Consider the following 72,089-nt stretch of genomic DNA (forward strand, 5'->3'; position numbering starts at 1 on the left):
TAGATGCCAACCTATTGCAAGAAGCCATAAATGATGAGATGGACTCATTTGAGTCAAATAGAACTTGGCACTTAGTAGATCTACCCCCAAGTTGTAAGACAATAGGGTGCAAATGGATCTTAAGGAGGAAACTTAGACCTGATGGAATTGTTGACAAATTTAAAGCTAGGTTAGTGGCAAAGGGTTTTAGATAAAGATAAAACGTAGATTTCTTTGATACCTTCTCTTCTGTCACTAGAATTACCTCAATCTTTGTCTTATTTTCTCTCGCTGCCCTTTATAACCTCGTAGTACATCAGTAGGATGTAAAGACCGCTTTTCTAAATGGTGAATTTGAAGAAGAGATTTACATGGAACAACCTGAGAGTTTTGTAGTCCATGGTCATGAAAATAAGGTGTGTAAATTAGAAAAATCTCTTTATGGACTAAAACAAGCTCCTAAGCAATGGCATGAAAAATTTGATGATCTTATCCTATCTAAAGGTTTCAAGGTTAATGAAAGTGACAAATGCATCTACTATAAGTCTGAAAATAATCTATGCACTATCTTGTGTTTATATGTAGATGATTTGTTGATCTTTGGGTCGAACTTGCACGTCATAAATGATGTGAAATCAATATTAAGTGCAAACTTTGACATGAAAGACGTACGAGAAGCTAGTGTAATCTTAGGCATAAAAGTGAATAGGTCGAAAAATGGAATTTCTTTAGATCAATCACACTATATAGAAAAGATTCTAAAGAAATATAATTACTTTGATTGTAAACCAGCCTGTACTCCTTATGACCCTAATGTTAAGTTGTTCAAGAACACTAGTGACAGTATTAATCAATCTGAGTATGTGAGCATCATAGGCAGTCTTAGATATGCTGCTGACTGCATTAGACCTGACATAGCTTATGCTATAGGATTACTTTGCAGGTTTGCAAGAAAACCTAGTAAAGAGCATTGGAATGCTATAGAAAGGGTAATGAGGTACTTGAAGAAAACCCAAAACCTAGGATTACATTATCAAAAGTTTCCCGCTGTTCTAGAAGGGTACAACGATGCTGATTGGATCTTTCTATCGGATGATTCAAAGGCTACAAGGGGTTATATCTTTAATATAGTAGGCGGAGCTATCTTTTGGAAGTCCAAGAAACACACTATTTTAGTCCAATCTACGATAGAGTCAGAAATGATAGCACTAGCAACAGCTAGTGAAGAAGCAGGTTGACTTTGAAGTCTGTTATCAGAGATTCCCTAATGGGAAAAGCCGGTACTAGCCATATTGATCCATTGCAATAGTACTGCAGCAATCACAAAAGTTTAGAACCGTTACCACAACTAAAATAGATGACAAATACGTCGTAAGCACAGTACCATTAGAGAGTTTCTCACTACTGGTGTAGTTAGAATGGATCATATATGGACTGATGAAAATTTGGCAGGTCTTTTGACAAAAGAACTGGCTAAAGAGAAGGTTTTCAGAACCTAAGAAAGGATGGGACTCATGCCTATAAAAAGATGAATCACGGTGAGAAAAACCCATCCTGTAGACTGAAGATTCCAAGAAATGGGTTCAACAGGTAATAACTGATCATAAGTGATATATAGTGAATCTAAACCAAACATAGAGTTCCCTTTCTATGACTTAGGTCTGAGCATGACATCCTCAAGCGTAAGAAAGGTTGAACTCAGTTCTTAATGAGATCTATACTTGATGACAAGTGGGGTACCTAGCTACAAAAGTACTCTTGATAGACTCATCTATGTGAATGTGGAAGTGAAGGCCGCTTCCTATGGAGTTTTTACGCAAACTCTCTAGAGCGTTCACTAAATCGGGATACACATGCTAGGCCTTAAAGCACGGACTTTCGTTGTACACCTTAATGACATTCTGTGTGAGATGCTGTAAGAGATAGAGTTCAAAACCAAGGGACTCTAGTATATTCTGAATCATTTACACCACGTAAAGGTTCAAGTCGTTAGACACCTTTACTTATACATGATGTTGTATAGACTGAAACTGCTTGATGAAAAAAAAATTCTCTTCTCTTTTTTTAAAATTTTCAAGTGGGAGATTGTTGGGTGAAAATTTAATTTTCAAAAATAAGAGGGAACCAACTTTTGGTTGAAGAATCCCATATTGAAAATTTTTGATTTGGAAGCCTCCCTTTTGTACTCCAACCTTGGGCTTTGGATTTGGGCCTCAAGGGGTACCCAAGTTTTGGAGGGAGTGAGGAGATAGATCAATGTAGGTTCGATGGACATCCCACACGCGTGCCACTCCCACCGTCTATCTAGTCGGGCTGGACTGGTGTGGCGAGGAAAGGCGCTTCGGTGTGTGATAGTATTATTATTTTCTTTATTAAAAATATTATATTTTTATTTAATTTATTTTTATATTTATATTATGGTTTAAAACCCCAAAAAAAAAATTGGTCTTCCGGTGCGTCTTCCGGCCGAGTCTTCAAGCCCGCCCTCGCACGTTCTGAGGCTGTCCGCCTTTTTCTCACGCGATAGTTCCACGCTGAAGGCCTATAAAAGGCGTGGTCTTCAGCAATTCAGAACACAATTTTTCACTTCTTTTTTAAAGTTCTACTCTCTTACTCTTCCACTTTCTGTTTTTCAAGCAAAAATTAGAAAGGGTGTGAGTTCCGGTCAGTAACGATGCATTTTCGATCGGGTTTTCTTTTTTAGGTTGTTTTATCCTGGGACGACATGGCAGTATTCATGACCTGCTTGCACACTTGGGCAGAGCAAAACGTCTTAAAGAGAGCGAGATCTGCGACTCAGCTTATAATGAGCTTCTATGCTTATGTTTTTCAGGTTTTATTCTTTGCTCGACCACTGTGACCTGACCGTTTGTTGCTATTCTGTTCGTCATCTGAGGGTTTTACCATTTCCAACAATCCAACAATTGGTTGGATTCCAATGTTTGTACATATTGTTTATGTGTACTCTATGACTTTTGCAAGATGTAACTAATACAAATAACAACATCTGGGATGCATCACTGCCTTCTAAAAAAAAGCTAAGGTCTTCATCGTTGATTATGTTGATTGAGGGAGCTGGGACCAATAAATTGTAACAACATTTGATGTGTATATCAAACATATCCATATCGATATTCAGTCGTTGGTGCATCATACTCATTAATTCACTGACTGTTATACCATTTCTGACTTTCAAACCTTTCGAGGGAAAAAGACGCTATCGCATAGCAAAATGCTTATCGTTTAGGAGAAGCTACACGATCGTGTAGATTTTACTGAATGATTGTTTAGGAAAAAGTATACGATCATTTAGCAAAATCGACACATTATATGATCATTTAGAGAAGCTATGCGATCGTGTAGGAAATAGTGTGCGATCGTTTAGGCATGAGGCAGACAATCATTTAGGCGGTGAGTGCTATCGTATAGGCTCTCAAAAAAACTTAAGTGATCGTTTTCTTTTTCAACAACGCGCTCTTGCAAATTCTTTTGGACGATCGATCGAACTCTCGAATCAAAATGAAACAATTTCATTTTTATTTCATCGGTTACAATAACCGACTCATTCCCACTAACCCAAGTCCAAACGTGATTTTTGGGTTAATTATCATATAATTAACCAACTAAAATATTAATAAATATAATCATATTTTATTTTATCCTATAGTTTGATATCACATATCTACTATAGTATTTTCTCCTCTACTTGATATAAATCCTATTTATATCTAATTTCCTCCAAAATAATGTATCTCATACATTTAGTCAATCATATCATATATAATTAACACGTCCAATTATATCATATATAATCGAACTTCCTCTTGTCAATTTGAAAATTTTCAATTAACCCAAACACTAGTTCTCGACTTTATCCAAGCTACCTGGAGACCTAATGGACCTGTGGCTCGAAGCTTCAACAGTCCGTGAATAGATGACTAAACTCTTTAGCCATGAGATCCACCATCCGTTAACTGTCAGACATTCCACTAAAGATCAACAGCTGAACTCTTCTTACCACAGATATATTTCTGTGTCTATCAGATATAACCAATCATGAGTACAATGACCCTTCACAGATGCTCGTAAGTATAGCTAGGCCAAATTACCATTTTGCCCTTGTAGTTAGATCTCACTCCTTAAGTACCACTGATTCCTCTAATGAACAATACAACATAGTCCAACTATGTGTGAACATCTCTTGGGCCAAGAGAAGGTGTGTGGCGCCACATCGTTCAAGCCCCGGAATCAGCCCTTAAGGGAGCTATCTATCTACTTACCCCTACCTTGGGGAAGGAGTAAATTCCATCTTGTGTAGCTGAGTTTCCAGCTCCCAAATCAAACGAATCCCCAAAATGGTAGGTTTGAATCGGCGACCTGATCACTCGCACCCATACAAATCAAAGGATAGCTCTCAATGGCAGGAGTTCCCAACTCACTCAGGATTGAGGTCATGTTACATATGGTCATCCTAGTGAAGTAAAGTCTTTGTCATGAACGGTGTTATATAACGAGACGTTAACACTTTGTGGTCAGGTTTTATACAAACTCTTTGTATAGGATGCTCCCGTTCGCATGTCCCTAACACGAATGATCAAGATCAGACCATCTGTGACAAGTCACAACATTTGTGATCATTCCACAAAGCGGGCCACATCCGTAGCGTTACCAGGATAAGGTTTCCCTCATATATCCATATACTACAGACCATTTTGGTTATCACTCGAGACATGATCCACTTATATGTCACCACATACATGCTTGAATCACATACAGATAACCAGGGATTTTATGTTTATTGGTTTGTGGTAAAGCAAATAAAACAAGCAACTGAGCAAAATACAATATGTGAAGTAAATATCATATATTAACAACACAAGCGTTTGTACAAACTGTTTACAAACTACAGGACACGGGACTTTAGGGCATCAACCCCAACACATATGACCTCCAACATAATTCCTTTTTGACTCATCCTAAGCCCCACCAAATCGTACAAAGATGCAAAGTGGTGTCATTGATCTACAATGGGATAAGCAAATCTTAATCAAATATTGTAATTTATGACCGACCGTTTATATATATACACACAATCGTATACTAAGTTATAAACGATCGTTAGTAATTTATAAACGATTGCGTAGTACTTATAAACGACCGTGTAGTACTGTATAAACGATCCTTAAAAAATTTATATACGATTGCATATACAATACTAAGTATACGATTGTTTATAAATTACTACACGATCATTTATAAATTATTGTCATGTATAAATTACTACACGATCGTTTATAAATTACTACACGATCATTTATAACTTAGTATACGGTTGTCTAGTAATGCTAAACGACATTTATATTGTAATGAACGATTGTGTATATATTATTTTACGATTGTTCATTTAATGCTAAACGACACTTATTATGAATGCGATATGGGACAAGAAATATTGTAGAATATCACTTACATTGTCTCCGTTTCTGAATCTGACAATGAAAGTGTTCAACAAAGATGTTAGACTGAAACTCTGAGAGAACACTCCGAAAGAACAATGGGAGAATTTCATGGGGAGTTCAACAGAAAGTGAATACTGAGAGTGACCTTCCATTCTGTTAATACCAATATTATTGAATGCTACTGGTAGAATATTAGTTGGGAATAAATATTTTGGTGGAATGTTGGTGTTGTATTAAATACACATTGAGTGGTTGAAGGAAGAAGATGGAAGGCTTTGGTCTGAAAGATTTTAAAACTGGAGGTAATTTTGGAATTTCGTATGGGCAAAAGGTCAGTGGAAGAAAAGTTTTTAGGAAAAGATTATTGGTAGAAAAGTTTTTGGTTTTTGGTTTATTTTGTGAATTTTTCCCTCTTGGGGCTTGTTTTAAGTCATAAAGAGCCTTTTTCAACTTATAAACATGATTAGGCAAATCAAAACTTTCAAAACCCGGAGGTTGTTCTACATAAACTTCCTCCACAATATAACCATTTAAAAAGGCACTGTTCACATCCATTTGATACAAAATGAAACTCTTATAAGAAGCAAAAGCAAGCAACATTCCAATGTCTCTAATCTAGCAACCGACACAAAAGTTTCTTCATAATCTATACCTTCTTCTTGATAAAAACCTTGACATACAAGTTTAGCTTTATTTCTAATGATATTTCTATTTTCATCCATTTTATTTCTAAATACCTATTTGGTTCCAATATAGATGCATTAAAAGGCCTAGGGACTAATTCCTAAACTATGTTCCTTTCAAATTGATTTAATTTTTCTTACATAGCTAAAATCCAAAACTCATCACATTCGGCATATTTAAAACTTTTAGGTTTAATTTGAAAAACAAAATCAAGGTTACTAAATAAATTAAGAGAAGAATGAGTTTTCACACCTTGTTCGGGATCACCAAGAATCAAATCCTTGGGATGAAATAGAGCATATCTCCACTCTTTAGGCATGGATGAAGAATCATCTTCCTTCTTTTCATTGATGCTCAATTCTTTCATATTTGAGATAATTTCTTTGTCTTTTTCACAAACAAGTAAATCTCCGAAATCTTCTTCTAAAGCATCACTACAAATAGACTCATTAGAAACATTATTACATGATTCATGAAACAATATATGCATAGATTCCTCAATAACTAAAGTTCTCTTATTGAAAATTCTATAAGCTTTACTAGTAGAAGAATATCCTAAGCAAATACCAACATCCGTCTTAGAATCAAAATTTTCAAGTTTTTCTTTGTTATTCAAAATAAAACATTTGCAACAAAAAACTTTAAAATACCCAATATTTGGAATTTTTTTCATGCCAAAACTCATAAGGAGTATAAGATGGGTTAATTAAAACTCTATTTAAAACATAACAAGCGGTGTTAATGGCTTTCACCCAAAAATATTTAAGTAAACCATACTCATTCAAGATTGACCTAGCAGATTCTTGCAAAGTACAATTTTCCTTTCAACCACACCATTTTATTGAGGAGTTCTTGGAGACAAAAAATTATGAGAAAAACAATTTTCTTCACAAAAAACTTTAAAACATCATTATCAAATTCTCCTCCTTGATCACTCCTAATTTTAGAAATAAAAAATCTTTTTTCATTTTGAATTATCTTAGAACTAATAAAACTTTTCAAAGCATCATCCTTATGTTTTATCATCAAAACCCAAGTAAATGTAGAAAAATTATCAACTATCACAAATGGATAATAGTCCCCTCAATAGCTAGCAATTTTAGAAGGGTCAAATAAGTCCATGTGTAATAGTTATAGGGGTCTAATAATAAAGATCGTATTTTTAGATTTGAAAGAAGACTTAGTTTGCTTACCCATTTGTCAAGCATCACAAACTTTATCTTTTTCAAACTTAAATTTGGGAAGACCTCTAACCAAAGATTTATTGGAAATATTTGAAATTAAGTGCATACTAGCATATCCTAGTCTTCTATGTCATAACCAAGAATCATTATGCAACACGGAAAGACATTTATAAATAATAGGGCAATAATTCAAATCAAGGATATGTACATTTTCGTCCCTATTTCCAACTGATAACTGGCAGAAATGCCAGTTATTATAAGCTTTTTTTTTAGAATCATGAGGGCTAATAAGTAGAAAATGCGGTGATAATACTTAGAATTTGTGAAAAATTGAGTTTTACGTCAATTAGAACCTAAATCCTCACTGACCCCAATATTATGCGTTACTCCATGTCAAAATATCTATTTTTGTAGCTATCACAGGAATCAAATGCATGCGTTTGAAATAAGCCATCGTAGACAAACGCATGCGCTAAAGCCAGGCGATCGCAAAGACAAACGCATGAGCTAAGCGATTGCATACGGTAATCACATGCGTCCAACGCATGGTTGTTGCGGTAATCACATGCGTCCAACGCATGGGAATTGTGGTGACCAAATGAAGATTGCGGCCACAGAGTGATAGCCTTAATAGAAGATTGCAGGATGGGTAGAACGCGTTGATAACTTTAGCTAAATTAAGCTCGGACGCATACCTTGGGAGTATCAACAAGATAAGGTGATGTGACAATGCCCATACCGTGACAAAGGCAGCAGTGAGCCATACCTTCATCATTATAGCTGTCGGTGTCCAAATTCTATAAATAACCCTTTAGACCTTCATTTTGAGATATCCGAGCTTCTGCCTCAAGGTAGAAGTTTGTGATCATAGATGAGAGCTTGAAAGAGATTTCCAGTGATAATTCTTCTTCTCCACAACCTAGACCGAGTGACGATCGGAGCATTCACCGGAGATAGGGCTCGAGAGAGACATCTCCTCAATTCAACCATGGCACCACCGGTAGCCTTGACGCAGATTCCTTCATCTCCCTTCTAATCTCTTACATTTTAGCTTGAGATATTAAGATATTTTGTGATCAATGCAAATCTTAATTCCTTCATTCCCATTTTGTTCATCATCGTCATCTCTATCATAGTTTATCTTCAGCGTTTATTTATCAAAGTCAATCGCATGCTTAATCGTGTAGCCTAGAAATTAGGACGAATGTAGCAACCCACCGAGAGATGTGCGTTGTACGAGTATAGTGAGTTAATCCTCTTTGCTTGGTGAAAGGCTGCAGCAACGCTTGTCTATGGGATGTTGCATTACTTGTCTATAAGTTAAATAGTCGTGTCTAATTGCTTGAGAAGGTAAGAGATGGAACGCATTAAGCAAATTATTTCTAGAGATAGACACATTCTTAAGCTCGACGCAACCATGCACTATAGAGATATAGTCATGCGGCTGACCACCGAGAGGTGTGAGGCATTAGTGCAATGAGCTGGGATTAGTCGGGCGATTTAAGATAGTAAACATCACTATGCGTTATTGGTTGTTGTGTTTCTACCTATTCTCATTGTAAACCGCCTATTGCTCAATCTGTTTAGCTAGGAGTAGGAGTAGTGTATAAGTCATTTAAACTTTCTTCGCTTTATTTTTATTTTTCGCCTCAAACGCATCACTTCACAAATATTATTGAGTGACAAGTCCCCATGTTCGACCTCGGATTACCCGAGAAATTTGCGTTTGTGTTATACTTGGTGTAAGCGTAAGAAAACTTGTGATAGGAACGTGTGGTTATTGCATGCTAAGATTAACGCATCATCATTCCGACACATGACCTCAGATGCATGGGTGCAAACGCATAAGCCATTTCTAACGCATGATTTCATGTACAACTCCATTCGTCATTAATAACAAAACTAAACAAAACGCGTTCCTAAAATATCCCAACACCAACAAACATGATTTTTCTATCACAAGCATTTTTAATGATGCAATTATTTTTATCAAACATAATTTTAAATCCTTTATCACACAATTGACTAATACTAAGTAAATCATGCTTTAAACCATCAACTAAAAGCACATTTTCAATCAAAATAGAAGATTCATTATCTATATTACACTTGCCAACAATTTTACATCTCTTATTGTCACCAAAGTTACCGTGCCTCCATCCTTTTTGGAGAAAGAAATAAACTTGTATCGTTCTCTGGTTATGTGCCTTGAGCAATCACTATCCAAGTACCACTTATTTTTCTTGGAGGCTTTCAAACAAACCTACAAACAAAAAAATTCAAGTTTGATTCTTTGGTACCCACACTTGTTTGGGTCCAATAGTGTTAGCACTTGCAAACTTAGAGATCCATTTCATTTTTGCATTATCATTAAAAGCATTGGAATTAGACAAGTAACAAGAATAAGCTTTATGTCTATACTTGCCACAAGAAAAACAAACGACATTATGCAATGATTTGTTTCTAACAATAAATTTATGCATTCTACTTTTTTTTGGAGAAATTCTTTCTTGGAGCATTGTATAACTTTGTACTTTGAGAAAAGTTTCTTCTTGAAGAAGTAGTGTGACCATACTTCAATTTAAAACACTTAGGTCTAATATAACCTTCAACACCACAATTATGACATATAGACACGAAACTAGATTTAGCATTATTAGACACAATATTAGGTAAATTAGGCACAACAGAAGATTCTTTATCAAATATAGTTTTAGAACTTGAAGAAGTAGAACTGTAACGATCTGACTCCCTAGGACTCAAGTTAGGCCGTTACTAAACACATGCATGCATGGAACTTAAAACGACACCCTTTTATAGTGAAATAAATGCTAAATAAATAAGGTAAGTTTAAAAGTTCTTCTTTAAATGCAAATATTAAAAGCAAAAATAGGGTACCCATAAATCATAAATGTTAATAAATAAGTCTGAAAACAATTCTTAATAGTAGGTTTCAAATATCAAAACTGAAAGTTAAGTAAAACATGAAAGGAAATATAAGTCTCATGAGCGGAAGCATACAACTAGTCCTAGTGGCTCGATCACGAATTCCGCCTGTCCATGGCCGGTGCATCTCTACCTTTACCTGAAACAACAACATGAGAAAGAATGAGTATAAAATACTTAGTAAGTAACCCCACTACTGGGGTTAGGCTAGGCATCTATGTCCTCTAGATACCTACCTCCGGTGGAACATATGAACTGCCCTAGTCCTCATGGGACACATACATATATGAAAAACTGATTTCTATCCTACTGTAGCTAAGTATGCCCACTACCTCTGGTGAATCCCGAAGGAAACACAATCTAGTGAATCCCGAAGGAAACGCACTATCTTGTGAATCCTGAAGGAAACACAATATCTGGTGAATCCCAAAGGAAACAAAATCTGGTGAATCCCGAAGGAAATACAATCTGGTGAATCCCAAAGGAAACATAATATGGTGAATTTCGAAGGAAACACAATCTGGTGAATCCCGAAGGAAGCACAATCTGGTGAATCTCGAAGGAAACACAATCTGGTGAATCCCGAAGGAAACACAATATCTAGTGGGCATCTAACTAATAAGTAAAATCACGATCATAGTCTCAACATCATGATTATCACAATATGGTTCTATGACATACATATATGCCTCAACATCATGACTCTACAACATACATACATGCCTCAATATCCACAGATCAAATACAACCTCATGGATTCAAATATCATCTCATGATAGCATTCAAATATCTACGTGCACAAATAAATCTTTCAGATTCTCATTCAAGAACATACATCAGTTGTACTAAACTATTAGTCTATCATGCCATCGTTATGTCATAATATTCATCTATCATACTAACATACATCTAGTGCCTGGCCCGTGGGCAGTTTCAGGAGTAAGATTACTTACCTTAAAGTCAAATTAAGATATTAATCCAAGCTAATGATCTTCAACAAAATAATTCCTAAATTAAGTCCCCTAATACAGAATATAACACTAAATTTCAATCCTTGGAACCAAGATCCATACATACAAATTTAATTCAATGATCACCAATGAACTTACTCAATGAAACTTGATCAACCAACACTCGCAAGATTTCGACTCCAAATCTCTTCTTAGCAGATTTTAGAACCCAAAGGACGACGACTTGAAACCTTCAAAGTACTAAAACCAAACCCTTATTTAGTCCAATAACCAATAAGTGCCCAACAACCAACAACAAGGATTACAACGCTTACCAAAATACTTGCCGAACGAACTCAAATCCGTTGAACAGCCCGCTGTGCACTCCAAAGCACTCCAATCTTGGATCTAAATTCCAAATATAAAGAGATAACAAATTTTAACCCAAAACCAAATGGGTAATCAAACCCTCAAAGACAAACCAAAGTCTTGCCCAAAATTAATCAATCCCTTACTCAAAACAAAAGTCCAGTGATGCAGGCAGATTTCGACGATGAACAGGGTTGGGAGATGCTGGATTGGCATGATTAGAGGTAGCCGACGACGGACAATTGGGGCATGATCGGCTTCAGCGTTGGCAGACGGCGTGGCGAGCGACAGCGTCGAAGGACTCGCGAACGACGGACACGGGCGACTTCGGCGTGGGAGGTCGAAGCTCTGATTTGGGAGGTGCCGAAGTGTTGAGATGTGAATGGCTTTGGCGTGGGAGGTCGAAGCTCGGATCTGGGTGACGCCGGAGTGCTGAGACGCGAAGAGGGATGGCGGGAGCGATAGTCTGGACGGAGGAAGATGGCGACGAGCAGAGAGAAAAATCGGAAGGGGGGTTGTTCCGACCGCGTGAGGGGGAAGAGCGAATTGTGGGGGGGTTTTATAAAATAATAATAATAAACTAAAAAGAAAATAAAAATAAAAATAAAGTATATTTTATTCTTTTTCTTATTCCACTTTATACTATTAAATTTCTTTCCTTCCCAAAATGAAATTAATTCCTGCCATTAATTTCCAAATTGAATAATTTCAACGTCAACAATTAAATTCCCGCAATTACAGTTGAAGTCCAAAATTTCAAAAATGCCTTTCAATAATAAAAATTACTGTAATTACATTATTACTAAAAAAAAAAATGCGGGGTGTTACAAGAACATTCATCAATATAGTCTAAACCTCTCTTATCACCAAAAGGCTTGCCTACTTCAATTATTTTGTCCAATTTTTGATCACTTATTGTCAACTTTTTAAAAGATTCTTTAGCTTTATCAAGTTCTTGCAAGAGATTTAATTCTTTTTCTTTAAGTGATTTAATCAAATTATCCTTTTCACAACCATCATGCTCAAGAAACCAAACTTTATCAAACAATGCATTTTTATCTTCACAATCACAAACATGCTTATCACAAGAGGCATTTATTCCATCAATTTGCACAACCTGCTCATTTTCTTTAAAGCAAACAATTTCATCAAGTAAAGACTTATTTTCACTAGTCAAAGTATTGTATTTCTTCTTGAGCACAACATATTTTGAGCTAAGTTTTTCTAAGTCATTTTGCATACTTTCAAAAGCTTCAAACAATTCATCATAAGAAGGAGGTTCTAGAGTTACCTTATCATTTTGTTCATCCTTTTTGTCACTATGAGCCATGAGACCAAGGTGTACCACTTCATCATCATCACTTCCACTTCCACTTCACTATTATCATCCCAAGTATCATTCATTGCCTTCTTCTTGGATTTCTTAGATGATTTGAGGAGTGGACAATCCGTTCTTATATGATCCGACTTTTTGCATTCATAACAAATAACTTCATCCTTTTTGCTCTTGTCACCTTTTGACTCTCTTCGGGTTGATAGATGTTTCTTGAATTGCTTCTTCCTCTTGATGAAATTTTTGTACTTACGTGAGAGATAGGCAACATCATCTTCATCAAGACCATCCTCATCTTCGGAATCAACTTCCAAGGAAATGGTCTTTAATGTAATGCTCGTTTTCTTCTTAGTCTCATCCTCAAGTGTTCCTTATTAATCTCATGGGTCATGAGTGATCCAATGAGTTCCTCCAATGGAAGTTTAGCGAGATCCTTTGCTTCTTGGATTACCGTCACCTTTGCTTCCTAAGTCTTAGGTAGAGACCTAAGAATTCTTCTAACATGTTCGGATGTCGTATAGATTTTACCTAGTCCCTTCAAAGCATTGATAATATTAGTAAATCTAGTAAAAATATACGTTATAGACTCATTAGCATCCATTTAAATAATTCATAATTGTGAACAAGCATACTAATTTTAGACTCTTTTAACTTGATTTGTTCCTTCATTAGTAACTTCAAGAGTATTCCAAATTTCTCGAGCGGAAGAACACATAGATATTTTATTAAATTCATCTTTGCTCAAAGCATAATACAAACATTAATAGCCTTAGCATTAAAAGAACACTTTTTCATTTCATTTTCATCATACTCTTCTTCTAATTTAGGCTTATCAACATTGTCAACATTTTTTCATGAGTACATAAAGATCTTTAGCAACAATTAACCACAAATTATAGTCAATGGATTGCAAATAAATTTTCATTCTAGCTTTCCAATATGCATAATTTGAACCATCAAAATAAGGAGGTCTAAAAGTAGATTGGCTTTCAACAATTCCATTTGCTACAAGGTTTGCCATAATGCTCTAACATTAAAGTTTATCAAGAAAATTAAATTTCAAATGAGCAACCTCACTCTGATACCAATTGTTGGACCTGTATGGCAACCCTAGAGGGGTGAATAGGGTTTAATTAAATTTTTTTCAAAGTATGCTCAATTTGATCTAATTAGATAATTTTTAAAAAAAATTAAATTAACAACACTCTAATTGATACTAAATAATAATAATGATTAAAAAAAGTATGTGATAATCTATTCAATCAATATCAATCAACAAAAGCAAGCAATTAAAATTAAGTAAAAAAAAAATAGAAAAGAGTTAGAGAAGAGGACACCGTGATTTTTATAGTGGTTTGGTCAAACACTACCTACATCTACTTTCCCAAGCGCCTCTTGGGACTTCGATTAAAAAAATCTTCTTTTGACTCTTTCCACGGATGAGAGCTAAACTGCTACCTTGCTCCTTTTACGAGTTCAAGAGCAAACTCAATCTTTTTCACAGGTTAGGATCCAACCGTTACAATATTTTTTTTGAAACTTGAAATCACACAATAAAACTCTCTAAAAAGAGTGAGTGTAAAAATTTGAGCTCACACACTTTAATTCTCACAATACAATAGAATTTTTTCTCAAGAATAAAATGAAAAGGAAGAAAATTGGAAGCATGTAGAGAGAGTAATAATGGTGGCTTTCTTGCTAATTTTGAGAATTGTAAAATGTGAAAACATGAGATAATTTTAGAGAAGATGAAGTATAAAAAGAGAGAAAAAATGGGTAAAAAGTGGATTTCAATTTGAGCCATTGGATTGTTAAAAAAGTTAAATTAGATGGTGGAGATTTAAACTCAACTAGTCATTAGACACGAACAAAACATAATATTATAATATATATATTTAAAAATGATTTCTCTTACAACCCAACAAAAAACAAGAGCCCACTATTTGTCAAAAACTAGTCGTTAGACACAAACGTGAAACAATATTAAATTCATTTTAAAAAAATCATTTTCTTTTTTTTTTTTTAATTTAACAAAATCATTTTTTTACCAAATTAATTTCTTTTAATCCTCTTTTCTTTATATAAAAACTAAAATCCACTAATTGTAGTTTTTAGCCCCATGTGTTAGTCATCTTATAGTTCCAAATGACATTTTCTAATTGGTCCAATTTGGCGACAAAATCACCACGTCACCGTCTCGAGTATTTTTTTTAGTTATGCTTCTTTTTGCTATATCTTTTTCATCCGACTCCGATTTAGATGATTCAAGATATATTGAAATCGTTGTTCTGAGCTCTACGCTATGGACTATTCAAAATAATAAAGTTATTAGTAAACAAAATCAGGTTTATTATCATCAAAATATTAATTAATTAATTAATTTGAGATTAAGGGTAAAAAAGCCAACAAATAAGTCATAACCTAATAAAATTTGACACTTAATTTTGATGAGATTTAATTGCAATAGATTTGAAAGTATGACCAAGTTATTCTATATTAAAATTCAATTGCTCAATGGCTAAACTGTCACAATTTTGAAAATATACATACTATTATAAAATTTTAGCTTTTAAAATAAGTTCCAACAATTATGCTTTTAGAAAAATCAACCATGAAAATAGTAAAATAGTGTTTAGTAAATTTTAATTTTAAATTAGAAAAAGAAACAATCGTGATGGTTTGTAAATTAATACTAAATTGATGTACTTTAGTTATATGAACCAAATTAAGCTTATTATATAAGTTATTTTCATATAGATAATCAATTTATAATTGTTTAAAATTATATATATTTACAAAGGTTCCTTTAAATTTCAACTAATTTTATTTAATCTAAATTATTTGACAAATTTTAAAATAAAACAATTGTTATAAAAGAGGAATAAATTTGAATTTGAAATAGAACTAACAAATTCTATTAATTTGAAATAATATTATTATAGTATATTTAAAAAGTTAAACAGATTTTTAGGAAAACTAAATATAAAAATGAGTATCTATCAACTTTTACCTATTTTAAATAATTTATTTTACCAAATAAGATATAAATTTTCCTGAGTAAGAGTGAGTTGTTAAGACTTCTCCCGAAGAATGACCAATGGATGGGACCAACTCTATTAAAGTAGTGATCTCAATGTTAATTAAAAGAAAAAAAAAATTAGAGAAAAGAAAATATATAATTTGCTGGTTGTGGGTGGCTTCAGCAATTGGCCACGGGCACGGCACCACGTGCTTGTTCTCCTACGGCACGTGTAAGGAGGGTTGCCTTTTATTTTTTTTGAGATTAAATTTAGAATTTAGCCTTTGTTTAGAATGGTTGACTATACTATGCTTTTAAAAATACTAGTACCTTTGCCACGTTCATGTGCACGTACAGTTTTATTTATATATAAAATATTGAAATACGTCATTTTTAAATAATTTGGACAAAATATTAATATATTATTACGTATTTAATGACATGATCTACCTAATTTAATAATTATTTTATTACCTAAAGTTTGATTTTTTTTAAAAATACATAAATTTATGTACTGAAGATTTCATTTCTAAATTACTAATTTTGTTCATAAAAATAAGTTTATCAATTAATTTTCAATTAAAAAATCAATCTTTTTATAATAATGTGTTTTTGTTATCTACTTTATTATTGTATGTGATGCATGTGATATATATTTTTATTAGACAAGAAATTGTAGTTTTATTTATATAAGTCATTACATATTTTAAAAGTGATAAATTATTTTATTATTAATAAATAGTGCAATTGTAAAAATATATTAGGGTTGTTTTCAAATATTGAAAAATAAGCCAAACTTATTTATAAATATAATAAAATATCACTGTTTATCCATGTATCACTTATAGGCAATGACATTTTGCTATATTTTAAAATATTTCCAGCAGTTTTGTCATTTAAAATAATTACTCAATATAATATAATATTATAGTTCATCATCATTGTTCGCACGGGATGATTGGCCTTTGGGCTTGGTATTTGTATTGATTTTAGTATCGTGAGTACAATCTCTACTAGTTGACTCTTTAATTATGTCTTTCAAAAAACAAACTTTCATTCTTAAGCTTGGTGATCCTCCTAGATGGTTGGCCTTTGGGCTTAATGATCTCCTTAGATAGTCGATCTTTGGGCTTTCACGGGAGTTTATTTTATTTTTATTTTTTTATTCAGATTTTTACATATAAATATTGCACTTAATGTAAACAAAAGAATATTTTTTATATAACCAACAATTGTCAAAAGTGGTTATCAAAATTGATTATCAAAGATGCTTTCACTAGAGTTTGTAGTCGAAGGTGGTTGTCGGAGCTTAAAGTTAGTCGCATGAAGGTGGTATTGGAGTCGGTTGTCAAAGTTTGTCATCAGAGGTGGTTTTCAAATACTGGAATTGGTCAGGCGAATGTGGTCGTCAAAGTTGATTATTGAAGATGATTTTCGTCTGAGATTGTAGTCGGAGGTGGCTGTCAAAGCCTGAATGTTCGTTGCATGAAGGTAGTATTAGAGTTGGTTGTATAAGTTTTTCGTCAGAGGTGGTTGTCGAAGCTCTGAGTTCGTCATCAAAGTTGCTCACTCAAAGATGATTATCAAAGGTGTTTTTCATCGAAGTTTGTAGTTGGAGGTGGTTGTTGGAGCCTATGAAGGTGGTTGTTGAAGTTGATCATCGAAGTTGAGTCACCGAAGATGGTTGTCAAAGCTCAGAATTGGTTGTCAGAGTTTGTCGTGCAAAGGATGTCGAAGCCTGGAGTTGGTTTCCAGAACTGTCATTGGAGGTCGTTGTTGGAGCCCAAATTTCGTCGTCAAAGTTGTCATTGGAGGTGGTTGTTGGAGCCCGGAGTTCATCGTCAGAGTTGTCATCAGAGGTGGTTGTCAGAGTACGGAGTTTTTTCTTAGAGTGTACAGTGGCCGATGAGTTAAACCATTAAAAACATTGGAAGAAGGGAGAGTTGGGGCGAGTTGGTAAAATATACCAACTCAACTCCACCAACATTTAAAGTTGATGGGCCAAACAATAAGTTGATATATTATACCAACTCAATTCAACTCATGTTAGTGAGGCAACACTACAACAAATATCCCCTAAGAAAGCTCTTCAATCTAGCATTTTTGAAAGAAGGCTATAAAAAAGGGCTAAATTTAAAAGGGGCATTTTTTATATTTAAAAGAAAAAAATTAAAGTAAAAAAAGGGTAAAAAAACCTATCTTCTTCATGCCTCTCTCTCCCTCCCTCTTTGTGTCTGATAGGTCCTATCTTGTCTCTTCCGATAAGCGTGATGTTAGGGTTAATGCCCTAAATCTCGTAAGGTCCTGTAGTTTGTAAACACATGTATGAACAAACATTTGTGATGTAATAATTTAAGATATTTTATTCACCATTGTCTATAAAATATGAGATATTTTAGTTGCATTAACCACAAACCAATAAACTAAGATCCCTGATTATCGTTGTAACTTAAGCATATATGTGAAGACATACAAGTGAATCATGCGTTAAGTGATAACTTAAATGGTCTGTAGTATATGGATAAAGAAGGAAAATCTTATCCTGGTGGCATTACGGATACGGTTCGCTTTGTGATATTACAAGTGTTGTAAAGTGCTAATGGTCTGATCCTAATCATTCATGTGGAGACATGTGAGCGGGGCTATCTTATACAAAGGGCAGTCCTTTGATTTGCATGGGTGCGAGTGGCCAGATCGCTGACGACTCAAACCTACCACTTTGGGGATTCGTTTGATTGGGGAGCTGAGAACTCAGTTACACAAGACGGAATTCACTTCTCCTCCCAAGTAGGGGAAAATAGATAGATTGCTCCCTTAAGGGCTGATTCCGGAGCTTGAACAATGTGGCGCCACACCTTCTCATGGCCCGAGAAATGTTCACTCAAAGTAAGACTATGATGTATTGTTCATTAGAGAAATTAGGGGTACTTAAAGAATTAGATGTAACTATAGGGGCAAAACGGTAAATTGGCCCAACTGTACTTACGAGCGATTTGTGAAAGGTCGTACTATTGATTGGTTATATCCAATGGACATAGAAATATATCTGTTGTACGAAGAGTGTAGCTATTGGTCTTTAGTGGAGTGTCCGACAGTTAACTGATGGTGGATATCGTGATTAAAGAGTTTAGTCAGTTATTCACGTACTGTTGGAGCTTCAAGCTACAGGTTCATAAGATCCCCTTGGTAGCTCAATGGATTCAAGTTGAGAATCAGTTTTTGGGTTAGTTTGAATTGTTCAAATTAACAAGAGGGAATTTGATTATATATGATATAATTAAATTGATTCAATTATATGTGATATAAGTAATTTGATGTATTAGATACATTGATTGGTGGAATTAATATAAATATGATTTATATTAAATGTCATAAAGGAGAAAAGAACTATGGTTTAAATATTACATATGATGTGATATTAAAACTATAGGTTATAAATATAATATGATAAATTAGTTATTATATTTATTTATAATAAAACAATTATTAGATATTGTTGGTAGTTATTTGCTTCTCCTTTAACCGATTGAGTGGGAGGTTTCTATCAGTTTTTAATAACTGAAGAATAAAAGTGAAAAGTTTTCAATTTTTTTCATTATCGCATAACATTCGATCGAGTGAAAGAAAAGTTATACGATAGCCTTTGAGAGAGTAAACGACCAAGCTTCTCGTTACTAGACGATAGCTCCTCGTTTGCTAGACGATCGAGTATCCAAGCTTCTCATTCTCCTACTTACTTGATCGTTTAACTCGATCGTGTACATCCTCCTTCCCTCTACCAAATCCAAACAAAGTCCACACGTCCTGGATTCTCACACCGAGAATACCAAGGTACCCGAGTGGTGGTGTCGAGTTTTGCTATTTGAGGGTCGAGGATCGAGTCTTACTCGATTGGGTTCGAGGATCTGACAGTTCGTCAGCTACACTAGTTGTTTATTGCGTTCGTGCTCGTGATCGAGTTTTCTTGGACGTTGGACTGGTGTTGATCGAGGGAATACGCGAAGAACAGTTCTTCAAAGGTATGTCACTCGATCCTAGTTGGTTTTTACTTAAAAGCATACTGTAATTTACTCGATGATGCATAACTATGGTTGTATGTGTGTAAATGCTTCATTCTTTCACAATAGGTTTGGAATGATCTTGCTTCCGCTCAATGGTTCTCTTATTTAAGAGTTCCTTCACGTAGAAGTAGTGATGACGTCCGATGGCATAGGCGACTCTGGAGCAAACGGCGATAACAGATAGCAGCAGCAACGCGACTCTGACGTGGACAAGCGACGACGACGCATTCTCTCATCGGTGATAGTGACCAACGATACGAAAACTCGCAGGTTTTGATGATTTTAATGACCTACATGGTCTGGATATGTTGGCAGCAATGTTTTTCCAAATTTTGACAAGGTTCGACAATGACCCACTCTATTTTGACTTTAGATTCGTTATTGATGCGTTGATTTATCATGTGATGAAATGATGTGTTGATGTGATGATCATGCAAGTTTTCCTAACAAAGCCCAAGTATAAGCCTTCTTAGGGTTCTGGTAAGTCCAGGGTGGAACACAGGGATACTAAATAGATATGCGGCGGACTCTCTGATCCTATTGCGATGGTGATTAAGAAGTAGATGGTGATTTAACTTAGATTTTCTAATGCGATGGAATTAAATAAGGAGCGATGAAAGGGTGGTGTTGTGACAAGTATGTGATGAAGGGGTTGAGAAGAGGTTTTGCTAGCATTTCTTAAGATATTGTACAAGTCATGCGATCATTCTATACACAAATATTAAGCACTACATTTCTTAATGCATAAAGCCACATTTCCTATTTCTAAGATACATGCAATGTATGGAATATAATAGATAGAACTTATTTCTAAATCTCTACTCTTACTTATGCGATCTAATCCGACTCTCTCAAGCCTAGATTCTATCTTTAGACTACTTTCTTAAGTACTCCAAATGATGAATGAAGCATACATAAGACAAGATGATTGCATAAAGTGCATAGCTTAAGTCATGCTAGCTAAGTACTTCTCAACCCATTCATAAATTTAGTTACTCATGCATGGTGTGAAGAGACTGAACATAAATGAAATGAAGTTTCCATTTTTTTGAATAAAGTGTTTGAGTACAAAGCAATAAATGGTGTAAGAAGTATCAAGTCAGGTAAGCAATGTCTTGCTACCTCTGGCTTTTTACACTACTCTTATCACTTCAATTCTTTCCCAAGTTGTTAACTCTTGCTCTCGCAGGGGTTTGGTGTCTCTCCTCCATGCTATTTCTGGCAGTCTCTCGACCTCTCCGAAAATTCCCTTCCCTCGGCTTCGCCTTGCCTCCTCGCATGCTCTCTAGTTTGGTAACATTGGGTATTTATAGACTTCTAGGAAAAACAGTTCTTCTCACTAATGATTGCGTGGATGGACAACATTAATTTCCATACCCAGTTGCGTCGTCTGATAGTCACTAGAAGTTCAATGTATTTGCAATGGTATGGTCTTCAATGACCGTCAACTGTATTTTCGATTTGACCATTATCAACTTTACGTCCCATCATGTTTCATTACATTAGGCTACCGCCTTTATGTAAATTCATCACGCGATCATCTTTGAGGTACCTTGGATCGTAAACTCAAACGCGCCATCACATTGTGCCCTTGGATTGCAAACTCAAGCACGCCATCGCATTGCACCTACACAGAATAATGCAATTTAATTTCTTTTATGCGATGAGCGTTAACGATCGCAATTTTCTTTTAGTTTGGTGCATTCAATCGTAATATTGCCTATTTTACCATTGCTTTCTCCCATTGTTTTAATAATTTGAGCTTTAATAACTTGTATTTTTACAAGTTATCACACCCTAAAATTTAAAATAATGATTGCCCTCAAGCATAAACTAAAGATTTCTTTAAAATTTCAATCGCCTTCACCGTACCTAGGCTTCTCATGGTACCTTATTCAAATCGCTGAATCAATGCCTTATTAATTTCTATCCTAATCTCTTCCTAAAATATTTCTAACTTTTAGGGACCGCGAGCTTAAACTTAAAAAAAAAAAAAAAAATCTTTACCTATTTCCAGGACATCGCATGATTTATTTCAAATTTTATCAAACCAGGGTGTTCAAGTGATTTTGGCCTTCAAATGATTCAGATATTCGTTTTGTGATCTTGCGCTGATCCGAGTGCCCAATCTTCATTTTGGCTTGCCCCCACGGGTATCATGTGAACATCCAACTACGAGCAAGATGCTCTTTTCAGTCAAAACTTATGCCCATCTTTTTATTTGGCAGTGGAGTTGCGATCACTTAGCTTCTGCGTTGATCATGATTTTTATATTTTTTTAAAATTGAAATAAAAATCTGAAAATAATAAAGCTAAAAATAGCAACCCTCCACCCCCCCCCTCCAAAAAAAAAAAAAAAATTTAAAACGCAGCAATGTCCTCATTACTGAAAACGAAATAATTTATGCGATGGACTTAGAAAATTTTGTAAAAATAGTTTTGAAGTAAAGTTGGCAGACTACTAAATTTTAGAAATGTTTTGTGAATCGATGATCCTGAAATTAATCTGATGCTAGTTCATGTGATAAGAAAAGGAGCATATATTTCATCATTGAAGTCATAATGGGCAAAGGATGAATGCGGCTTCCAAATAAAGCAATAAAAATTCATAATTGAGCCAAACGAGAGAGAATGCAATAGTAGAATTCAACAATATTAAATTGAAAGTGAGAAGTACAAAAATTGAAATAAGATGACGCAAGGACACAACCCCTAAATTTAATTTTTCGCCCGCATTATTGTGATCACATCCTTTCCTGTGATGGGCTGATATTGTAATTGCGATGGGCTGATCATAAGCTCAAAAAATCGCATGTTTTAAACCCATCACATTACTCCGTCACATTCGTTTAATGCGATCAAAATGATGAAATAAAAAAGATAGAAAGAAGTACGAAAAAAAGAGTTAACAATCATAAAGAGTAGTAAATATGCAGAAAGTAAAATAGATTCTTGAAAGAAAAAAAGGATACTCAAACGGATATACTTTGTCCCTAATTAATGTATGCCACTTATCATCGTAGGGACTGAGTGTTTCTTCTTTATTCTGGCTTACCCAAGTCAATGGAGGTTTTCTCGCATTGGAAATCTCCTCTATGATACATTTTTACTCTTTGTCCATTCACTTTAAATGCGTTGGTCCCATCTTTGTTGGTCAATTCCACCCTTCCATTCGGGAATACTTCCTTGATTATGAAAGGCTCGGACCAACGCGACTTCGGTTTTCCAGGAAAGAGACGTAGCCTAGAGTTGAACAGTAGTACCCTTTGACATGTCTTGAGGTTTTTCTCGCAAAGACGCTTATCATGCCATTGCTTGGTGCATTCTTTGTAAATTTTGGAATTCTCATATGCTTGTAATCTCTACTCGTCTAGCTCTAGTAGTTGAAGTTTTCTCTCTTCTCCTGTAGCCTTAAGGTCAAAGTTAAGTTTCTTAACTATCCACATCGCCTTATATTCTAGTTCCAACGGAAGATGGCAGACCTTTCCAAACACCAACGCATATGGAGACATGCCTATGGGTGTCTTATAAGCAGTTCCTTATGCCCATAAGGAATCATCCAGTTTCATGGCCCAATCCTTCCGCGATGGGTTCACCACCTTCTCTAAGATTGACTTGATTTCTTTGTTAAAAACCTTTGATTGTCCGTTTGTTTGGGGGTGATATGCGGTGGCGATCTTATGGTGGACATTATATTTGATCAACAGTTTACTAACAATGTGATTCACAAAGTGGGTCCTTTGTCACTTATTATGGCACGTGGGGTATCAAAACGAGTGAAGATGTTTTTTTAGCAAGAACTTAGAGACTGTTGCCGCATCGTTTGCAACACATGAAATAGCTTCAATCCATTTGGAAACATAGTCGACAGCCAATAGAATGTATTTATGACCATTTGACGATGAAAATGGTCCCATGAAATCTATTCCTCAGAAATTGAATAGCTCCACCTCCAAAATGATGCTCATTGGCATCACATTTTTCTCTGAAATGCTTCCAGTGCATTGGCACTTATCGCATTTCATGGAGTATTCTCGTGCATCCTTAAATAAAGTGGGCCAGTAATACCCACATTGCAAGACTTTTTCTGCTGTGCGTTGTCCATTGAAATGCCCTCCAAAGGGTGATTCATGACATTGAAATAATATGCGATAGAAAGAAGTTTCTGGAACATAGAGTCTCAATATTTGGTCTGGTCCCCTCTTGTAGAGATTTGGATCGTCCCAGTAGTAAAATTTGCATTCATGAATGATCCTTTTCTTTTAATGGGATGTGTAGTTTTCAGGGAATTGTTTGCAGACCAAGAAGTTGACAATATCTACATACCAGAGTAGTTCTTCAATCTTAAGCAGCTGCTTATCAGGAAATGAGGCGTTCACCTCTGACTGGATGCGATCCACTTCAGGATTCCCTAACCGCGATAAATGGTCAGCGACCTGGTTCTCTATTCCCTTTCAGTTGATTATTTCCATATTAAATTCTTGGAGTAAGAGAACTCATCAGATTAGTCTAGGCTTCACATCTTTTTTTATCACAAATATCTTATTGCCGAGTGGTGTGTGTGGACTATCACTTTTGATCCCAACAAGTCAGGTCTGAATTTTTCAATCGCAAAAATTACCGCAAAAAGTTCCTTCTCGGTGGTGGTGTAATTCGCCTGCATGTTGTTTAATGTTCTACTAGCATATGCGATGGGGTGTAACATTGTTTTTACTTTTTGTGCCAAGACTGCCCCCATCGCATATCCACTGACATTGCACATTAGCTCGAATGGATTTGCCCAATCGAGTGCGATCAAAATTGGCGCTATAGTCAAAGCGTCATTTAGTGTTTTGAATGCAGTGAGGCAGTGTGAATCAAAATCAAAATGTCTATCAGCTTCCAACAATGCATTCAAAGGTCGAGCGATTTTGGAAAAGTCCTTCACAAACCTTCTATAAAACCCCACGTCCCAACAACCTCCTCAAAGCTATCACATTTGCTGGAGGTGGAAGTTTTTCTATAGCTTCAATTTTTGCTTTATCCACCTATAGCCCATTCTTTGAAACCTTGTGCCCGAGCACAATTCCTTCTTTGACCATAAAATGGCACTTTTCCCAGTTCAGCACCAGATTAGTTTCTTCACATCTTTTCAGTATTTTCTTTAGGTTTTGCAGATAGATTTCATATGTTTGCCCATAGACTGAGAAATCATCCATAAAGATTTCAACTGAGTCTTCAAGGTACTCGGAGAAGATTGCCATCATACACCTTTGAAACGTACTGGAAGCATTGCATAGTCCAAAAAGGCATGCAACAAAAGGTGAACATTCCATATGGACATGTGAATATGGTCTTTTCTTGATCCTCTAGTGCGATCATAATTTGGTTATAGCCTGCATACCCATCAAGGAAGCAGAAATAGTCATTCCCCACTAATCGGTCGAGCATTTGATCAATGAAAGGTAAGGGGAAATGATATTTCTTTGTTACCGTGTTGAGTTTCCTGTAGTCCATACAAATTCGTCAACCCGTGGCGGTCCTCATGGGGATCAACTCGTTGTTTGTGTTAGGAACTACTGTCATCCCACCCTTTTTGGGAACACACTGTACGGGGCTGACCTACGTGCTACCTGCGATAGGTAAATAATGCCGACATCTAACCATTCGATGATTTCTTTTTTAACAACCTCTTTCATTGCATGGTTTAGTCTGCATTGGGGTTCTATCGATCCTTTCTGGTTTTCTTCAAGCCAATTTCGATGCATGCAATACATGGGGCTAATACCTCTGATGTTTGCGAGCGTCCATCTGATTGCTCTAATATATTTCTTTAGAACATGAAGTAACATGGTTTCTTTTTCTTCAAGTAACGCAGAGGATATGATGACTGGTAAAGTCTCATTCTGGTCGAGAAATACATACTTCAAGTGGGTTGGTAGAGTTTTTAGTTCCAATGTAGGTGGTTGCTCTAAAGAAGGTTTCTATGCTTTTCTTTCTTCATCCAAATTCAACATTTCTTCATTCTTCAATATCTCTGTTATTGCATGGCAAGTCTCTATGGATGCTGTCGCATCCTCTCTTTCTTCATTTTCTTCCTCGGACTCCTAATCTTCAACGTAAGTGTGTTCATCATTGAAATCTGATAAGCCTTCCTCATCTGGGAACTTCATTGCCTTAATAATATTGAACCTGAGCTTCTTTCCGTTGATGCTCATTGTGATTTCTCCCTTGTGCATATCTATTTGAGCATGACCAGTAGACAAGAATGGTCGTCCTAATATAATTGGAACATCTTTATCCGCCTTATAATCTAAGATAATGAAGTCTGTCAGTAGAATGAATCTATCTATTGTTACCAAGACATCCTTTAATTTCCCTTTAGGGTGCACCAAGGACCTATCTGCAAGTTGAAGAGTCACCGTTGTGAGTGTTAGCTGTCCTACATTCAATCTTTTGAAGATTGAAAGGGGCATTAAGTTTATGCTTGCCCAAGATCGCATAAAGCTTAACCAATATAGATTCCTCCTATTGAGCAGGGTATTGTGAAACTGCCTGGGTCGCGCATCTTTGGTGGGATTATAGTATTGGATTCTTGTGTCAATGCCACCATGGCGAATCTTCTCATGCTTCTCTTCTTCAAGACAATGTCCTCCAAAAATTTCACATACACCGGCATCTGCTCTATCGCTTCTATGAATGAAATATTGATGTGCAATTGTTTCAATATTTCCAAGAAACGATGATACTGCCTTTCATCGTTATGTTTCTTTTTCAGTCTTTGAGGAAATGGAGGTAGCTGTACTTTCAATGTTTCATGGTCTGGAGGCTTAGAGGTGATCGCATCTTTTGTTTCCCTAGTTTTAGACTCCTTTGATTCAATCTGCGATAGAGCCTTCTTTGATTCAATCACAGGTTGCTCCTTTGACTCGGTCTTGTGAGGCTCTTTTCTAACTTTTGTCGTCGCCTTTCCACTCCTTAGGGTGACTGCTTGGCAGTGTTCTTTCCCTGTATTCCCTGGATTGCGTGGAAGCTCGGTTGAGCTAGGCAATGTCCCTTGGGGTCTGTTCTTTAGCTCTCTTGCAATTTGTCCCATTTGAATTTCCAAATTGCGGATGGATGTAGCTTGATTTTGAATAACTGTTTCATTCTTTTTGATGTATTGCTTCAACAAGTTTTCAAGGGATGATGGGGATGGAGTTTGAGAGCTGCTAGCTTGCTATTGTTGTTGTCCATTAGTTCTATAGAAAAACCCTAGTGGTCCCTCCCTCTGAGCCACAGGCTGACTGCCTTGCTGTTGGTTGTTCTTCCAAGAAAAATTAGGGTGATTTCGCCACCCCGGGTTGTAAGTGTTTGAAAAGGATTGTTTTTGACAAAGTAGATTGATTGAGTATTTCGTGGACATTCCTCAAAAGAATGTGATTCTTCACATACAACACAGCTGGTGCTTGTTTGCTCTATCGCATTGACTTTCCCATTTCGAGTTCTTGAATTGTTTATTGCGATGCCTTGCGATAAGTTTATCATCACATTCATCTGATTTTGTAATGATGCAATGTCACCATTACTCGCATTACCTTCTCTGGGCTTTGTTCTTTGATCGCTTTCTTGTCAATCTTCGTGATTTTTCGAGATACGATCAAGAATATTCTTTGCTTCATCATATGTTTTGTCCAGCAGACCTCCCACTGCTGCCGTATTGGTAGCTGTGTGTGATGCAGAATTGAGTCCATGATAGAAAATCTCCATTTGAAGGCAATCCGAAAATCCATTGTGTGGGCAGCTGCGTACTTGTCTCTTAAATCTCGCTGTTGCGTCACTGGGCGATTCATCTTCTTCTTTTTCAAAATTGGTGATCAATTTCCTCATTCTGGCATTCTCTGTGGGAGGGAAATACTTCTTCATAAACTTCTCCACAACTTTCTCCTATGACGTTATCTCTCCTGTTTCGAGAGAGTACGCCCATTTTCTTGCTTTATCACATAGTGAAAATAGAAATAACGTGAGTCGAACCTCTTCTGGGGAAATATTAGGGAACACAAAGGTGTTGCAAATTTCAATGAAGCTTGTAGATGGGCGTGCGGATCTTTACCACTCCGTCCTCCGAACTATCCTACTATTTGTATCATTTACAACATTACTGGCTTCATCTTGAAACTTGATCCATCCAATGCTGGTTTCATGATTCTTGGGGAGAAATTGTACAAGTTTGGTGACGTATACTCCCGGATGGATCTATTGCGATCATTTTCTAGTAGGATGGGATTTGCAATCACGTGGTTTTCATTCACTACTCGTTCTTCAGGTTGTTCAGCAATTCTACGAACTCTTCCTTGTTGATTACGTCTATTTTTTTGCTTTTTGTGAAAAGTTCTTTCGATCTCTGGGTCATACTTGAGCTCAAGAGTATGTCCTTCACTCATATGACGCTTGCTTCTTCCTTCACAGGTGGAATGACAATACTCCAAAGGTCGAAAGTTGCAAAGTTCAAAGAGGTTTGATGTTAGCGCAATCTATACCATAATCCTCGACAACGGTGCCAAAAACTCGATGTGTTGATTTATCATGCGATGAAAGGATGTGTGGATGCGATGATCATGCAAGTTTTCCTAACAAAGTCCAAGTATAAGCCTTCTTAGAGTCCTAGTAAGTCTAGGGTCGAACGAACTCAACGATCTCCAAGATCACGAACAAACGACAACCACCACACGAACACCGTAAACTCAACGAATGGCCTCTAAAACCTCGACTGTGTCAAGTTGAGTACGACACCACCACAATGACTACCTTTGTATTCTCAGTGTGAGAGTCCAGAAGTGTGGGCTCTGTGTGGACTTGGTTAGAGGAAGAGACTGGACGAGAACAATTGTGTAAACGAAGAGCAAGTGGGAGATGACAAGGTCTATCGTATAGACGATGCCCAATCGTTTGACAAAAGCTATGCGATCGTTTACCAGATGCCGCACAATCGTTTAACTAATCGGCTAGCTGAGTGACTATCGTATAGACACACTCCATGATCGTCTAGTCTCCCTTCAGTTGTCATTTAGCAAATCTAATTTACTTGACAGCCATCGTGAGAAAATTTTAAAGAATAGAAATCTCAATCAACAACTTTTGCAAATTTTCCTAAATTTAGGAAAATATTTTTCTTTTATCTCACGGTTACCATGAAACCGCCAATAACCTCCCACTCAATTAGTTATTAGAGAAAAAGAGATAATTATCCAATAATTAATATTATTATAAATATATATGATAACCAACTTACCATCTACATTTATAACCTATAGTTTAATATTTCATCTCATGAAACATATAAACCATAGCTCTTTTTCTATTCCATGATACTTAATGTAAATCTCATTTACATTATCCTCCACTAGATGTATCTCATACATCACATCGATCATATTATATATAATCGAATGATCTCTTTTCATTTTGAACATTTCAAATCAACACCAAGAACTGATTCTTAGCTTGAATCCATTGAGCTACTAAGAGAACCTTATGGACCTATAGCTCGAAGCTCCAACGGTAGGTGAATAACAGACTAAACTCTTTAGTCACGGGATTCACCATCCCTTAACTGCCTGACAGTTCACTAAAGACCGACAAATGAACTTTCCTTACTATAGACATATTATGTGTCCATATAACCCAATCAACAGTGTGATAACCCTTCACAGATCGCTCATAAGTACAACTCGGCCAATAACAGTTATGCCTCTATAGTTACATCTAACTTCTTAAGTACCACTGATCCCTCTAATGTACATAAGTCATAGTCCTACTATGGCTGAGTCATCTCTTCTAAAGAGAAGCTGTGGCCACTATGTTCAAGCCTCGAAATCAGCCTTTAAGGGAGAAATCTATCTACTTACCTCTACTTTGGGGAAGGAGTGAATTTCATCTTGTGTAACTGAGTTCCCAGCTCCCAAATCAGACAAGTCTCCAAAAAGGTAGGCATGTTGAGTTGGTAATCTGGCCACTCTCACCCATACTAATCAAAGGACCACTCTCAAAGGTAGGAGTTCCCAAAAAACTTAGGATCGAGGTCTTGTTACCTATGGTCGTTTAGGTGAGATGTAAGTCTTCAGTATCAACGACATTATATACAGAGACGAATCATCTCGTGGTCCGGTCTTATGAAAACTCTTTGTATAGGACACCTCCGCTCGGATATCTCCACATGAATGGCCAGGATCTACCATCTGTAGTAGTTCATAACACTTGCAAACCTCTACAAATTGGGTCGTATCCGTAGTGTCACCAGGATCAAGAATCCCTCCTTAATCCTTATATTATAGACCTATTTTGGTTATCACTTAAGGCATGATCGACTTGTATATCTCATATACATGCTTAAGTTTATATACAATAACCATAGAGCTTTGTTGATTGGATATGAGTAAATGCCAGATAAAATAACTCTTATTTTATTCATAACAATGTGTATATATTACAAACAACGAAACTCCAGGAGAATTAGGACACCAATCCCAATAATCTCCCACTTGTCTTAATGCCTTGGGAGACTAATGTACAATACAAGATAAATACATGTACAATTTACAATAAACTAAGGCATACCCTAGTATCATCCCTCACTTGCCTTAGACAAGATGCCACATGTCCTGTAGACCAGACTCTCCAGGTGACCCTCGAACACTTTAACCGTGAGAGCCTTTGTAAAGGATCAGCAACGTTGTGCTCCAACGCGATCTTCGTGACTATCACATCACTGCGATGCACAATCTCCCTAATCAAGTGGTATTTCCGTTCTATATACTTGCCCTGACGATGACTCCGAGGTTCCTTCGAATTTGCTACAGCCTCGTTGTTATCATAATATAGAGTGATTGGCAAATCTATATTTGGAACAACTTCCAAATCTATAAGGAATTTCCTCATCCAAACAGCCTTCTTACCTGCTTCACAAGCGGCTACATATTCGGCTTCCATAGTGGAGTTCGCGATGTATCATTGCTTGATGCTTCGCCACACTACAACCCTTCCATTTAGCGTGAACACTGACCCCAATGTTGATTTACGAGAATCTTTATCAGTCTAAAAATCAAAGTCGATGTATCCTGTAAGGATCAAATCCTTATCTCCATACACGAGCATGTAGTCCCTCGTTCTCTAAAGATACTTGAGGATTGTCTTGACCACCATCCAATGATCAAATCCTGGATTGGACTGATACCGACTGACAATCCCTACTGCATAGCAAATGTCGGGTCTGGTACACAACATTGCATACATTAAGCTTCCAACAACTGAAGCATAAGGAATCCGTCTCATCTTCTTAGGACATTGATCCTTAGACAAAACGATTCCATGCCTGAAGGGTAACAACCCCTCTTGGAATCCTGCATCCTGTACCTGATCAACATTTGATTGATGTACGATGCCTGAGACAGAGCTAACCTCTTGTTTTTACGATCCCAAATGATCTGGATCCCTAGAACATACTGTGCCTCACCCAAATATTTTATTTAGAACTGAGCAGCTAGCCACTTTTTAATGTCAATCAGAAACCCTACATCATTCCCAATGAGTAGGATATCATCTACATACGGTACCAAGAAAGCTACTGAGTTGTTAATGATCTTCTTGTAAACACAAGGCTCATCAATGTTCTGATTAAAGCCAAACGACTTGACCGCACTATCAAATCTAATGTTCCATGATCGAGATGCTTGTTTCAGCCCATAAATGGACCTATGAAGCTTGCAAACTTTTTGCTCTTGATTAGGAACTACGAACCCCTCTGGTTTAGTCATGTAGATGGTCTTCTCAAGATTACCATTAAGATAGGCAGTCTTGACGTCGATTTGCCATATCTCATAATCATAAAATGTAGCTATAGAACGGAGTATCCTGATAGACTTGAGCATGACAACAGGTGAAAAAGTTTCTTCATAGTCAACTCCCTCGACCTGGGTATAATTCTTTGCCACGAGTCTAGCCCTAAAGGTTTGCACCTTTCCATTTACACCTCTCTTTCGCTTATAGATCCACTTACACTCAATAGGTCTTAGCCCATCAGGCAGATCCAAAAGATCTCAGACGTTATTGAAGTACATAGACTCCATCTCTTGGTTCATGGCTTTAATCCATTCATCCTTGTCAACATCCTCCATTGCTTTCTTAAAAGACAACGGATCCTTGACCCCATCATTAGAAATGACATTTAGGACTTCAGTCAAACCCATGTAGCGATCCGATGGGATCATAACCCTCCCATTATGTCAAGGCAGTCTCAACTCTTGAGTTGGTTGACTAGATGCACCGACTTCAACAACTCTTCTGTCGGCCTGCTCAACAACTCTTGTTAAACCCTTGGTAGTCTCAATCTCACTAGAAATCTTATGTAAAACAAGCTTATTCCGTGGCTAATGATCTCGGATGTGGTCTTCTTTCAAGAAGATAACATTTGTAGAAACAAACACTTTGTTCTCACTCGAATCATAGAAGTATCCACCCCTCGTTTCCCTGGGGTAGCCTACAAAGAGGTAAACTTTCGAATGCGGTTCCAATTTCTTCGGGTTAGCCACAAGCATATGTGCCGGACACCCCCAAATTCGAAAGTGGAATAAACTACCTTTACGGCCTCTCCACAACTCAAAAGGTGTTTCAGAAATACTTTTCGAGGGAATGTTGTTCAGAATGTAGCAAGCACTCTCCACTACAATACCCCAAAACAGGTATGGAAGATGAGCATAACTCATCATTGACTGAACCATGTCCAACAAGGTTTTGTTTCTCCTTTCTGATACACCATTCTGCTGAGGACCTGAGGTGTACCTGGGGTTGAGATTTGGGACCCAATCCTATGTTTTATCATATAGTTTTGGAATCGGAGGTCCATATACTCTCCACCACCATCAGATCGTAGTGTTTTTATCTTCTTACCTAACAAGTTTTCAACTTCAGCCCTATACTCCTTGAACTTGTCAAGGGCTTCAGACTTACGTTGCATTAGGTAGAGATACCCATACCTTGAATAATCATCTATGAAAGAGATGAAATATTCATGCTCACCTCGAGCTCTAACACTCATTGGGCCACAAAGGTCTGAATGTACAAGCTCCAAGGTTTCTTTGGCTCTGTAACCCTTTCTAGTAAAAGGTCATTTGGTTCTCTTGCCTTCGAGGCATGATTCACACACCGGCAAGGAGTTTTCTTTTAAACTCTTTAGAAGTCCACTTTTCACCAACTACTCAATCCTATTGAGGTTGATGTGACCTAACCTTAGATGCCATAGATGGACGTTTTTCCTTAGGAGAGAACGCTTTGGTCTTTTTAGCTGTTGTTGCCGTATTGAACATTTTCAGTGTTAAACAAGGCTTTTATGACTAATGACCTTAGTACATACAAAGTTATTTTCCATTTGAACCAACACCAATCTCCATTCCATTCTTGAAAAAATAAACATTTTATTCTCAGAAAAAGAGATGATTATACCCTTGTTCAATTGAGACAAGAAACCGAGATTAAGTTTTTTCTTGATATGAGGAACTACAAAACATTATCTAGTAACAAATAACGTTTCTCGTCCAAAAATAACTTCAGCCTGCCTACAGCAACAGCTAAAACAACCTCACCTGTACCGACTCGAAGAGTCATCTCTCCTAGTGGCAACGATTGCCAGGAACTAAATCCTTGGTAAGAGGAACTGACATGGTTATTAGCACCTGAATCTAGGATCTAGGCAGAATCATCATTCTCTACCAAACATGTCTCCCAGACCAATAAATCAGATTTACTGTCTTTAGACAACCTCCTCTTTTGAAGTGTAGTGGGATCAGTATCATAACCCAAATAAGCTTCAAGTTCCATGTTAGAGAACATTTCTCTTCTATGAACCTCAATAGAGTCAGCAACAATTGCTTCATCTTCTTGGAGTTTAACTTGGGAACTGACACTACTATCCATCCCTCTGTGCTCGAAAAGTAAGAACTGACGTTCAAACAAATCTTGCAATGAGTCCATGATCTCGTGTGCAATGACCATGTTCTCAACCCTTTTGGCCAAAACATCAAGTATGCTAGCAAAAATGTGAAGTCGGGCCAATGAATTAGCCTTCATTCACACCTCATATGTATTGCGAACACTTCGTGGTGCATCAAGGGTCGAGACTTGAGGGCATTCCTCAATAATAACAAAATCGAGGTCGTTTACCACGAAATACGTTTTACAAGACTCTTTCCACTGTATGTAATTGGTCAAATTAGAGGCATTAAATGGAAATACTAACACATTACTGAAAACAAAAACACATTGACCTACGTTAGGTTTTAAGCAAATACCCATTGAAAAAGCATACAACATCCAATAAGATTTTGCAAAACTTACATAAACCCCGTGTAACATCTAGTTTCGCAATGATGCTTCAAAGGTTTAGGACAAAAGCCACCGAAGGGAGGTCAATTATCCCTCCTCTGAATTGTGAAAGTCTCCACCAGTCATTAATACCAGAACAACTCTTGCTCCTATAACGACTAGCCATCATTGATTTGGTCAAGAGATTGTTAACTTACTTTACAATCTTCCTTAAGTGTGACCCGCCATTTTAGGCCCTAGAGATCTGCCCCAAGCAGCCAATCCGAAGGAAAAAAATCTGATTGGGGCAAAACCAAGCGACCCTATCCATTTCTAGAGTTCACCTTGATCTTGACCAATTTCACAAAACCCATCCGAAGGGGGACACTCCCAGGGCACCCGAGGGAGTACAGAATTATCTCATGATGTGAACCAATGACAGAGACCGTAGGATGTGTTGACACACACCCTTCACCCACTTACTATAGCACTCTCTCTGTCCACCTTTATATTGACTCATGAAAACACCATCCGAAGAGGGATGCTCCTAGGGTACCACGAGGCCAGGCATAAATTTCACAGTGTGAACATTCAGAGAGAAATACTAGTGGAATAATTGATATATCAAATACATCTCTTCCTCCCACTGAGTATTTTATAACCTTGGGTTTAGTTTACTTAGGAAAAACACGACTAAGAAATTTAAGTAAGTCACTTTTTAGGTTTTCCTAAGAATAACTTTTCCCTTGGATAGTTGAAATAACTTTTGATCATCATCCATTAAACTATTTAACGGAGTCTTTGACCAATTGTCCCCATGCTTGCAGAAAATCTATCTAATTAACCTTTCCAGGTAGGCTCCCAGGTAGAGGTGTTCCGTTTTCGTCAGCTTAAGTACCCCAACTTAGACAGAACCCGTCTTAGATAAAAAGTCCCTTAAAGATAGATTTAATACAATTTTAATCTTTTATGCCAATAAATTTAATCCTATTAAACCGATTTAAAAAGATTAAACTAGGTTACTAATCTCATTAAAACCTTTAAACTTAGGTCTATCTCAATCCAATTTTAAAACCCTTTTAAAACATGAGTTCACCCTAAGTCTGCATGCAACTCTTTCTTATCGATTTTAGTTCTAATTTCTATTATAACACTTACAACAGAAACAACTAAAACCAACCACATCGCAAAGCTAACACATACCAGGCATTCATAACTTTTACAAACAACCTAAGTGTCATGCTCAATGCATTGTTCATTCATTGTTACATTTTTATATAACACTTATACAAACAAGCAATGAATCAAGCAAGACAAGCTTCCATTCACCCTTATACTATAATGTTTATAATATAAAGATGATGCATGAATATGCTAACTGCATGCACAAATATAACTTTTATATTTTCATGATGTATGTGCATGCTTTCATGTCATTTCATCATGCTATATTAAACTTTTATAATACATGATGCATGAATAATTGCACAACCTAAGGTGGGTTTTAAACCTATATGTCAAACACTTGTCCATATAAACCACATACATCTCATGTATAAAAAACAAAATGTCGATGAACCGGGAGAAATTGCCTCCTGAAAAACAAAAGCTAACTATTATAAAACAAGGAGTTTTCGGTTCAAACAAGCGAACTAGGTCTTGAATCATCCGGTCGAAGTTCATTTCTCCACTGATCGTGTACCATATACCCCGCGATCATCTATATGAAAGAGTAAACGCTTTACTCAATCGTTTACCTATGCTTCCAGAGCTAAATGATCATTTAGCAACGATCGTGTACCTTTTACCATGCGATGAAGCATGAGGTACGCGATGGTGTAGCGCGCTCTGCAACGCAAGCCTTAAACGATCATCTAAACAACAACGATGCGGTGAAGTACGATCGTCTAAATGATCGCTGACCGAGTGCCTTTGTATCATATACCGGATGATCGTGTAGTCAGTAATTATACGATGAGGCATGCTAACTACACGATCGTTTAGCGCGTGCCTTTTTCTAAACGATAAGCACCAAATGCTCCCACTACGATCGTCTACCTCCAGCATCTACGTGATCAGGAAACCAATGCTACGTGATAGAGTAAACGATTTACCCCATCGTTTAGCATGCTAAACGATGGTTTAGTAAATACTACATGATTGTATAGAAAAATCTACACGATCGTTTACCTGAGGCTACACGACCGACCAACTCTTTTCTTTTTCTTCGCTGAGAATCACATCTTCATGCTTTGAAACTTCATCACGAACGACTCGACTAACTCAAACACTTTGAATTACAGACTCGGTATCATGTAAATTATGCCCAAAAACATAGGGGCCCTTACAAATTAACATTGTGTAATTTAAAGAAAGATTTTAAAAAGAGGCGATTAAACCCATAAAAATTCATCAAAACCATCCACAAACGCATTTAACAATTAAACGCAATGCAGAAAACCCACCACGGCTGTAAAAGAAGTTCAAAACAGAAGTGAAATTTGGAATATCAGAACAACCTAACTCTAATATCAATTGAAGGAAATCGGACATGAGGATTTCCATGAGCAGTGGAAGGATCATTCCAAATTTCATTCGTACATGAACATTCACAATTACAATCAAGAAATAGAAACAACAGGCTACACATACAACGAAATTACAACATGCTTCTCTATAGATCAAGGGATAGAATTAACATACCTTTGAAGACTCATCTTCAAGATCCCTCGATCACGAACGCTTGATCAAACAGCAACACAGCAGTCACGAATGCTCGAACACTTCGACCGCTATACTACACGATCAAAGAGACCACGAACTCAGCGATCTCCAAGATCACGAACAAACAACAACCACCACACAAAACAACAAACTCAACGAATGTCCTCCAAAAGCTCGACTGTGTCGAATTGAGTACGACAACACCACAATGGCTACCTTGGTATTCTGGTGTGAGAATCCATAAGCGTGAGCTCTGTGTGGACTTGGTTAGTGGGAGATGACAAGGTTTATTGTATAGACGATGCCCAATCGTTTAACAAAAGCTATGCAATCATTTAGCAGAAGCTGCACAATCGTTTAGCTAATCGGCTAACTGAGTGACTATCGTATAGACACACTCCATGTTCAGTCTCTCTTCAGCTGTCGTTTAGTAAATCTAATTTACTTGACAGCCACCGTGAGAAAATTTCTGAGAACAGAAATCTCAATTAACAACTTTTGCAAATTTTCCTAAATTTAGGAAAACATTTTTCCTTTTATCTCACGATTACCATGAAACCACCAATAACCTCCCACTCAATTAGTTATTAGAGAAAAAGAGATAATTATCCAATAATTAATATTATTATAAATATATATGATAACCAACTTACCATACTATATTTATAACCTATAGTTTAATATTTCATCTCATGAAACATATAAACTATAGCTCTTTTTCTATTCCATGATATTTAATGTAAATCCCTTTTACATTAATCCTCCACTAGATGTATCTCATACATCACACCATTCATATCATATGTAATTGAATTACCTCTTGTCAATTTGAACATTTCAAATCAACACCAAGAACAGATCCTCAGCTTGAATCCATTGAGCTACCAAGGAGACCTTATGGACCTGTAGCTTGAAACTCCAACCGTACGTGAATAACTGACTAAATTCTTTAGTCATGGGATCCACCATCCATTAACTACCTGGCACTTCACTAAAGACCAACAGCTGAACTCTCCTTACTATAGATATATTATGTGTCCATATCAACCAATCAACAGTGTGATAACCCTTCACAGATCGCTTGTAAGTACAACTCGGCTAATAGCTGTTATGCCCCTGTAGTTACATCTAACTTCTTAAGTACCATTGATCCCTCTAATGAACATAAGTCATAATCCTACTATGACTGAGTCATCTCTTCCAAAGAGAAGCTGTGGCCACTATGTTCAAGCCCCAGAATCAGCCTTTAAGGGAGCAATCTATCTACTTATCTTTGCTTTGGGGAAGGAATGAATTCCATCTTGTGTAACTGAGTTCCCAACTCCCAAATCAGATAAGTCCCCCAAAAAGGTAGGCATGTTGAGTTGGCAATCTGGCCACTCTCACCCATACTAATCAAAGGATAGCCTCAAAGATAGGAGTTCCCAAAACACTCAGGATTGAGGTCCTGCCACCTATGGTCGTTTAGGTGAGATGTAAGTCTTCAGTACCAACGGCGTTATATACAGAGACGAATCATCTCGTGGTCCGGTCATATACAAACTCTTTGTATAGGACACCCTCGCTTGCATGTCTCCACATGAATGGTCACAGGATCTACCATCTGTAGTAGTTCACAACACTTGCAAACCTCTACAAAGCGAGCCGTATCCGTAGTGTTACCAGGATCAGGAATCCCTCCTTAATCTTTATACTACAGACCTATTTAGGTTATCACTTAAGGCATGATCCACTTGTATATCTCATATACATGCTTAAGCTTACATACAATAACCATGGAGCTTTATTTATTGGATATGAGTAAATGTCAGATAAAATAACTCTTATTTTATTCATAACAATGTGTATGTATTACAAACAACGAGACTCCGAGAGAATTAGGACACCAATCCCAACAATACCCACTTCTTAATGACTTCATATGTGTAGGATTTAACGTATTTGAACACTTTTCAACAAGGTTTTGCGTCATTTTGGGTAAGACATTGATGTTCATCAATATGATATTCATACTGATTGTATGTTAACTGGTTTGTTCAACTCCTGTTACCATGTTTTTTAAATTTATTTTCATCATCCCCCTTTATTGGGATGATTCCAGGTTTTTTAATACGAATAATAAGGAAAAGAAATTGGTTAGATCCCTAAGAAAATGTAAATGACGTTTGTGGAACACTCTTTTGAAGGAACTTTTATTCAAGAGTACCTACGAGCCGAAGCGAATCTTTCCAATTCATTGTGACAGAATTACCGCATATACATTCAAAACATACTAATATGCATTCATAATGCTAAAGAGATCAAGAGATCATACCAAATGAAGATTTCTTCTTCACGGCGAGTCTAAAACCCAACCATCTACCTCGAACAATCACCACTCGGACAGAAGGAAACAGAGAAGACAATACCACTCAGAGCCCTTAGTATTCTTGGAGTGAGAATCCAAAGTGTGGGCTTTGTTCGGATTTGGTAGAGGGAAGGAGGAAGAGAGACCGTACACAACGATCAAGCAAGTGGGAGATGAGGTCGTCTATCGCATAGACAAGAGGCTTGACTGTTTAGGTGAAGTATACGATAGTATAGGAAAAAGTAAGCGGTCATCTAAACGATCTTGTAGGAAAAGGGTGAGTGATCGTCCAAACGATCGCGTAGGAAAAACTAAGTGATCGTCTATACGATCGTTTAGTGAATATCGGGAGCTAAACGATTGCTTAAGAAAAGGTAAACGATCGTTTAGTTAATAGCGCACAACAGTGTAATTGGTAAGCGATTGCTTAATAATATCGTAAATGTAAGCGATCGTGCAGTCACTATCGTATAGGCACTGATTTTCTAAACGATGACTCTATCTTTTGCACAATGTCCACGCCTATGACTCCTGCACACCGTCAGCTATTTATAATGCACTCATCCGTTATTTAGAATAGAAGAGACGCCATCCCATTTCCTTTATAACCATCCAATGAATGTGATCTTACCATATTTATAACATATAAATTAATATCATATATTAATTATAATATTTTCCACTACTAGATATAAATCATATTTTTATCCAATTTTCTCCAAATTAATGTATCTCATACATAAAGTTAATTATATCATATTTAATTAACTTGTTCAATTATATCATATATAATCGAACTCCCTTTTATCAATTTGAACATTTCAAACTAATCCAAAAACTAATTCTCAATTTGTATTCAAGCTACCAAGGGGACCTTATGGACCTATGGCTCGAGGCTCCAACAGTGCGTGAATAGTTGACTAAACTCTTTAGTTACGATATCCACCATCCGTTAACTGCCAGACATTCCACTAAAGATCGACAGTTGAACTCTTCTTGTCATAGATATATTTCTATGTCCATTGGATATAACCAATCCTCAGTACGATGACCCCTCACAGATGCTCGTAATTACAACAGGTCAATTTATCGTTTTGCCCCTTTAATTACATCTTCCTTCTTAAGTACCATTGATCCCTCTAATGAACAATACAACATAATCCTACTATGTGTGAACACCTCTCAGTCCATGAGAAGGTGTGTGGCACCACATCGTTCAAGCCACGAGATCAGCCCTTAAAAGAGTAATCTATCTACTTACCCTTACTTTGGAGAAGGAGTGAACTCCATCTTGTGAAGCTGAGTTCCCAGCTCCCAAATCAAACGAATCCCCAAATGGTGGGTTTGAGTCGGCGTTCTGGCCACTCGCACCCATGCAAATGAAATGACCACCCTCAATGGCAGAAGTTCCCAACTCACGCAGGATTGAGGTCATGTTACCTATGGTCATCTTAGTGAAGTGAAGTCTCAGTCATGAACGGTGTTATATGACGACATTAACACTTCGAGGTCAAATCTTATACAAACTCTTTGTATAGGACGCCCCTGCTTGCATGTCCGCTACACGAATGATCAGGATAAGCCCTCTAAGTCACAACATTTGTAACAATTCCACAAAAAGTAGGTCATGTCCGTAGTGTTACCAGGATAAGTTTTCCTTCTATATCCATATACTACAGATTATTTTTGTTGTCACTTAAAACATGATCCCTTGTATGTCACTACATACATGCTTAAGTTACATAAAAATAACCAGGGATATTGAGTTTTATTGGTTTGTGGTAAAATGAAAAATATCTAAATGTGCAAAGTCAAGTAGTGAAGTAAATATCATTTATATTATACATCACAAATGTTCATACAAAGTTGTTTACAAACTACTGGACAAACATAAACCCTAACATCTTTATGGTAGGTGTTGTCTTTATTTATCTACTTTGTTTTGAACTTATTCATTTAAATATAAATTATAAATCTGGTATTTTGTTTTGAACTAACCTAAGTTGAGTATCTTGCGACTTGGGCAACATTTCCACCTATTTTCTTTGATTGTAAGGGTACTAACTAATTTCGGGCACTAACTAATTTGACTCAATTCAATTTTTTTTTTTTGGGGGGGGGGGGGGGGGGGTTGGGTTTCTAAACCCAATTATCTGGTGCCTATGATTGCTTTATTCATTCTTTTTAAACATTCTTATTCCACTTATGGATCGAGGTATGCTAACTTCTTGTTTGAATCTTGCATCCTGAAATAAGTGTAAGTGATTTTCTAAACGTTCTTATTCCACGTATGGACCAAGGTATGCTAACTTCTTGTTTGAATCTTGCATCCTTATATAAGTGTCATTGATTTTCGGTGATGGATTGCTGCTGATCTTTTTTAAGAATAAAACTAACATTTCCAAATGTAAGATAGCCTATTGTATGTACCTTGGATCCTTCAAATATGTCTTTACTAGATTCTCAGTTATGGATAGACGTCTACTGCTGATATTTTTTAAGAATAAAACTAAAATTTTCTAATGTAAGTTTCTATTGCACTAGTTGAACTGAGAAGTTCTTTCACGTATTTCTCCATTTTTGTGTGTTTATGACATGTATTATCCGGTTCCAATGTCTCAGGTTCTTGAAGAGGGAGAATCTTATTGATGTCACTGAGGTGTTTAGAGCTCTTTAAACGCGAGCTCTTAATTTTGAGATTAGTTTGCTGATTTATCTCTAGCTAATTGATTCCCCAATATTTGGTGAGCTTGGATTTTATTCTAATATATGTTTGTTACGAAATCGACAAGTAAAGAACACAAAAAGGAATGTAGAGTAGGGAAGATCGACACACAGATATACGTGGTTCACTAACAGTGTGTTAGCTATGTCCATAGGCAGAGGGAGAACAATATTATTTCGAGAGAATGTTTTCAGAATTACATCAAGAACGGCGCCTCTAGGTTAGAAAGTTTATATATCGCACTGCTCTAAACCCTAAGGTCAAAAACATAAATAACTGCAAATAAATAAATATGCTGAATATAAAATCTGAATAGGTTTTGGGGGCGTTTCCCTCGAACCCCCACCAGGGCACACTGCCCCCGGTCAGCGAGACCCCGTATTCGAAGCGCTAGCAAACAGTTTCAAGGCATTTCTACCTATATGTTTTTGTGATTTGATTTCACATTAAGTATAAATACAAATTTAGTTTCATTCTTCACCCATGAGATGGCTTGCTGTTAACATCGTCTTTTCTACTTCTTTAATACGTTTGGTTTAGCATGTGAAGGATTAAAGTTACACTTGGTAGGTATTATTTAATCTAGATAAAAGAGTTGCATTACTTGTTGCATTTAGTAATTAATTTGAAATATATAAATCCACCTTTGGATTTTAGGCTTCTTTGCAATCTATAGTTTCACAGTGATTTCTCTTCTCAAAGTTACCGAATGCAACTTGGAATTACTTCTCTCTGTGGAAGATTTTGTGTTGTTTCTTATTCTTTCGAACTCTGTGTGATAGGTCTTTTGGACTTGAAGGCTTTTGTAAAGGTTTTGATAGCATAAATATTTAAATCATATTGAATAGATTTAACCCTAGGATCATTCATGTTAAATTGTCAAGAATAAATAACATACCGGATTCCATGTGATTGATGATAGGTTCAAGATGACGATGGTTTTAAGATGACTATAGTCTTCCTCAACCAAAACTCTGAATGCCCTTAGTGGGATCTTTCTCTAAATGGGATTCAAGAAAGTCTGGGTGCTTATTGTTTTGGTATATTGGGGACCATAGCCCTAAGGTCACTTTATATACTAGTTCAATTAGGGTTCCCATTAAACTCTAATTAACTAGGAATGAGCTTCTACCCATTAAGTCTATACTCAATTAGGAATCTAGGGCCTTAATTAATTAGATCACGTAATATGGCCTAACCTAATAAAATAACCCAATGTGATAAATTATTAATCCACATACATAACCCATACTTTAATTAAACATACTATCATTTAAATATATCTAACAATCTCCCACTTGGGCTATATCTGTGTACCTGATATAATTAAATCACATAAACCTTAAGCGTGTATAAACAAATTATTTCAATAATAGAATTTCCCTTTAGTTCAATCTGGTCCATCTTCTGTATTCACGAAATCAAGGCGGCTTTCGTCACTACCCTTGTAACTAAACCTTCTTTGATCACCAATTCCAATACATTCAATGACATAGATCAAGCATGGATGGATAGTATGGAAACTACATGCAAAGTGATCTAGATCATGCTTGTTTCCAACTGGTCCAAATTTCTTAATGAGATCATTCTTAAAAACTTTATGCTAAACCGTATGCATGGTAAACGAGTTCAACTAATAAAACATAAACCATCAACTTTATTCTATATAGAAAATAAACAAAATAAAGTCAAAGAACATCCTCAATAACAAACTTCCACCAAACCATTGGAATAAAAAAAGTAACTAACACCAATGTGAGCAACATGCTCATGAAAAACTTTAGGTGGTAAACCTTTAGTCAATGAATCTACCATCATAGAGATCGTTCCTATGCGTTCTATCGAAATTTGACCATTTTAAACTCTTTCTTTAACAACTAGAAACTTCACATCTACATGCTTTGACTTTGTATTGCTTCTGTTGTTATTGGAATACATCATTGTCGACATATTGTCACAAAATAATTTTAGTGGTCTTTCTATGCCAACCACTATTTGCAGCCTAGTGACAAAATTTTGCGACCATATTCTGTGATTTAACACATCATAACATGTGCAACCATGGTAGAAGAAGCCATAAGTGTTTATTTAACACTTTTCCAAGATACAACTCCTCTAGCCAATATGAAGATATAGCCTAGAGTGGATCGCAAAGTGCCTTGGCATCTAATATAATTGGAATCAGAATACTCAATGATCTCTAAAACTTCTTATCTCCGATAAGTGAGCATATAATCTTTTGTCCTCTGTAAATACCTCATAACCCGTTTGGCTGCTTTCCAATGATCCATCCCTGGGTTGCTCAAATATCTGCCTAACACTCCAACTATGAATGCAATATCTGAACGCGTACATAGTTGAGCATACATTAAACTTCCAACAGCTGATGCATAGGGAACCTTAATATCTTTAGTCTCGAGTGTGTTCTTGGGTATTGACCTAATTGAAATTTATCACCTTTAGCGACCAAGGTATCTTCTAGTGCACAATCTTTCATGCCAAATCTACTCAAAATCTTTTCTATGTAGTTCTTTTGTGACAATCTCAAAATACCTTGAGAATGATCTCACAATATTTCAATTTTTAATACAAAAAAAGCATCACCAAGATCCTTCATCTCACAATTCTTTTTGAGAAATCTCTTATTGTCATGCAATAAACCTATATTATTACTTGCTATGAGTATGTCATCGACATATAACACCAGAAAGATTGATTTACTCCAACTGAACTTGTGATATACACAATCTTCCACTATATTCACCTCAAAACCAAAAGAGATTATCACTTCATGGAATTTGTGATACCATTGATGAGAGGTTTGCTTGAGACCGTAGATAGATTTCTTCAATTTTCATACCATAGACCTTGAATTACCAGACACAAGTTTTCTGGTTGCACTATATAAATCGTCTCATCAATTTTCCCATTGAGAAACCCAATTTTTACATCCATCTGATGTAGCTTTAAATCAAAATGAGCTACTAGTGCCGTGATTACCCTAAAAGAGTCTTTCGATGAAATCGGAGAGAAAGTATCATTGTAATCGATGCCTTCCTTTTGAGTAAAATCCTTTGCAACAAGACGAGTCTTATATCTTTCGATATTGCCATGTGAATCCCTTTTGGTTTTAAATATCCATTTACAACCTATGGGTTTCACTCCTGATGGCAATTCGACAAGTTCCAAAGGTCATTGTCTTTCATGGATTTTATTTCTTCTTCCATAGCATTTATCCACTTTTTTAGAGTTAAAACTTTGTAGAGCTTGTTGGAAGTTGATTGGATCATCTTCCATTACACCCACATCATCCTGATGTTCTTGAAGAAACACAATATAATCATATTGAATTGCACTTTTTCTCTCTCTAGTAGATCTCCTTAGTAACACTTCTTGAGGTTGTTGAGTTTGAACTTCAAGTTCAACAACGGGGGTTGAATGTTGTCTTGTTCTATAATTTGTTCAATAGTGAAGTCAAGAATTGGAGCCTGAACATCATTTATAACCACATAAAGAAAAGAAACTAATTCCTCTTCAAAAACAAATTTCCTTATGTTATCTTCCCCCAAAACTCAACATCTTCATGGAATCTAGTATTTTCCGTCTCCAAAATTGATTTAGAAGTGGAATCATAAAACTTAAAACCCCGAGAGCGCTCATAATACCCAACAAAATAGTAGCTAATAGTTCTTGAGTCCAATTTTATTTCATTAGGCCTATAAGACCTAACCTCAACTAGACAACCCCAAATGTGAAGATGCCTAATACTAGGCTTCTTTCCTGTCCACAACTCATAAGAGGTTTTAGCTACTGCTTTACTAGGTACCCTATTAAGAATATATGTTGCAGTCTTTAGTGCCTCACTTCTGGGAGAGAAGAATGACTAATCATACTTATTACCATATCTTTAAGTGTTCTATTTTGCCTTTCCGCTACACCACTCATGTTGGGTTTGCCCGACATAGTGTATTGCAAGACGATTTCACATTTCTTTAGGTATTTGGCAAAGGGCCCTGGACGTTGCATCTGATTCATCATACCTACCGTAGTATTCACCACCATGATTAGGTTTGATAGCCTTAATTTTCTTTCCAAGTTGAAGTTCTACTTCAGCTTTGAAAGACTTGAAAACGTCTAAAGATTGAAACTTCTCATGAATTAAATATAGATACCTATATCTTGTATAGTCATCTATGAACGTAATAAAATATTATTGTCCATTCCAAGAGGCCGTAGGGAATGGATCACAAATGTTTGTATGTATTAGTTCTAAGACGCCTGAGCATCTGTTGGCACCTAAATTTCTTATGTTTATCTGTTTTCCCTTAATACATTCCACACAAACATTGAAGTTACTAAAGTCAAGGGAATCAAGAATTCCATCTAACACAAGTCTCTGAATTTTCTGTTTAGAGATGTGACCTAAATGTTTGTGCCATAACATAGTAAAATTCTCATTTAATTTACGCTTTGTACCACATGAATTAGATAACAGGATCTTGTTAAATGAAGCAAAAGAATCAAGCATGTATAGATTATCAATTAAAGAACCGATACCAATAAGTTTGGAATCTTGAAAAAGACTAACTTTATTATTTCCAAAATAACAAGAAAACCAAAATTGTCCAAACTGGAAATAGAAACTAAATCCCGTCTAAATGATAGTACAACAAAGGTCTCATTCAGATCCAAATAACATCCAGTTTTTAAAAGTAATCTAAAATTCCCAATAGCTTCAACTAGAACTGCTTTGCCCCCGCCCACATAGATGAATCTTTCAGCATCACTTGGCGGTTGTCTCTACTGGTAACCCTGCATTGATATACTTATGTGAGTAGTAGCACCAGAATCTACTCACCAAGTATCTATAGGTACAAAAGCTAAATTAACTTTAGAACAAACCAAAGTAAGAAGTTTACCTTTCTTTACACACCACTTAGCGTACTTGGGACAATCTTTCTTGAAGTGACCTTTCATTTTGCAGAAAAAAAAAGGATTTTTAGTAGCTTGTTTCTTGTTTTTATTCTGCTGAGATTTCCCTTCTGCAACATCCACAAATTTTCTTTTCTTCTTATCACAAAAGCACGTTAGAAAATGAGAACTTTATGTCCTTTTTCTCTTAATCCTATCTTCTTCTTTCACACATTGTGAGATGAGCTCATTAATGCTCCATTTATCATTCTGAGTATTATAACTTATCTTAAACTGAGTGAACTATGCAGGAAGAGAGATAAGTACTAGATGCACGAGTAAATTTTAATTTATCTCGATATCAAGTGTCTTTAGTTTACCTGTGAGATTGGACATTTCTATAATGTACTCCCTTACATTTCCATTGCCCTTATACCTCATAGAAGTTAAAGAAGTCAAAAGACTACTTGCTTCCCCTTTTTTATTTTTAGTAAAATATTTCTCAATTTGAGCAAGGAACTTATTAGCATTTCCACTTTCCGTGATAGAGCCTCGAAAAGACTCCAGAATGGAGTGCCTAATGATCATCAGACACATGCGATTTTACCGTTCTCACTTCTCTATATTAGCCATATTTGATTGTTCCTTAGTAAAAGTAGGTTTATCGTTCCTGCCCAAATCCATACACCCGAGAAGTATCTTTAGGCTTTCCTTCCAAATCTTGAAGTTGATCCATTCAACTTAGGGATTGAATTCAGATTTTCAAATATTTGAGTAAGACCAACTAAAAAAATAAACAAAGAAACATATACTCACAATTAAAATATGACAAAATAATTTCACATATATGGTGGGCCCCTTTAATAAGATACCTAGCATAACTTTTGAAGGAACTCTAAATAGAGAACCAGTGAGCGGAAGCGAATCATTCCAAATTTCATTGAGAAAGAACACAAACAGTTACAATCTAAAAGAACAGATTATGCATAAATAATAAATTACAAGCATGCTTCTTTAATTGAACAAGGGATAGAGTATGCAAACCTTTGAAGAACTCTTTCTTCAAGTATCCCTTGAATGTTCAGCAACTCGTTCAAGACAACACGAACTCCAACGCTACAATTAGAACAACCAAGAGCACAAACTGAAGAATTCTCGATCACTATGGAGTACAACTTGATCCTTGACCCTCAAATGGAATAAGAACACCACCACAAGAGTTATCTTGATATTCTCGGTGTGAGAATTCAGAAGTTGTGGGCTCTGTGTAACTTTGGATAGAGGAAAGAAGGAGATAGATGATCGAGTAGACGATCGAGTAAGTGACAGAAGAAAGTAATCTATCATATAGACTTGATACTCGATCGTGTAGTAAGAAAAAGCCTATTGTATAGACTTGCTACTCGATCGTGTAGTAACGAATAACTATTGTATAGTAAACTCGATACTTGATCATTGAGGATGTGAGGTACTATCGTTTATCTCACAGTTACCATAAAACTGCCCATAACCTCCCACTCAATTTGGTTATTAAAAAAAATAATTAATTAATTATCACATAATTAATATATTATAAATAAATACAATAACCAATTTATCATATTATATTTATAACATATAGTTTTAATATTTCATCATATGAAACATATAAACTATAGTTCTTTTTCTATTTTATGGTATTTAATATAAATCATATTTATATTAATTCCTCCAATTAATGTATCTAATACATCAAATCAATTATATCACATATAATTGAATCAATTTAATTATATCACATATAATCAAATTTCCTCTTGTTAATTTGAACACTTCAAACTAACCCAAAATCTGATTCTCAACTTGAACCCAATGAGCTACTAAGGGGACTTTATGGACCTGTAGCTTGAAGCTCCAACGGTATGTGAATAACTCACTAAAGTCTTTAATCACGAGATCCACCATCCGTTAACTATTGGTCACTTTACTAAAGACTGACAGCTGCACTCTTCGCACTACGGATATATTTTTGTGTCCATACAATTAATCAACAGTGCGATGACCCTTCACAAATTGCTCGTAAGTATAGCTGAGCCAATTTACCGTTTTTCCCTGTAGTTACATCTAACTCCTTAAGTACCACTAATTTCTCTAATGAATAATAAGTCATAGTCCTACCATGACTAAGTCCTCTCTTCCCAAGAGAGGATGTGGCCACTATGTTTAAGACCCGAAATTAGCCTTTAAGGGAGAAATTTATCTACTAACCCCTGCTTCGAGGAAGGAGCGAATTTCGTCTTGTATAGCTGAGTTTCTAGCTCCCCAATCAAATGAATCCCCAAAATGGTAGGCTTGTTGAATTGACAATCTGACCACTCACATCCATACAAATCAAAGGACCGCCATCATGAGCAGGAGTTCCCAACTCACTCAAGATTAAGGTCATGTTACCTATGGTCATCATAGTTAAATGTAAGTCTCAATTATGAATGGCGTTATATAAAGAAAATAATCATTTTGTGGTCCCGTCTTATACAAACTCTTTGTATAGGATACCCCCGCTCACATGTCTCCACATGAATGATCAGAATCAGACCATATGTAGCACTTTACAACAATTGTAACATCTACAAAGCGGGTTGTATCCGTAGTATCACCAGGATAAGGCATCCATCCTTTATCCTTATACTACAGACCATTTAGGTTATTACTTAAGGCATGATCCATTTGTATGTCTCCACATACATGCTTAAGTTACATAAAATAATCTCAGATCTTAGTTTATTGGATTGAGTAAATGCTTATAAAACAACACTTATTTTATTAATAACAATATGTTTATAGAGTGTTTACAAACTACGAGACTACTAGGAGAATTAGAACACTAATCCCAACAACTTTGATGTCCAGCCTTTGGGCAAAAATACCAACTATAAATGCTACTCTCAACGTAGTAATCAAAGTACTGACAATAAACTCTGTCAAAAAATAGCCTTTCTTTGGACCGACTATTTTTCACATGAGCAATCCTTATAATTGCCACATACTCAATACCACATGCATACCAACAATTTGGCCAAATAATTATCTTCCTTTGGGCCGATAATTATCCGCATAAATTCATGAATATGTACATCTTATATTCATAATTAAACCGGTCTAGATAATAGAGGCTACTTTGGTAACATATTATTTTTTACCAATTCAAATCTACACAATAATATAATAGTACTATTGGACAAAAATAAAGGAGGAAGAATACCAAATAGTCTTTACCAATATAATTGCATACACATAATACAATTAAAGCAACATAAACATATGAATATCGCCAAATATCATCAATCAAATTTAAATTTAAATTCACTAAAATATCAATCAAATTTAAATTCAAATTTACCACATTATCAATCAAATTTAAATTTAAATTTACTAAATTCATTGAATAAAACCCATTAATTCTATTTAGGGCTTAAAAAAATCCGAATCTTTGGCTAACTTTCGCAACAATTATGCCTAGGAAAAGGAAATTCAATTCTAGAAGAATCCATGATGCACAAACAATGACAGACAGATAGTTAGAAACATTTAATGACGCACAAAAAATGATGAAAGTAGCACTTGTACAGAAACCTCTCGACTCTGCACTCCGAATCCCAATTTTTACTTCTGTTTTGAATCTTTTTTCATAAAAAAATTGTCATAAATGAAACAGACTTACAAGACTCGATTTACAAACAATTTGCCCAAAAAAAGGGGTTTGAACAATAATCATCTAATCATTAAATTGTAAATCTATGATGCCAAAAAAAAAAAAAAAAAAAAAAACTAATGTGCAAACCTCAAACTTTTCTTTACCGAATAATTGAATCATAAACAATGGTAAACGATAAAAGTTCCGATAATCTAACATAAAATTCAAGCTTTGATGCCACTTGATAGCATAAATATTTAAATCTATATTGAATAGATTTAACCCTAGGATCATTTATTCTAAATTGTCAAGAATAAATAACATATCGGATTCCATTGTGATTGATGATAGCTTCAAGATGACGATGGCTTTAAGATGACTATAGCCTTCCTCAATCAAAACTTCGAATGCCCTTAGTGTGATCTCTCTCTAGATGAGATTCAAGAAAGACTGAGTGCTTATTGTTTTGATATATTGGGGACTACAGCCCTAAGGTCACTAACCCTAATTAACTACGAATGAGCTTCTATCTATTAAGTCTATACTCAATTAGGAATCTAGAACCTTAATTAATTAAATCACATAATATAGCCCAATCTAATAAAATAACCCAATGTGATAAATTATTAATCCACATACATAGCCCATACTTTAATTAAACATACTATTATTTAAATATATTTAAAATGTTCTAATTTCTTTAGCTATAGTCTCTTTTGTATCATTATTTCTTACATGATTTTGGAGATCAATGAGTAATCGGTGACCTCGTGACCTCTTTGGTTTGTAATATTCTCACTTGAACAACAATTAAAAGAGGTATGACAAATGTTTCTTGTTGATGTCTTTCAAGAAATTTTATTTAGCTTTGTTTGTTAAGACAAGGATGTCACAAGTTCTTGAAATGATCCCATCGATTTATTTGACTCTTAAACACTTCTTTATGCTTACTTTGGACAAAAACTTTATGTTATGACCGTGATGGGATAGGTTATTGATATTGAATGTGGACGATATGATCTCTTTCTTTTCTTTTAATTTTTTGCTTGATTTAAGTTTAGACTTAAAAGTAAGCATCATAAAGTTTTCATTCTATAATTTCTCTTGAAACGTTCAATGTAAGTGAGATTTTAAGTCAGTTTCATAAAGTAGATTAGTCATACATATGAGATAGTGTAATAAATTAGGAGATTATAGGTAGCTTGTAAATGTTTTTCTATTTGTCCTCTCCTTTTGTTTAGAGAACATTTCTCTTACTTTTGTAAACAAAAGGATAACAGAAGGTAAAAAAAGAAGGGCACAGTTGAATTAATAAAGGTTGTCTTTGTTCACTATATTCTTAGATGTATATTATTTTAAGATGTTAGGATATTCGAAAAGATTATGAAAGATCTTTTATAGCCTTTTTCGTTAGCTATATTATCTGTTATTTCTTATAGTGCAAACATCCCTAATTGTTTTTCTAACAAATATCATAAATGAAATAACAATGTATTAATTATAAACAAACAATGAAATATATAATAGTAACAAAAAGAAAATCCATGACCCTTCATACACATCCCTTAAAATAGATTTGCTCACTTGTTGATAATTACCTAACAAAGACTATTATTCGACTTCATCAAAGTGGATTATTAAAGTTGCAAGCCTAAGGTCTGAGATTTTGATTTGACACGTGCATCTTTAAAATTTTAACATAAAAACAATATCTTGAGATGTTTTGGGGATTGAAAAGACCTTGAGAGCAATGAATCGAGAGAACAAAAATGAATTAAAAAATTAAGCTTAATTAAATGAGAAGTTGATTGCATCGGTAAACTAAATTAGATAGATTCAATGACTAAGAGGATATATTTATCTGTTGGATGTTGTTTAATCCGCTACTGATGGATATGATTCTCCTAAAACTCTAATAAAGCATATCAGAAAATAGCCCAAGCAATCTCCAAGAATAAAAAGTGAAACATAGAGATTTCAGGTTGTTAAACTTTTAACTTTTTAAATTTTGAATTTGGTTTTGATTTAGTCTTTAAATTTTAAAATGTTATAATTTTCCGATTGAGATTTGAGTTTTGTTTCAATTAGAACGAAGGTAAGAGTTACGATGAAGATTCTTCCTAAAAAAAAGAATTATGAGTGACAAAAAACACAGTATTTAAAGATGGTTGACAAGCTAGAGTTTCATGGAGACTATGGAGGTAGCCAAATTTATCAGAGAAGAAAGAGGGATAAAAGAAAGGGAAGGATGGTAATGGCTATATCAATAGCCTCTCTTAGCAAAAACAATATATAAAACTCGAATTTTTTTGTCAAAAATTAAATTGAGCACATCATCAAAGTCAAATCAATTTAAGTGCTACATCAATATTGTGTTAAATCAATAAAGAGCCAAGACTATTTAGAATTATATTCAAATCTCAAGAACTAAAGTATTATTTTGAAACTTTAAATTGAAAATAGACATGAATTTTAGGGACAAAAATATGTTATATATCCTTTAATTTTTAACGATTTTATTAAGATTTATGATTAAAACTTTTTGTAATTGTAAATACCAAATACCTTAATGTTAACTGTTAATTTACTTATTTTACCTTCAATATTGTTATAGTTATATAATACTATTCATTTGAAGGAACAAAATAATTCTAAGGTACAAGCACAACATTATGTGGGGAGTGAGAATTTGGAACTTGTACGCATTTTGTTAAGAATGTCAAAGTGAATTTAAATAAATGATTTTTCAAGTGGTCTTATTTCTTAAAGTTCGAAGCTTCGATCCCGATCCTCTCAATTGTCATACACAAATAAAAAAAAACTTGTAGTTAAAATTAAAATTTGATAAAAATATACTTAAGTTAACTTGATCAATTCACATATCTAAAAATCATGTTACAAATGTAACTCGTAAAATTTAAAACACATGAATAAGATTAAATATCCTAACCATCTATATGTACTAAAGTGAGTTCAGCTCAATAAATATAAAGTATGTGTTAACGATAAAGAGATCTATAATTCAAATCTTCTATCCATCTATTGTACTTAAAAAACACAATCTCGAAGAAAAAATTCTCTTTTTCATTCAACATTTGTCATGTCATTAAACAATATATTATTTTTTGAAAGAAAATACTTATATTAAGACGAATTATTTATCATTTTAGGGTATTTTTAGAAAGTATGTATTTGTAAAAATAAGGTGATTTGCAAAAGAAAGAGCATTTTGTTGCCTTATTCATTTTGTCGTCTTAGTTTTCGTTTCTTTTATTTTTTTGGTCAATAGAACAATGCATGTATCTTTTTCATCACGTTATTTTTTTTTTCTAAAACCATTTTTTTAACTTTTCCATCTTCTATATTGTTTTCATTTTTATTTTAGAATTTTTTTTTCATCTACTAGATTTTTTTTATAGAGATGTTTTCAAATGTAGCAAAATTATACTTATTTATAAACATAACAAAATTGTATTTTCTATTGATGATAGACCACAATACACACAAACATCTATCGGACACTCGTAGATGTCTATTTGTAAATATTTTCAAAAGTTTTGCCATTTAAAACATTTTTTTTTTATCTTTTATACCTTAATACGCGATTATATGATTTTTTTATGTTGATATATGTGTGAATTTTTTTCTTTAGATTTTTTCTTGGAGATATGATTTTGTGGGGAATTTATAATATTGATGTTATATAAGTATTAATACCTTAAATATTATATTTTGTAAATACAAATAAAGAGATATGTTCCACTAACTTTGGGTTAGATTTCATTTTTTTTCTCCTTTTCTTCTTCTCTATCCCCTTTTTTCTNAGAAGCCTTGGGTTTGTTCTAAGATCTAGAGCGTAGGAAATTTCTCCTTGGTTTTAGATTCAAAACAAAGGGGAAATCATCGTCAACACCATTTTAAATTGCCAAACTTAAGGAAAACTAAACCCTAAACCCTAAAAGCCAAACTTAAGGAAAACTATAAGCAACCAGCACCTATCATCTTCAACCTACATCTTCTTGGCTAATTTTCTGGTTATTTGAGGTATGACTACATATTTTAATAATAAAAGAAGAAGGCAATGGAGGTGGCAGATGTTATTATTTGAATCTTGAAGACATATTTCAGAAATAGGAGGGACAGTAAACACAATAGAGGCGATTATTGATGGAACTATCTACAATAATTTTGGTTTTTAGATTCACTTCTGAACTAACGTCATATGTTATATGATGATGGATTATAAACTGGTATCGTATCACGTGTCATTGTAGGATATGATGATGGATTATTTTTAAGAGTAGTTTGGAACCGCCATCAAATCTTTGGAAATCGTAAATTTACGATGACGGTTGTTTATGATAGCATCTGTAGACACTGATGATTTACTATTACTGTTCGCCTTCTTTGTCCTTTTCTTCTCTGCTTTCCTCATTTTTATATTCAAAATACCTTCTGCTGAATTCAACTTCTCGGTTTTCCTGCTAGTTGCAACTTGTCCCTTACCTTTGCTCTTGTCGCTGCCGTCTTCTTCCTTCTCCATCGACTCGTCCTCCACTATTATCCATTGCATTCTCCAGGACTTCGTCGTCTTGCATAGATGGCTCGGCATTCACATTCTAAATAACAGAAAATCATTCAGTTATGAGAAAACAGAGAAATCTATTAAAAATGATTTAGATGTGAAAGAGGATAAAAGAAAAAGAAGCATACATTTGGCTTTTGCATGTTCTCATCAAAATTCAGTGGACAACTTGGGGGAACTTCAACACAAGATTGAAATCATCGACAGATTTGAGGCTTCCAACGAATGAAGATTCACGACCATAAACTTTGTCAATGTTGAACTCTTTCCCAAGCTCTGCGACGACCCTTGCTTCTGAAGGTTCTACCTGACTAGCTCCTAACTGGTGGCATTGTGTAATATGGAATTTTACCTATGACATCAAGCAAGCAGATATTAAAAAAATCAGGATTTGGAGAACATTTTTTTTTTGTATGGCAGAAGACATTTTCTTATGTCCTAAACTAAACAATAAAGCTAATTTATTATCAGAGAGAGAATGAACATTTTGTTCCGTTTGGTGTGTGTTGTTATCTCTCCAATTCCTTTTGCATTGATAACTTCTATTCTGTTATTACAAGTGATGAAAAAGAACTTCAAGGTTGTTAGAAATTAGTTATACAAGCTGTCTTTATATACGTCTGTAATTTCTTGTACAAGTAAGAGAGTGGAAAAGAAAATTTATGAGATCAAGATAGCTAACTACTTATCTTGTAAGTTCTTGTTGTAACTCTCCAATCAGAAATCATCAGCTTCTCCGTGGACGTAGGCTACTTTTGGCCGAACCACGTAAAACTCTTGGTGTTCTTCTTCTTCCTTTATCTTCTTAAATTTCTATCGTTTACCTCAACACCCTTATCGTTTAGACAGATACTCGGCAGCACCATCATCGTCTAGATGATCCTCGGCAGAACCTTCTGAAGGATCTCATACCGAGAGTTCCATGAGCGCATTCGGATCGCTCCAATCTCACCATGACCGAAATATAACAATATACATTCATCACATACAGTTATGCAAATAAATCTAATTATCGGCATGCTATGAACAACAAAAACATAAGGGAAGGAGTTCTGTACCAGTTGAAGACTATCTTCAAACTCCAGGACTCCAACGCAGTGGAAACCCTCCAAGAGATCTACCAACACTCGATAGGAATGTCGACTGTAACAACAAAATCAATGCGAATACGAACGCCACAACGGGGACGACACCACCACTAATGAGCCCCGGGTATTCTCAGAGTGAAAACCCAAAGGGTGGGCTTTGGTGAATTTGGTAGAGGACGGAGGAAAAACGAGTCATGTAGGCGATAAGCAAGTAGGAGAGAAAACAATGCTATCGTATAGCTTATTTTAATTAATAACAAATATGTTTATAGAGTGTTTTACAAACTAGAAGACTACTAGAGGAAATTAAGAACACTAATCCCACACTTTGATGTCCAGCCTTTGGCAAAAAATACACACTATAAATGCTACTCTCAACGTAGTAATCAAAGTACTGACAATAAACTCTTGTCAAAAAATAGCCTTTCTTTGACCGACTATTTTTCACATGAGCAATCCTTATAATTGCCACATTACTCAATACCACATGCATACCAACAATTTGGCCAAATAATTATCTTCCTTGGGCCGATAATTATCCGCATAAATTCATGAATATGTACATCTTAATATTCATAAATTAAACCGGTCTAGATAATAGAAGGCTACTTTGGTAACATAATTATTTTTTACCAATTCAAATCTACACAATAATATAATAGTACTATTGGACAAAAATAAAGGAGGAAGAATACCAAATAGTCTTTACCAATATATTGCATACACATAATACAATTAAAGCAACATAAACATATGAAATCGCCAAATATCATCAATCAAAATTTTAAATTTAAATTCAACTAAAAATATCAATCAAATTTAAATTCAAATTACCGACATTATCAATCAAATTAAATTTAAATTTACTAAATTCATTGAATAAACCCATTAAATTCTATTAGGGCTTAAAAAATCCGAATCTTTGGCTAACTTTCGCAACAATTAGCCTAGGAAAAGGAAATTCAATTCTAGAAGAATCAATGATCACGCAAAAAATGACAGACGATAGTTAGAAACATTTAATGAACGCACAAATAATGATGAAAGTAGCACTTGTACAGAAACCTCTCAGACTTGCAGCACTCCGAATCCCAATTTTTTACTTCTGTTTTGAATCTTTTTTCATAAAAAAATTTGTCATAAATGAAACAGACTTACAAAAGACTCGATTTACAAACAATTTGCCCAAAAAAAGGGTTTGAACAATAATCATCTAATCATTAAATTGTAAATCTATGATGCAAAAAAAAAAAAAAAAAAACAATTGCAAACCTCAAACTTTTCTTTACCGAATAATTGAATCATAAACATGGTAAACGATAAAAGTTCCGATAATCTAACATAAAAATTCAAGCTTTGATGCCACTTGATAGCATAAATATTTAAATCCTATATTGAATAGATTTAACCCTAGGATCATTTATTCTAAATTGTCAAGAAATAAATAACATATCGGATTCCATTGTGATTGATGATAGCTTCAAGATGACGATGGCTTAAGATGACTATAGCCTTCCTCAATCAAAAACTTCGAATGCCCTTAGTGTATCTCTCTCTAGATGAGAATTCAAAAAGACTGAGTGCTTATTGTTTGATATATTGGGGACTAACAGCCCTAAGGTCACTAACCCTAATTAACTACGAATGAGCTTCTATCTATTAAGTCTATACTCAATTAGGAATCTAGAACTTAATTAATTAAATCATAATATAGCCCAATCTAATAAATAACCCAATGTGATAAATTATTAATCCACATACATAGCCCATACCTTTAATTAAACATACTATTATTTAAATATATTAAAATGTTCTAATTTCTTTAGCTATAGTCTCTTTTGTATCATTATTTCTACATGATTTTGGAGATCAATGAGTAACGGTGACCTCGTGACTCTTTGGTTTGTAATATTCTCACTTGAACAACAATTAAAAGAGGTATGACAAATGTTTCTTGTTGATGTCTTTCAAGAAATTTTATTTAGCTTTGTTTGTTAAGACAAGGATGTCACAAGTTCTTGAAATGATTCCCATCGATTTTATTTGACTCTTAAACACTTCTTTATGCTTACTTTGGACAAAACTTTATGTTATGACCGTGATGGGATAGGTTATTGATATTGAATGTGGACGATATGATCTCTTTCTTTTCTTTTAATTTTTTTGCTTGATTTAAGTTTAGACTTAAAAAGTAAGCATCATAAAGTTTTCATTCTATAATTTCTCTTGAAACGTTCAATGTAAGTGAGATTTTAAGTCAGTTTCATAAAGTAGATTAGTCATACATATGAATAGTGTAATAAATTAGGAGATTATAGGTAGCTTGTAAATGTTTTTCTATTTGTCCTCTCCTTTTGTTTAGAGAACATTTCTCTTACTTTTGTAAACAAAAGGATAACAGAAGGTAAAAAAAGAAGGGCACAGTTGAATTAATAAAGGTTGTCTTTGTTCACTATATCTTAGATGTATATTATTTTAAGATTTAGGATATTCGAAAATTATGAAAGATTTTTATAGCCTTTTTCGTTAGCTATATTTATCTGTTATTTCTTATATGCAAACATCCTAATTGTTTTTCTAACAAATATCATAAATGAAATAACAATGTATTAATTATAAACAAAATGAAATATATAATAGTAACAAAAAGAAAATCCATGACCCTTCATACACATCCTTAAAATAGATTTGCTCACTTGTTGATAATTACCTTAACAAAGACTATTATTCCTTCATCAAAGTGGATTATTAAAGTTCAAGCCTAAGGTCGAGATTTTGATTTGACACGTGCATCTTTAAAATTTTAACATAAAAAACAATATCTTGAGATGTTTTTGGGGATTGAAAAGACCTTGAGAGCAATGAATCGAGAGAACAAAAATGAATTAAAAAATTAAGCTTAATTAAATGAGAAGTTGATTGCATCGGTAAACTAAATTAGATAGATTCAATGACTAAGAGGATATATTTATTGTTGATGTTGTTTAATCGCTACTGATGGAAATGATTCTCCTAAAACTCTAATAAAGCATATCAGAAAATAGCCAAGCAATCTCCAAGAATAAAAAGTGAAACATAGAGATTTCAGGTTGTTAAACTTTTAACTTTTTAAATTTTGAATTTGGTTTTGATTTAGTCTTTAAATTTTTAAAATGTTATAATTTTTCCGATTGAGATTTGAGTTTTGTTTCAATTAGAACGAAGGTAAGAGTTACGATGAAGATTCTTCCTAAAAAAAAGAATTATGAGTGACAAAAAACACAGTATTTAAAGATGGTTGACAAGCTAGAGTTTTCATGGAGACTATGGAGGTAGCCAAATTTATCAGAGAAGAAAGAGGGATAAAAGAAAGGGAAGGATGGTAATGGCTATATCAATAGCCTCTCTTAGCAAAACAATATATAAAACTCGAATTTTTTTGTCAAAAATTAAATTGAGCACATCATCAAATCAAATCAATTTAAGTGCTACATCAATATTGTTTAAATCAATAAAGAGCCAAGACTATTTAGAATTATATTCAAATCTCAAGAACTAAAGTATTATTTTGAAACTTTAAATTGAAAATAGACATGAATTTTAGGGACAAAAATATGTTATATATCCTTTAATTTTAACGATTTTATTAAGATTTATGATTAAAACTTTTTGTAATTGTAAATACCAAATACCTTAATGTTAACTGTTAATTTACTTATTTTACCTTCAATATTGTTATAGTTATATAATACTATTCATTTGAAGGAACAAAATAATTCTAAGGTACAAGCACAACATTATGTGGGGAGTGAGAATTTGGAAACTTGTACGCATTTTGTTAAGAATGTCAAAGTGAATTTAAATAAATGATTTTCAAGTGGTCTTATTTCTTAAAGTTCGAAGCTTCGATCCCGATCCTCTCAATTGTCATACACAAATAAAAAAAAACTTGTAGTTAAAATTAAAATTTGATAAAAATATACTTAAGTTAACTTGATCAATTCACATATCTAAAAATCATGTTACAAATGTAACTCGTAAAATTTAAAACACATGAAATAAAGATTAAATATCCTAACCATCTATATGTACTAAAGTGAGTTCAGCTCAATAAATATAAAGTATGTGTTAACGATAAAGAGATCTATAATTCAAATCTTCTATCCATCTATTGTACTTAAAAAAACACAATCTCGAAGAAAAAATTCTCTTTTTCATTCAACATTTGTCATGTCATTAAACAATAATATTTTTTTTGAAAGAAAAATATTATATTAAGACGAATTATTTATCATTTTAGGGTATTTTAGAAAAGTATGTATTTGTAAAAATAAGGTGATTTGCAAAAGAAAGAGCATTTTGTTGCCTTATTCATTTTGTCGTCTTAGTTTTCGTTTCTTTTATTTTTTTGGTCAATAGAACAATGCATGTAATCTTTTTCATCACGTTATTTTTTTTTTTCTAAAACCATTTTTTAACTTTCCATCTTCTATATTGTTTTTATTTTTATTTTAGAATTTTTTTTTCATCTACTAGATTTTTTACCAGGATAAGGTTTCCCTCCTATATCCACGTACTATAAACCATTTTGGTTATCACTCAAGACATGATCCACTTGTTTGTCACCACATACATGCTTGAGTCACATACAGATAACCAGGGATTTTATGTTTATTGGTTTGTGGTAAAGCAAATAAAACAATTAACTGAGCAAAATACAAAATGTGAAGTAAATATCATCTATTAACAACACAAACGTTCGTATATACTTTTTACAAACGACAGGACACGAGACTTTAGGGCATCAACCTCAACACCTTCATCGTCTAGATGAATCTTACCTCATCATCTAGATGAATCACGGCTATACCTCAATCGTCTAGACGAATCTCACCTTCATCATCTAGACGAAGACCAGCAGCATCTCCCTCTGGTTCTCCCTCTCTTCAATCTCAGTTTCCTTCTGCAACAAAGAAAAGAAAGGGTTAGTCATTGAAGTCTCTACATTTTTCCTGAGTGCTTGAAGTTAATCTAAGCCATCAAAGTGTAGGTTAAAGATCTTTCTTCACGTGGATTGTACTTTTAGCACACTGTTTTGTTCAAGTGCATTTTCTTCAGTGGTTTTGGTTTTCTCTTCGGGCCAGACTTTCAACTAAGCCCAATTAAATTTGCTTCAAGAAAGCAATGTTTCATATAGCCCATCAAGCCTATCAAGCCCAAAAAGTGGTATCAAAGTCTGCAAGAAAACTTTAAGATTAGTCAAGATTCTAAAGAAGCAAAATCTTGGAGCTTTCAGACAGAATTTGGAGCAAAATGGCAGTAGCAAGATATGACATTGAAAAGTTTGATGGGAAAGGAGACTTTGGCTTGTGGAAAGCCAAGATCAAAGCCATTTTGGGGCAACAAAGGGCTTAGAAGGCCCTTGAGGATCCAGCCAAGTTGCCAATTACTGCAACAGAAGAAAAAAAGGAGAACATGGAGCTAATTGCTCATGACACACTTGTTCTTAATTTGTCAGATAGTGTTCTAAGACAAGTGATCGACCAAGAAACAACATTCAAGATGTGGACTAAGCTGAATGAGCTTTATGAGACTAAGAATCTGCCCAACAAGCTTTTCCTAAGGGAAATGTTTTTCACTTTCAAAATGAGTGCTTCGAAATCCTTGACAGAGAACTTAGATGACTTCAAAAGGATTACTACTGAATTCAAGACTCAAGAAGAAGAGATTGGGGTAGATAAAGAAGCCTTTGTGCTTCTTAACTCACTGCCAGATTCCTATAAGGATGTAAAGACTGCCCTAAAATATGGTAGAGACTCTCTAACTACTGATATTATCATTTCAGCCCTTAAAATCAGAGAGATGGAGCTCCTAACTAGCAAGGAAGATAAACCCAGTGCTGAGGGTTTATTTGTCAATGGTAAGTCAAAATAGAATAATAAGGAAAAGGGGAAACAAAGCTCAACAGAAGAAGGAAAAGAAAAAATACCAAGGTTAGACGTAAATATTGCAAAAAGCTAGGACATCTAATCAAGGATTGTAGAACTTTAAAGTGAAAAAATGAGCAGAAGAACAAGCAACCACAACCTCAACAGAAAGCCCAACAAAATCAGTCAAGTAAAGCCTCAGTTTGTGAGGATTCTTACTTCTATTCAGATGCTTTAGCTACATCAAATTGGAAGACAGATGAAGAATCTAATAAGAACCTAGATTGGGTTCTAGACTCAGGGTGTTCTTTTCACATGACACCCTACAAAGACTGGTTCAGCACTTATAGAGAGTTGAATGGAGGCTCTTCTACATGAGTAATAATAACTCATGTCCAATGGTTGGTATTGGTTCTGTTTCACTCAAACTTGAAGATGGATCAGTCAAACTATTGAGAAATGCTAGACATGTGCCTAAGTTGAAGAGAAATTTGATTTCACTAGGCATGCTTGATTCTATTGGTTGTGAATACAGAGGAAAGGAAGGCTACTGTGAAGTTTTGAAGAACAGTAAGCCTATTTGATAACTTGTAGAAATACAAGTTATTTATGCTATTTTATTTAGATTATGCGGCAAAAAGAAGGAAAAGTTGTGTCGATAGTATAAGAATTGGCTTAGAAATATGAAAATTATAAAGTGTCGCAAACACACCCACTAACTCCATTGCGATGGCGAAATGGAATGTCCAAGTCTTTGTTTTGCATGAAATAGGTCACCGCATGCATTAATTGCTCAAGGATAATATGTACAATGCATCTACACAACATGCGCCAATTGATCTAGAACGAAAAATGGTTAATGCAATTGCAGCGCATGCGACGATTGTTCATGGATTCAAGCGATCAACGCATTTCCACTGCATGCGGTAATAAAAACAACTACACCGCATGTGGCGATCGATCGAAGATGTGAAGAGCAATGCATTCGCAGAGCATTCTGACAAGTGTACAGCTTTTTGTTGTACGATTCTGACAGATTGATCGTGGAGTAGAGCAGACATTTCCACTATGCCATGACAGGAATTATCAGAATTTACATAATGGGACCACCAATACAAGAGTCGAGGTCTATAAATAGCTTCCTTGAATTCATTGCAAAGGTGAAGAGACGTTACAGAGAAAATCCAAGAGAACGACGAGAAAAGGCTGAAAGGTGAGTCTCTGAGCAAGAAATTATTCTCATTCTCGAAGCAGAAGCTCTGTGCAAGAGGTCAATTCTACCGGGAAAGCAAGCCTGAGAGGGAAGCTTTCCACTCCATCTCATCCACACATCGGTAAGCACAACGTCTCTGATCAGGATCTGTGTCAAGACATTGACACGCTTTCCGTATTTATTTCTATTCTTTCATTCATCTACTGTGTTCATCTTCTTTAATCTTCCATTCACAAATCATGTATCAAATGCTGATCTTTAGATTTAGATATCATCATCGTCATCATTATCTCTCTATTCCTTTCCATACATTTATCATCCATTTTCTCAATCTTGTGTCCTTAATCCCCTGGGTAAAGGGGAAGAATTAAAATAGTGAGTTAATCCTTGTTAAGGTAATCGGGTGAGTTTAGCTAAAGCATGCTCGACGACATCTTCACCTATGAGAGTAGAAGTGAAGATATCATTCTGCATATCGAGAGAAGGTTGGAAGAATGCATTAACTAAAGCGAGAAGTATTTCCAAAGATGGAAACAACCTTGCGTTCATTACGTTCATCCTTGTTTCACCATAGACGTATGGGAACGCGGTCGATCACTGAAAGGTGTAAGCCAAGGGAAAGAAAAACCTCAGTTGCGTCCTTAACGGGATTGACGAACTTGCGATGTCCTCTCCCTTAACTCATTCCTTTTCTGATTCATCCACAAGACTTGCCACCGCATTCATTAGATTCTTTTGTACAATTTCACAACCAGTCCTCACCCTGTAACATTAGTAGTTTAGTCATTTATTTTATCATCGCATTTTATTTACAATGCAATTTACATTTCTGCACAAACCAAATTCTTTATTCTTTATGATAAACCGGTCGCATTTACCACACTAGTATCACATCTAAACAACAACAATCCCCGTGTTTGACCTCAGGTCATTCTGAGAAACTTGCGTTAGAATTATACTTGGTTCCAACATAAGAAAATTTGTGACACGCACTACATCATCGCATACTACGAAGCATATTACCATCAACGCATACACATAGACTGTAGTATCGCAACAATATCTTTATCGCAAAACACTTGAGCGCATCATCATATTCATATTCATTCATAAGCAACGCATAAGATAAAGAAAAAATAAAAATTCAATATTACAAGTTTTTGGTGCCATTGTCGGGAACAAGAACTTGAATCATCATTCATCAATAGTGTATAAGCGATATATATAGCATAACAACAACATCATCATCATTTTTAACCGTCAACAAGTTTTTGGCGCCGTTGCCAGGGACAAGAACTTAAATCATTCACATTCATCAGTAGTGCATAAGCAAGATATATATATAGCATAACATCAATCATCATTTTTATATTCAACAAGTTTTTACCGCCATTGTTGGGGACAAGAACTTGAATCATTCACATTCATCAGTAGTGCATAAGCGAGATATATATATAACAACATCATCATCATCATCATCATTTTTAATCATCAACACTATTCTTATAGGGGTCAAGATTAATGGTGTCTATGTTGTTCAAGGAGTTCAGAAAATTCATTCAGCCTTGATTGTGATTCAGAAGCAGCCTACTGAAGGAGATCTTTGGCACAAAAGACTCTCACACATTAGTGCCAAAGGTCTACAAGCTCTTATTAATAAGAGAATTCTACCTAAAGGAATTCATCAAAGCCTATCCTTTTGTGAACACTGTGTGATAGGCAAGGCTATGAGGCAGAGTTTTGTAAAGGCTCAACATACAACCAAGGTCATCCTTGACTATGTGCATTCGGACCTATGAGGTCCCTCATCTTTCCAATCCTTAAGTGGAGCCAGGTACTTCTTAACCTTTATGGATGATTATTCTAGAAAATGTTGGATATATTTCCTTAAATCTAAGGACTTAGTATTTGATAAGTTCAAAGAATGGAAGATTATGGTTGAAAAATTGTCTATTAGTCAAATTAAGTGTCTAAGAACTGACAATGGGCTTGAGTACTGTGCAGAAGAGTTTAATGTTTTTTGTAGACAACATGGTATTACTAGACACAAGACTGTTAGGTATACACCTCAGCAAAATGGGGTGGTAGAGAGATTGAATAGAACTATTATGGAAATAGTAAGAAGTCTACTGTCAGATGCAATACTTCCTGAAAAATTTTGGGCTGAAGCAGCTTCATATGCTGCCTATACCCTAAATAGATGCACTCATGCATCTCTTAATCTTCTAACTTCTGAAGAAAGGTGAACCAAACAACCTCCTACCCTAAATAATCTAAGGGTGTTTGGTTGCACTGGATTTGTACATCAGAACAAGGGAAAATTAGCTGCCCGAGCTGTGAAATGTATGTTTGTGGGTTTCATAGAAGAAGTAAAGGGGTTTAGAATGTGGCACCTTACAAAGAAGAGATGTATAATAAGTAACGATGTTGTTTTCAGGGAGGATGAGATGTTTATGCAGGGATCTACATCTAATATTACAGTACCTCAAATGAAAAATGATAAAATTAAGGTGGAGTAATTTCTCAACCCTAGCTCTGATCCTTCAAGCTCAGAATCACCTTTTGATCAACTACCTCATCTTGAAGAAGAAGTAGAAGATGTTATTTCTGATCCCGAGTAAGAAGAACCAAATTTGAGGGGGTACAACCTAGCTAGAGATAGGTAAAGAAGAACTATTGTGCCACCATCAAGATATGATGACTACTTAGCTTTAAATGCTTCAGATTTATATATTGATTCAGAACCCTCAATTTTTGAAGAAGCAGTGAGTTGTCCTAAAGCTAAGTTGTGGATAGAAGCAATGAATGAATAAGTGGATTCACTAGTCAGAAATAACACTTGGGAATTGACAGTTTTGCCCAAAGGTTGCAAGCCAATTGCATCCAAATGGGTATACAAATTAAATGAGGGATTCCCTAATGATCAAGGACCAAGATATAAAGCTAGGTTGGTAGCTAAGGGTTTTATTCAAAGACCAGGTGTTGATTTCAATGAGATATTCTCTTCAGTGGCCAAGTAGACTTTTATAAGACTATTATTGTCTATTGTGACTTAGAATAATCTAGAGCTGGAGCAACTTGATGTTAAAACAACTTTTCTACATGGTTTCCTAGAAAAAGTTATCTACATGAGCCAGCCTAAGGGGTATGAGGTCAGAGGGAAAGAAGACTATGTTTGCCTACTTTAAAGGTCTATCTATGGCCTTAAACAGTCCCCTAGGTGCTGGAACAGGAGATTTAGTGACTTTATGCAGAATAATGGCTTTAATAAGAGTTCCTATGATAGTTGTGTTTACATAAACACTGATACCTACACTCATCTTATCTATTTGTTACTCTATGCGGATGACATGCTATTATCAGGAGCAACCATGCAAGAATTAAATAAAGTCAAAGATCTACTCAAATCAGAATTTGAAATGAAAGACATGAGCAATGCAAAGGGAATACTAGGCATTGATATAATCAGAAACAGAAAATCAAATATTCTCAGCATTGATCAGTCACAATATTGTCAGAAATTGCTTAAGAAATATCATATGACAGAGGCTAAATCAGTTTGTACTCCTATTACTAATCATTTCAAACTCTCAGCAGAGAATTCACCTAAAGAATCTGACATTGAACACCAGAAGGTAATGTCAACTGTCCCCTATTCCTAAGTTATGGGAAGCTTAATGTATCTAATGGTGTCTACAAGACCGGATATTGCTTATGCTACTAGTCTGGTAAGTAGATATATGGCTAATCTGGGTAACAGGCACTGGGAGGCAAATAAGTGGATAATGAGGTACCTTAAGGGCACTACAAGTGTTAAACAAATGTATCAACAGCTTCCAGACAGAGAACCAGAACTAATTAGTATGTTGACTTTGACTATGCTGGAGACCTAAACAAGAGAAGATCCTTATTAGGCTATATCTTCCTATATGGAAGGTGTGTTCTAAGCTGAAAGGCTACATCAGTAGTAGCCCTTTCTACTACTGAAGCAGAGTTTATGGCTCTTTTAGAAGCAGTAAAAAAGGATTTATGGCTGAAGGGTCTCCTAAGTAATTTCGGGATCAAACAGAATACAGTAAAATTTTTTTGTGACAATCAGAGCACCATACATTTATCAAAGCATCCATAGTGTCACAACAGAACAAAGCATATAGATGTTAAATATCATTTCATTCGATAACAGATTGAAGCAAAACAAATAGAAGTGTTGAAAGTTCATACCTCAAAGAATGCCTCTGACATATTGACAAAGACTGTCACTTAGCTCAAACTTTAGAAATGCCTCGATATTATAGGGTTTGAGTTGAGAGACAAAGGTTAAAGAAGAAGAGATTCAGTACAGAGAAGCTGAAGAAACACTTGAAGTTTTCTTTCAAGGTGGAGATTGTTATTAAAAGTAATGAAAAACAACTTCAAGATTGTTAGAAATTAGTTATACAAGTTGTCTTTATATACATCTGTAATTTCTTGTACAAGTAAGAGAGTGAAAAAGAAAATTTGTGAGATCAAGATAACTAACTACTTATCTTGTAAGTTCTTGTTATAACCCCCCAATAAGAAATCATCAACTTCTCCATGGACGTAGACTACTTTTGGTTGAACCACGTAAAACTCTTGATGTTCTTCTTTGTCCTTTATCTTCTTAAACTTCTATCGTTTACCTCAACACCCTTATCGTTTAGACAGATACTCAGCAGTGCCATCATCGTCTAGATGATCCTCAGCAGAACCTTCATCGTCTAGACGAATCTTACCTCATCGTCTAGACGAATCATGACTATACCTCAATCGTCTAGACAAATTTCACCTTCATCGTCTAGATGAATCTTACCTCATCATCTAGACGAATCACAGCTTTACCTCAATCGTCTAGATGATTCTCACCTTCATCACTTAGACGAAGACCAGCAGTATCTCCCTCTAGTTCTCCCTCTCTTCTCTCTCGGTTTTCTTCTGCAACAAAGAAAAGAAAGGGTTAGTCATTGAAGTGTATGCATTTTTCCTGAGTGCTTGAAGTTAATCTCAACCATCAAAGTGTAAGGTGAAGATCTTTCTTCACGTGGATTGTGCTTTTAGCACACTGTTTTGTTCAAGTGCATTTTCTTCAATGGTTTTGGTTTTCTCTTCGGGCCAGGTTTTCAACTAAGTCCAATTATATTTGCTTCAAGAAAGCAGTGTTTCATATAGCCCATCAAGCCTATCAAGGCCAACATATTCAATAATGCCATCAGGAGTGGTTTAGTTGGCAAAAAATTCAACTTGTTAAGAATGAAAAATAATTGTTATACAAATCGAAATTAACCAACGTAATTTAAGTAGAAACAAAATGTAAGAAACAACTTTCAAAAGAATGTATCGGTAGAGGTTCTTATGGGAAAGTGGTCTCCAGTGGAGCTATTCATTAGTTGTCGTTAAAGTCAATGGAATATAATATGATGGAAGAAACTATATATTTTGGTGAATATTAAAGGATGCTCCGAAATTGTTAATGTCTCGGGAGAGGTATTTGCTTAATTTGAGGGGTTCTTTTGATTCTCTTTCTTACAATATAGTATTCGAGTACGGTTCAAAAAATCTGATGATTTGAAAAAATCGATCAATCCAACTCAAATAAGTTGATAACTCAACCCCTGTAGTTTAAGTTATCAACTTATTTAAGTTGGGTTGAGTTCAAATAAATAAAAATTTTATAGATTGGATTGGTTCATGGGTTCACCTAATATAATTCAAACCAACTCGAACCAACCCAAATTTATTATTGACTTTAAAATATATATCTTTTGTTACTTATAACACAATTATTTATACATATATTGGTTTTAGTTTAATTTAATTTCAATATTTTTTGAAAAATTTATTTTTCAACCACTCTTAAAAGTAATTTCTTTGCACTTTAAAAAGAAAATTTTCACTATATAAATTAAAATTGAGTAGTTAATCTTAATTCAATATACGAAAATAATTAAATTAGATTTTTACATATTTATATTTTGCTTATTTTTAGAAAAAAATTTAAATAAATGACTCGATTAACCCGAACCAACCCAACCCAAATATTTCATAGTTGGGTTAGATTGGGTTCATTTTTTAATAAGGTTTATTTAGATTAAAGAAATTTATGACCCAAATAATTGGATTGGATATAAAAAGTATTTCAACCCAACCTAACCCTAAAAGTACTTTTGTGGAGGTAGTTTAGCTGATTTTTATTACAAATTGTCAAAAACTGAGGTAAAAAAGTGTCTCAGCAATGATTGAGAGAGGTCTAATTAATTAGTTGTATTGATCATGAACAACGATTTGTACATGGCCATCTCAAGTCTGAAAATCAACACTTTACTCGATATATGGTCTTTGGGTTGTATTTTGATTGAAATGATTTCTAAAAAGCCAATATGGGGTGATTGTAAAACTAATTTGGGCCAGAAAACTACTATAAAAGGATAAATGATATGATTATTTCTCAACATCTCTATCCTAGCCAAGAGAAGAAAGGTTTGCTTAGATAGAAATTAAGAAACTATGAGCAATAAATTGTGAGAAATCAAATTTAATTTTTGAAAACTATAAATAAAAAATGAAATGGTTAGTAAATAGGACCTTAGACTTCGTTTGGTAACTATTTCGTTTTTTGTTTTTGATCTTTGAAAATTAAACTTATTTCTATTTCTTACAATAATTTGTATCTTTCTTAAATATCATGATTGAATTCTTATCCAAATTTTAAAAACAAAAACAAGTTCTTAAAAGTAACTTTTTCGTAGTTTTTAAAATATGACTTAGTATTTTAAATCATTGATAAAAAGTAGATAACAAATGAAACAAATTTGGAGATAGAAGTATTTATAGGCTAAATTTTCAAAAACAAAAACAAATAACATAATGGTTACAAAATGGGATCTTAGTTTTATTCATGTAATCCAATAGAGGTTTATTTAATTTAATATTTTATACTAAATTATAATTTAATTAATTAATTAATTTTGTTTAATTAATTATTTAAAATTAATTCAATTTTCATTTAATAAATTCAATTTACAGAAATTGATTTGGATTTAATCTATTTTGAATTAAATCATTTAATAATTAGAAAATTGGATTACATGGGATTATCCAAACTTTTGAAGTTTGAGTGGATTAATCCAAATCAAGACACCTTTCCCATTCAACTAATGCTCATTGAAGTGTCAATCTGCTTGCATATTCAATCTCTTTAAATACTCCATTTTTTATAGATTGGAGGATTCATGCAATTTATTTTCCAGAAAATATGTTTATTTCTCTAAACCCTCTTCCTTCTGAATTCAATTCACCTCATTTCAGAGATTCCACCTCTCAATTCAAGTTAGAGGATAGTAAAGAAGATCTTTGTGGTGATTTATTGTGAATTTGAAAATCCAATTTATAGAGAAAAACAAGATTTTCAGTGGTTCATCGAAGATATTGTTTTTCAGAAACACTTCTCTTGAAAAATTGTTTTAATGCATACTTTTAAATTTAAATTAAGTATAATAGAGTACTTATTGATTCTGATTGCTTCGATTGTTTACACGTTCTATCTATCAAGTTTTTTGTTTTTGGTTTTTTTAAATTGGGTTTGTTTTCTCGTCATTTCTTTTAAGCACAATCAAATAAGTTATAATTAATTAAGTTTCACTATTATCCACCCAGATTTTCCATGAAACTACAGGTTTCTACTTTGATTTTTTTTTTTTTTTTTTTTTGAGAATTGATTTAACATCGAGTGCAAAATATCGGAGGAGGGTTAGAATTAGCAAAAAGGGGGAAGGGCGAAAGCAAAAAGGGAAATGTGTGAGAAAGATACAGGGAGTTTAGGACTTTAAAATTTTTAGCAACATGTGATTGTTCTCTTTTTGCGGTCTTTTAACAACTTTTAATTGTAGTCTTTACAAAATGTTGTATTTAGATCACTATTAAATGTCTATTTGTTGTAGTGACATAAAAAAATAACGGCAAAAGGATCTATATAGCCGAGAAATTTACAAGAATAGAAAGTGGAATAAAGAGGGAAAAGAAGTGGAAACTTATCAAGTCCATGAAACAGTGTGTCGTTCCTGCTCGAAGCTAATTAGCAATTTGCAAATCATATGGCCCCAGATGATTCTATCATTAAATGTTCATCAACATTGATGCTTTTGGATAGGAAAACTTGGAAGCAATTCTAGACCTTTTTTATATTTTTCATCTTTGCAAAGCATGTCTACGACTATGGCTCTGGTGACATATCCTTTCGAACCATCCTATGAAGAAGTTCAACCACTTTCTCAAATTTATTACTTTTGCAGAAACCACTCATAAGTATATTATAAGTAATTATGTAAGGCGTACACCCATTTTCTTCCATCTTTTGAAACAAACTATTTGCTTTATCTACTTGTTCCTCTTTACAAAACCTATGGATCATAATGGAATAAGTCACAACATTTGGTTGATGCCCTTCCTGGGATAGTTTTTCGAAAAGCTCCCAAGCAGTTTTCCTGCTTTACATAGGCCATCAATTAGACGATTAAAGATTTCTATGTCCAACTTCAAGTCGTATGATTTTAGCTCATTAAAAAGTTTCATCGCTTCGAATAAACAACCATTCTTACACAGCCCA

At 34.9% G+C, this 72,089-nt stretch overlaps 1 protein-coding gene and 1 pseudogene across 1 annotated transcript; both read right to left on the minus strand.

The window, feature by feature from the left end:
* Positions 1-26,070: 26,070 nt before the first annotated feature.
* LOC120084623 lies at positions 26,071-27,059 on the minus strand. Its single transcript, XM_039040432.1, has 2 exons — positions 26,519-27,059; positions 26,071-26,405 (listed from the first exon to the last, which is right to left on the minus strand). The coding sequence occupies exons 1-2, from the start codon at positions 27,057-27,059 to the stop codon at positions 26,071-26,073; spliced, it is 876 nt and encodes a 291-aa protein (XP_038896360.1).
* A 44,551-nt stretch (positions 27,060-71,610) lies between these two features.
* Positions 71,611-72,089, minus strand: part of LOC120084624 — a 5,870-nt pseudogene continuing 5,391 nt past the window's right edge.

Source organism: Benincasa hispida, chromosome 9, assembly GCF_009727055.1.
Source record: "Benincasa hispida cultivar B227 chromosome 9, ASM972705v1, whole genome shotgun sequence".
NCBI classification, from domain to species: Eukaryota; Viridiplantae; Streptophyta; class Magnoliopsida; order Cucurbitales; family Cucurbitaceae; genus Benincasa; species Benincasa hispida.

Bases quoted from the DNA above. Each gene is read 5' to 3' on its own strand.
- LOC120084623 (XM_039040432.1), bottom strand. From the start codon at position 27,059: ATGGGACAAATTGCAAGAGAGCTAAAGAACAGACCCCAAGGGACATTG. The intron at 26,406-26,518 runs GCAGTTTCACAA...GATTGAATGTAG, and splicing joins ACCAAAGATGCGCGACCCAG to GACAGCTAACACTCACAACG.